This window comes from Anopheles arabiensis (assembly GCF_016920715.1).
Source record: "Anopheles arabiensis isolate DONGOLA chromosome Y unlocalized genomic scaffold, AaraD3 chrY_contig0001, whole genome shotgun sequence".
Lineage (NCBI taxonomy): Eukaryota > Metazoa > Arthropoda > Insecta > Diptera > Culicidae > Anopheles > Anopheles arabiensis.
The window spans coordinates 26,507-98,595 of record NW_024412075.1 but is presented as its reverse complement, the minus strand read 5'-3'; the positions used below and the strand labels follow the sequence as shown (position 1 = coordinate 98,595).

Genomic DNA, 72,089 nt, shown 5'->3' with positions numbered 1-72,089 from the left:
CTACATCCGCCTCTTATTGGGATGCGTTTTCCTTGTTCCGACTCAGCCAATACAGTCGTTGTCGCTAAATTTTGACTCTAACTCACTTATTTTTTGTCTCGAAGGCACCAATTTTTGGCAGCGTTTCACGATTTTTGTCTCAAAGGCATCTATTTTTGACAGTGCGCATCAATTTTTGCCTCGAAGGCATCAATTTTGACTGTGAGTCAATCGCTTTATTTACAAAATTTTATGTAATTTCTGAAACTGTGTGTTCTGAAATGATTGAAGTTAAGTTAAATAGTGAAAAATTTTATTGCTAGAATTTAAAATAAAACAATTGTTTTTCCAATTTTTTCAGTTTCAATGGAGTGAAAAAAATGCCACGTATTTTCAGCTGTAAACAAAAGCTTTACAAATTTTAAAATTTCATGATTTTTTCTCAAAAAACAATCTATATACAAAGTTTTTGTATTTTTGTGAGTTGTGGAATGACAATTGTTAAAAATCTGCTTAAATACCTTGTAAAATTGTCATTATTCCTACAAGAGTCAAAAATTGATGCGCACTGTCAAAAATTTATGCCTTAGAGGCAAAAATTCATGCGCACTGTCAAAAATTAATGCCTTAGAGCCAAAATTTGGTGGCAACGACTGTATTGCGGAGTAGTAGATTTGAGGGAGTAGTATATTTGAGGCGGTCCCGTGGTACGTGGTCGTCAACTCGAACGACTCATTAACATGCCCGTCATGGGTTCAAGCCCAGAATGGACCGTCCGCCCGTAGCAAGGATTGAATATCCGGCTACGTGGTAATGAATCTCGAAAGCCTGTATAGGCCAGCAGGTCCGCGTAGGACTTTACGACAAATAGAAAAGATTTGAGGGAGTGTACATGTTCGACATCCCGGGTATAGCAACCCGTTTTACAGGATTTTATGTACCACACTTATCTGCCGATGACGACGGTGTATGTAGTATTCGAGGTGCTTAAACACCAATAATGAGTATGGTTAGCTTTATTAATGATTGAATGAATTAGAATATAAACCATTTCACAATTAAGCTATTTTGCATTGTTTTGAAACATGTTTTTTAAATATTGCCTTGAATATCTTGATTTATAATAGGAAGGGGTGTGAAATGGAACACGTTATCAACATGTGGGTAATTTGCAACTTTAACTATTAAAAAAAAATCATTATATCCATTACCATGTGTTTTAAAATCGGTTTGTGTTAACAAAAATCTAAGTAACCATTGCCCTCATTACCCGAGGGGTGGCAGTGTGGCATGGAGCAAGTCCTTTCGCAGCAACGCGCGTTGCTAAGAGAGCTCTGCTCTCACCGCTTTCTCTCTCTCGCTGAATGTTTACTCTCACGTCATGGTGGCGATTTTCGATTTTATATATAGTGAGAAGGAAGTAATGGGTTTGGTGCAATTTTCTACAAATTTAGGACATTGGTTTGTTTTATTAACAATTCATAGCTATCGTTTAGCTTCTGCTCGATGTTGACAACAGCTCTAGTTGCTGTCACTATAGGCCATGGAAAACTGTCGCTTATGGGTTGTTCGAGCAGCTACGCGAATCGTGCAGATTTGAACTGCGAATCGGATCACATCCGCGCCCGTTGATGTACACATCTCTATCGATCTTAAATTAGTAAATAGAGGGCGAAAAGGCTTTTTCCCTCTCTTCATCACCAGCAATTTCTTACAACGGCTTCGGTAATTATTAGCAGCAAAAACCAAAGAAAGAAAAGGAAACTTTATCCGAAAACTATTCGCGACGAAACATGGGTGTTTTGGAACATAATGTATAAGCTGATCCTGCTTTGGATTAATCCTGCTTTGGATGTGTAATTTATTCGAATTGTTAAGTGTTTATCTATCTTTGCCTACGCTGCGCTTTTGGTGATGAATTCTCGGTTCACCTACTTTTTATAAATATGGCTCAATTGTTTTTGTATGAACGATGTGGCCTAAATTCTTCCGAGGTGTGTTGCTATGGTGTGCATGTGTTTGTGTCTGATAGCGTTTATTGTAATTAGTGTTAAATGTGTTTAATGAAAATAGTAAAGAATTTTGTAAATCGAAAAAGTGTTGTAATTGTGCAATACTATATAAATATAATAAATTACCATTAATTATTAATTATATGCAGTTAAATTAAATGTGATAATTATAAATTTAACTTTGATTTGATGTTCAATTGCATGCCGAGGTGCCAGCGATTGAAATTTGGGCTTTGATGAAATTGGGTTATCCTATGAAAAAGTATGTGTAGATTAAAAAAGTGCGTTAGCCATGCTGAAAAATTGTTTAAAGCTTTTATTAATGGTAAATGTTTTGCAGTACTGGAATTAAGCGGGATAAAATTGACGGAAAGCGCACTACGCTAATGGGGAGTATTATACAGAAAATCTAATCACATCTCCAGTCTTTTAACCACAACAACACTGCCTCAATTATACACGGATAGTGGAGCAAGAAAAAAGTAAACATACCTGTTTCTACATATAAGAAGTATTCATTCGATGTTGTTTTCCTGCGATGAATGTTAGCGTTCCAAACTGTGGCAGCATTTGAGTCATCGACAAACTGAGACAACCCTTACCTTACCATGCGGGGTAAAAGGACCTTATTTGTGAAGCTGAAATGAAAAAAACTTCCTTTCCAGTTGGTATATACAAAAGGTATTAAAAAATACCAATTGAATACTCCAGCCAGCACCACGAGGAAGTCGAAAGGAAATGGCCAGCCATGCTAGAAGAAAAAATATTATTATGTCTATATGAGGTTACGCAAATATCGAAAATCAATGTGTGACTTTCCCAGCTTCCAACAAAGGCTGAAAACAATAATCAGGGTGCATTTTGCGGAAGTGATATTCCACCAAATACTGATTCAGGTGCGTAATGCGGTTTGTGCCTTTTTCTTGAGGAAATCTTTAAAAACAACGCCATAGATTTTCGATTTTTGCGTATCAATGAACTTATTGTCGGGATGAACGAAATTTTTGAATGGTTAACCATGCCATGGCTGTACCCAACCTCGGCTAACGAAACATATCCTCCCCAAGAGTCGGTTAGGATTGTTGTGCCATCATCTACGTTGTCGCATATTAACCGAGTCAACGTATCAGCGTTCCGATGCTCTACTCGATGCAGAAAAATTTCATTCGTCTCCCGACAAATTCCACCCACCAACCACTCTCTGTCACTCTCTGTGCGAATGAGCCGTCCACGGTTGTACTTTCGTGAGGTAATTTTTGTCTCATCGATTTCGACTGTCTTGCTAGGGCCGCCAATTTTTGATGGCGCTAGCATTGCGACAACATTGAAAAGGAGGAGACGTATATTACAGAAATGGTCAATTACCGTTATCTTGCTGAGCTGCAGCTGCTTCACCACTTCTGCCACGCTGACATTCATACTCCACAGGTACAGCAACAGGACCTCCTGCATCAGTGTAAGTCTGGATCCTTCAAAGAAAAATCCAGCACGGACACTGACTTCCGCGTTTTTGCACAAACGTCCTGTGCACACCCACTTGCAGCGATCCTTCGTCCCTTTACGTTTTTACGCAGCCGCATCGGCTGCTCGCACTTCCGGCACAGCTGAACAGCCTGCAATAGCTTATTGTCTATAAGCCATTCGACTGCTGCAACAGGCTCATGCAGCTTAAGCACCAGCGATGCAAACGTTTCTGTCGCCCCAAAATTGGTAGAATGAAGTTGAAATATTATTACAGCTTGTTCGTACATTACTCTTAATGTTCACCCTTTTGTCTTCTGATGTGGCGCAACAACCACAGTAAGATAGGGCATCAAACATTATCAAACAATTACCAACACGATAATGCAACCAATTCAATTCAAAAACAAAGTTTATCCGATATTTTAAACTGGAAAATAATATTAAGTGGAAACACACTGTAACCATAAAACCATAAATAATGTGGAAAGTCTTAATTCAAACATTGGGAATGGAGAATAATAATATTCTATTATTATTCGCCGCCAAATTTAACTGAAGGGTTAACATTTTCAGGCGGTATTATATGAACTGGATATTAGATATAAGAATCGAGATCGTAACAGGGTCGGAAATGAACAGCGATATAGCCTCGGGCCGTAGTTGGAAGACCTATGCTCTATACTATCTTAAATTTGCATTTTTATAATTAAGCAAAAGTGTAAAGCCAAATGCATTGGAGCCCCTCAAAATGAGTTCCCATGATGACAAATGTTTCACTTAACCATCAATTATCAATACTCAACAAATACCTCTCTTATTATTTTGCGTAACAACCATCGTCGATCAAGGCCTGCCTTTTATACCACTAATTGATTGGACTATCGGTGGGTTATCGGCTACCCGTTACTATAGTTACTAAGGGGAGCACGGTCCATATGGGACTTGAACCCATATTGAGCATGTTGTAAAAAACTCGTTTTAAATTTTGCATAAAAAGCAATATCATTTGTGTTTTTGGTACATTGTAGCATATCTGCTATACAAAACTTATCATAATTCACACTATTAGCTATAGACACATTGTAACACACTTTGGAAAGCCAAACCACACCATTGTAACACATTCATTATAACTCATTCAGCAAATCAGATCATACCATAGCAACGCAACCGGAGGAACCGGAAGGCCGTCCATTCAAACAAATAACAGATGTGACACACATATCAAAAACAACCGAAACGCACAACATAAGCAGGAACAGCATGTAACCCAAAGCAGGAACAGTATATGTATTAAACCCAAAACAGGAACTTAGTGACAAGAACCATCGTTCTTGTCAAGAAAAGACAAACGTAACTAGCTGAGTGAAAACAATAACTTTCCAACATACAACCCGGAACCAAATGTGAGAAACCCTTAACTTCTTTTGAGTATAAATAAAACCAACTCCAACCGTGGCAAGTCAGATTCGTTCGGACTGTCAAGATAGGACATTACGCTGCCTAAAACCTTCACCTTCCAACTTATTTCAATAGTTTAGTTATGTCCCCCTACCCAAGGTAAGGCTTCTAAATTCCAACGTTTCCAGTAAGGGAAACCCCTTTCGGGTTTCTATGATCGCCTGGACGATCAAGTGTCGAAAAGTCCGCTACCAACGAAGTTTTATGCCACCTCGATACATGTCAGCGAAACACTGACCTACCGCGATGGTACGCGTTGATCAGTTGTACCGTATGTACACTCATCAGAATACTTGGCAACCATATCTAAAACCAAACCCATTACACTACCTACTCTAAGGAAGGATCATTACACTACCACCACGAAATCTTCTAGTTGAATTTGTACAGAATAAAATTAAGTAAGTCTTATCTCGCAACCTATCCAATTCACATCTCTTTCACGTTAATCTTTATCAAATCGAACGAACGCGGGAAAAAAATATTTGGTTGAATCTAGCAAGGTAGAATATAGAGGAGGTGTCTTCTTATCGTTTGGCTTGTTGCCGTTTTGAGATTCAGTTTGACAACAGCCGTCGATATTTGTTTACAGGCAGCAGCTGCATTATAACGTGTAAAATGCCGATTTATAGAGTGTGGATGCAAAACACATTTTTTATTGCTAAACAAATGTTTATTAAACGAAAACAATTCATTTATCCTATCCAAATACCAGCAACACTCCTCGCATTTGACAACTGCCGTCGATCCTGGTTTTGTGCTTTTTCTAAAGCCTCGATGCTCAATTGTTCTACATGACGACACCTCCTTTCTACTCACTTTGGACTCTAGTGCATTTTGACAATTCGTCACTTGACGTAAGGTCCTCAGGATTCAAACTTTGTTCACATTTATTAAATTTGTTCATATAATTTATCGACCCCATTTTTCGATTAAACATTCTTTAAAAATATATTTTGGACTTTGCGAGTTCTTATTTAACATTAAAACATGGATTAAAGTGTGTTATTTTGTGTTATTCCGTGAATTTATTCTATGATTAATTGTGTTTTCGACATTTTTGATGACAAAAACTAATAAAGCATTATTTTTTCAATTTTCACATTAATTACTCATTATCTACGAGTCGCATGGACAATTTACATGAGATTAGAACTCTCACTCACATGATTTTAAATTTCGTGCATAAACAAATCGTCAAATCTTTTGTTATTAAATTTAATGTTTTTGTTAAATATTAAAATAAATATTAAAGGTCAATTCGTTGGCACAGTGGTGTTTTCCGTCAATCCCGATAGAGGACACTATCGAAGTAGAGTCGTGCTGATAACGATCGGGCCGAGCAGTCCCGATAACAAAAACATTTCTGAACGTGGCAAAGGTTACGATCTTTAGCCATTCTTTCACCGATTCCTGAACCAAGCGACTGAATTTTTAGCTACAATAAACTTACTACGTTATTTAAAAACGCATGTGTATCTCATATTTATTGTACATTCGGGTGAACGAAAGAATTCTGTTGATAACGTCTCAACAGTTTTCGATAAAATCAATAGAGACACAAAATGCACGTAAAAACAAAAAAATCTTTTCTATTTGCTAAGCTTTGTGTGCGGAAACCTATGGTTAACGGTTTTAAAATGCCATAAAGTCCCTCAACTATAGCTACCCCAAAAGGCCGTTATCCATCACCTGATATTTTCAATCCACCTTGATCACACTACGTGTCTGGTGCGAACGCAACGATAATAATTCTAATTCATATATTAAAAACATTATATAAAACCATGTTCATCCAAACGCTTCATTAGTTCACATTTTAAACTCAACAGTCAGTCAAGACGAACGTTAGAAACAAGGGAATAAAGATTCGGGTAAAAATCAACAAAAAGCAAGGCGTAGTTTCAAAATAAATACAAGATCGCACGGTTATAAATTGTTTTATAACATGCAGCCGCATAAACACTGTTTCATGAAAACATCAATAATGAGGACGACTCAACATAGCAGGATGTAACCATAACTAAGGACCACTAGCTCCGCTACCCTAAACAAACGATTTTAGAAATGTTAAAAAATACAAAACATCTATGCTGCTATGTGCCATCAAAACATATGCTAAAATAGGTAAAAAGGTCTCGCACGCATAAATCAGTGCAATAAAACTGCACCGCTGTACTCTTAGGAAAACCCGGGCAAGTTATTAGCCCGGAAACCAGTAACGGGTAATATATATTCTCAGATCAGGCATCACATTATGCGTCTTGGAAAACAGGTACCGGTGAAGAGAAAACGGGTCGCCAAAAACCGCGTCTATGTATTTGGTACAATTAAACGGCCGAACCGGACGACGGTTTCGAAAACCTAAAAGAAAATTCTTAGATCAACTAGAATTTACCCCTCCTATGCCTAGCACTAATACACACTCACAGCTCATAGACTAAACATAAATATTGATAGAAATTGTTAACATATAAACCATAAATTTTTTTAAAAATAAACCACTTACAATCTTGAAATGAACGAGAGCAGTCACGTCCGCGTTTCATTTTCCTTTCACAAGATAAAACACGTCTTCGTGTAGAATTCACACTTGTGATTTGTTGTGTCGTTTTTCCTTTCTTGTCAAATTGATATTGTAATGTTTGTTTTGTATGCGTCGTACGTTTGTGTATTATTTGTAATTGAGCGGATTCATCATATTTAAAATTACTTATTTTCTAATGAGTTGTACGATTTTCCAACATTTCTATACAATTTCCTACTTACACTAATATCTCATAGAATTTTTCTTGTGTTTGCAATGTTTTTCAATTAGACTCAATGAAATCGGCCAATCTAGAACTGGAAGTTGCCGATGTAAAGCATTCCATAATCGCTATGGTGCTTTCAAAGAAAACGTTAAAATACGATATAAGGCGAATTCAGTTCCGTCATTTTGCGCAGCATAAACAAGTACAGCTCAACAACGTTTTGTTAGAGGAGAAATCATCCAGCCATGTTTTCGCAATCAGCCTGTGTACAAGTAAGAGGGGAAAGGAACTAAGGCAACTAATGTTTGGAATCCCATATGTCTATACAAGGGTGGTGCTTATATTTGAAAAAAAACAATTTCGGGAATGCTAGGAACAATTTAATTCCTTACTTGATGATTCAAAATATAATAGAATGATCTGTACTTTTACAGGTTCACATAAAAACAAATGAGCTGCACACCGCTGTTGTCGAGAAAGTAATTCTTGCCATGATATCGTCCTGCAGAACGGACAACAATCAGGCCCTCCATAAGCTGCTACACGTTGCGGTCTGCGAAGAGAATTATAATGTTTGACACACCACCGTTACGAACATAGGGTTCTGTATCACTCGCCGGTATAGTGTAAATTAGATATAGGCAAGTAGAGGAATTAGTGAGCTGCCGCATTATTGATCGCTTTATTCCTAAAAAATATGATTCGCCCGCTCGAATAAAAACAATTAAAATATCGTATGATTTTGTTTTGCTCCTGGGGAAAAACAATTGGAAATCAATAACACTGTCGGGCCTATACAAAATCCAAAAATCTGCGTTTAAAATCAGAGGTTTTTTAAATTGCGGATAAGTTCAACTTCAACCTTCAAATCACATTCGGAAGCGTTCGAACGTATTTCCGCGTTGCTGCGTTGAAATCGTTCGTGTTTGAGTTTTGTTGAGCTGTTCCTATCGGAAGTTCTGCTGTGTTGAAATGTTTTGTTCCTGCATCCTACGAGAATTTGTTCCTGCTTGGTTTCCTGATTTTATATGTACGTGATTTCTGTTTCATCAGCGACTGCTGTACAGTGTTATTGACCCTGCCCAATACGCTCAGAGATTAATTCGCACCAGCACGACAACCATTATTTTTTCCGTTCATTATAAGGGCTCACCAAGTGAGCAGAGCCGATAGCATACGATTCTATCTTTACCATTAACATGAGAGGAACAGAGCTTATACCCCGAACATACCCGAACGGTATGCGTGCTTCACTCATCAGTTTCTAAAGGCAAGGACAAGGCAAATGAGACACAGAAAAATTTCCTCACGGCTACACATATCCTTTTGATGCGTTGTCTATGCGTCTCGTTCGGTATCACAGCAACATACGGCAGGTAAGCAGTACATATGCTGCTACCTGATACGCACACATATTTATCGAACACAACTATTCAGTTCGGCTAGGTAAACTTCACGAGGACGCCGAAACAAAAGGGCACAGACTTTTTCATGGTTTTGTATGATTTCGGCTGTTTTGGACCGTGCGTGTAGGCGACCCATCCGGACCCATCTGGACTCATCCAGACTGATCCAGACTCATTCGGACTCATTCAGACTCATTCGGACTGATCCGGACTCATTCGGACTGATTCAGACTGCTCCGGACTGATCCGGACTCATTTTAACTGATCCGGAGTAATCCAGATTGATCCGGAGTAACCCAGATTGATCCGGAATGATCTGGAGTGATCCGGACTGATCCGGAGTTGAATCCGGTAGTGATCCGAAGTCGGAGTCATATTTTGCGCACCGGAGTCGGAGTTGATCCATGACTCCGCTCCGGATTACCCATCACTACTGACTATCCTGTTATGTGTAATCAGTAAAACAGCGGTAATTGTTGTGGTAATCAAAACGGTTGTTGTGCCAAAAGAAGAAAAAGAATTCTGCCTTTCATCCGAATTTATCAAACATGCCTTGTGTCATGAAAGCACACAGTCGTGTTCTTTGCATTTACAGAACATTGGCCAGGAACCAGGTTGAAACATGTAGAATGTATGAGTCGTTATCCTGTGCTTGTAATGATAGTGAACGATGATGTAACAGCGAATATAGGTGAAGCGCAAAATAAAGATGAAACCATGAAAGCTGTACGAGACATACTTGTAAGCAAACCTTATGAATCTTATAAACTAAAAAGCGGATTTGTTTTTAAAACAGTTGACGGTATTGATTTGTTGGTTATACAGTCAGAATTCAATAGTTGAACGCTCGATAGTTGGCTGACAGTTAAATTAAAAAGCATGCGTTTGTATGGGAAAACCAGTTTTTGAAAATTTAACAAAAATCTCATGTTCTGCCGAGATTTTTTTTTTTTTTGTATGGAATAACGTGCCAACTAAAAAGCACATATTCAATAGTTGGCAGGGAATCGAAGTTTAACCAATGATTTCAGACTGTACCAAAATTGATGGTGTTGTGATTGTATTGTTGCTCACCCCTGGAGACAGCTGCCGATACCAGTCAGGCGGCCGACGCAACGAGAGAGGCGAAAACTAGATAGGCAAGGCGAAAATCAGGAGAATTAGAATTAAGGAATTGCTCGCTCTCTTCCGATCTGGCTTTGGTGGCGAACGGTTGTGTGTCAGCGTGGCACGGATATACCATTTTTGTTCTAATATAAGTTGTAAATTGTAGTTTGTGTTCGCGTCATTACTATCAACGTTTCATCGGCCATCCGAACACAAAAGATGGAATGGTAAATAATTTGGTATTAAGCATAATAACAACTAACACTATTGTTACACATTTATAACATATTCAGCAAATCAGACCAAAGCAACAAACCCGAAGAGTTCAGGCCACACAGTCCATGCAAAAACAACCGAAACATGCAACATAAGCAAAAGCAATCGTCACCGTCACCGAGAACACATAGCAACGTACAAGCGCGGTGACGATTGCACCCATTTGCCCATGACCTTCTTGCCCAATACATCAAAACTGCAGCATAAGCAAGCAGCGACGAAAACACCTCACACCCTCTCAGACACATTGTAAATTAAAACCACATAGAAACTCCCCACCTAGTAAAATACAAAACAAAAATAAGAAATTGCACCGAACCAATATATTTTATCGATAAATAAGACCAAGAAAGGAAGTAACATCTCCTAAAAGCTTCGCCTACCCTAACTTATTTCGAGTTTCCAGTAAGGGGAACCTCTTCTGGGTTCCTATGATCGCCTGTACGATCAACTGCCGGGGGTAATCTGTCTACTTTATGAGTCCATTCCACCTCGTGCTACGTGCCAAAACCGTACGTACGTGCTAAAATCGTACCCCCCCCCCCCACTTACCCCCGCCCCCCCCCCCCCCCCGCTCAAAAGGGACGGTGCCCGACGGCCCCGCGTTCGATCAAATTACAGGCTTATCCCGAATAATTCGACTGCCGTGCTGTAGAAAAATGAAAACAAAATGACAGGTGTGGATTCGATCATATGTTGATGTATGCGTATAACCCCGAATGGCTGGTGTGGTTGATGTGCCGTAGAGTGAGTAAAAACTACGTACAGTCTGTTCCCGAGTTACGCGGTTTCTGGGTTCCCGAAGAATCCGCGTAACTCGAATATCCGCGTAAGTCAAATTTCGCGATTTTTTTTACCAAAACACAATTGGTTACTCGGTGGTTTTTATTCAATTTAGTACTTTTTTATACTTTTTCATTTATTTGATACGATTTTTACAGAATATCCGATATTTTTCGCTTGTAAGTGGATTAGCAAAACTGCAATTCATACTGCATTGCACATTTCTTCCAGCAAATTGTACTGATTTGACATTTGATCTGTCAAATTTAGAAAACCGCGTATCTCAGAATCCGCGTAAGTCGAGAACCGCGTAACTCGGGAACAGACTGTACAGTGGAGCGCCATTTATCCGTGCTATTGCGTTATGAGGAGGATATTTGAAAAAGCGGTTATAAGAGCACATTGTCATAACAAAAACACTATAATTCATGGCAAATTTGAAATATTCTTATGGAAAAACATGAAGTAAATAAAAACTTGGTTATTTTTATTAAAAAATAAGAAAATTTTCCCAAACCTAATCAGAAATTGGTGATAAAATATTTAATTTGACTCATTATCCGTGTTATTTGCTTATCCGGGCGAGGTCAAGTCTCGAGAAGCTCGGATAAACGGCGCTCCACTGTATCACAATCGAATCCACTCCTGCCATATACGGACATCACACGAAGCGTAAACTTTGGCGTGTACTGGACCATTTTAATTTTGACACTTAAAAGTTTTCATTGAGACGAAATTGATATATTTTTTGAATTTCTGTGCAGATAACCGTTACAAACATATTCCCTAAGATTCCACAACTCCCCGATCTTGACATTTTTTTTGGTCCCAAATACAGTCGTATCTCGGGGGACACCTGTACGCGGTTTTCCAAATTTGACAAATAAAATGTCAAATCAGTACAATTTGCTTCAAGTTTGATAGAAATTTCATTTTTCTAACAAATTGAAACCGCTTAAAAGCCAGAAATATTAGAATGTTCTGGTATACGGGTATAATAAATGAATTGTTTTCGATTCATAAACATTTGTAGAGCACTAAAAACTAGTATTTTGCATCCACATTTTATAAATCGGTATTTTTCAAGCTATATTGCGACTGCTGCCTGTAATCAAATATCGACGGCTGTTGTCAAACTGAATCTCAAAATGGCAACATGCCTAACGCTAAGGCAGCGGTAATCGCTACTGCGGGCGTGCGTGCGGACAAATCAAAATTGTTTGATTCTGTCCCAAGGTCTGTTGAAATACCAGGTCACGTATTAACCCCGTTTTCACAGCTAAGCTGAAGAAGAATCAGCTAAGGGATGTGATTGTATGTGTGCGACGCTAGTTTGCAATGTTTACGATCTGAACGATACGAAACAACAAGAAGGAAATTAAGTAAACATTTAAGTTGAAATCATTGTTCAGTGATTTATGATTCACATGAATTATTCATCGCCCAATGTCAGCACTATTACAATCTAATATTCATGGCTCATTTTATCATCTGGAAAGTAGTAAAGATACTACAGTTCCTTGTGATATGGTAGTCTATAATAATATAAACATCATCTGATTCTATATTTTAGGTGCCTCCTAGACTAGACCGTTTATATCAAATTCAATTCGATTAAATAGAATAAACGTGCCAACGGTGAGTTTGGTCACCCGTCCTAACTATATGTAGCCATTTGGTTGTGGTTTCCGTGCCGGATGGTGGCATATGATTCTCGTACACATGACGAGGAGCCTGTGTTTACCATGACGAGACAGTATCGGTCCTTACCGTTTTTATATATTGTGTTGTTTATTTATATTGTACTAATATTTTGATGCATTACTTTAAAAAATATACATTTAAAACCAAAGAACACAAAACTATTTTTTGGCGCTTTTAAATTCCATCCATCCAGATCCAGAGAAACATTACAGAACCAACGTGATTTAGTTTTGAGCTAGCCTAATATACAATTATGGAAGTGATGTTTTCGACGTAAGGTATGATATTTGGTTTTACGAATGTATTCATTTTACTAAATTTATTTTGTCTTGTATGTCCGATATGGGTTTTAAATAAGCGAATCGCACTACTCTTACAAGCTGAACCAAACATATTTTATAAAAAAATTTGTATGACTTAATGCAAAAATAGAATCGAAATAGCATAAAATAGGAATTGATAATCGTCACGTGACCAGACCACTCAATAGCGTTGAAAGAAGGTATAACGAGCCCGTTGCTTCCAAAACTCAGCTGGGATGGGTTATATACGGTTTCTGTCCAATCGCCAAGAACGTCCCAGGTGCGACATACTTGAATTTGCATGTGCGCTCGTGTGATGGAGTAAGTGAAGAGCTACAAAATAAATCGTTGAAGAAGCATTTTGCACTAGAAACCATCAGAGCCGAGAGACCGTCTAAAGAGAGGCAGTCTAGAGAAGATGAAATGTTGACCCAACAGGAGCTAGCGGATGCAGAAAACACTTTGGTTAAGCATATCGAACCGGGAGCATACTCACGTGATAGCTGTAGTTCAATGCGTCAAACTGAGATCGTTCATTCCAGGCGTAGCGATTCGGAGAAGGACAGTTCGCTTCACACCGTCCTTGACGGCCGAGGGCTACTAGTAGTGGACGGGCGTTTGATCAACGCCAGTGCACGCAACCCGCCAACGAGTGGTTGAATCATATTGCTTTCAGAACATCGTGGTACATTTATATTAATCCATGAGTTTTGTGATCGTTTCAGGCACCGCAAATATATTTCGATTATTTTTATTTATTTTACTTTATTTTATTTTATTTTATTAATTGCTCGGCCACGTTGGGTTACAGCAATAGTACTTACTGACTATAGTATACAATTATTCACGAAGGAGTTGGAAGGAGTTTATGGTACGGAAAAGGAGCGAAGATGGGATCGGTAGACAGGATAGGATATGTTGAAATCGAACAGATCAGAAGTACTATTAAAAGACGACATAGCTCTTACAAAAGGCTCATTGCGAGCAAAACGTGTACGACATATAGGTAACTGGAGACGAAAACGATAACGTAAGGTGCGACAAGGTGCATACAAATGTAAGCGCGACAGAAGTGAAGGAGTATCAATCGTATTGAGCAATATGCCAGCGACGAAAGAAGCCTGAGCGACCGAGAGGCGGTGCTCCAACTTGGCAAGGCCTAATAGAGTGCATCTATCGTCATACGAAGGAAGCGGAATAGAGTGATGACCCAGCGAACTACGAAATACGATCCTTGTAAAACGTCTCTGGATCCTCTCAATCCTTTGGAGCAGAGATAGTTGAACAGGAGACCAGATGACACAGGCATATTCCAGTACGGAACGGACCCAACAACAATAAAGGGACTTAAGACAAAAGGATCACGAATTTCAGTGGACATGCGACAAATATAACCAAGACTTTTGTTGGCCTTGTTGATGACATAGTCCGTGTGCTCCTTGAAAGAAAGACTCGGGTCAAAGAAGACGCCAAGATCCTTAGACAAGGACGCACGGGGAATAGGGGCATCACAGACACTATAAGCATGAGTTATACTTGTAGAAGATCGGAAGAAAGACAAGACAGAACATTTTTCAGGACACAGGACTAAACCGTTAGAAGCACACCATGTAGAGAATTTACAGAGCCAGGATTGAAGGACTAGACAATCAGCTGTAGAAGATACAGGAAGAAAAATTTTAACGTCATCCGCATATAGCAAGAAGCCGTTAGGAGGAAGGATCGAAGTACAGTCATTGAGGAAGAGAATGAACAGTAAGGGACTAAGGACACTACCTTGAGGGATACCCGAAGAACTAAGAAAACATTCAGAGAAAGAGCCACAGATTTTAACTGCATATGAACGATTCTCAAGATAAGAGTTGAACCACGGCAATATAGAGCCACCGAAACCTAGTTTTCGAAGCTTAGCAACAAGTAATGATAGAGGTATACTGTCAAATGCCGCTTTGAAATCGGTATAGATAGTGTCTACTTGCTTACCACTAGACAGATAGTGATATAGAGAAGACAAAAACACATTAGGTTGGTGGACACTGAGCGATTGGGCATAAAGCCGTGTTGTTCCGTAGAAATATAATTTTTTACACAAGGCATTACAGATAAATGGACAATTGACTCGAGGATTTTAGAACACGCACAAATAATAGAGATGCCTCTGTAGTTTGATGCTAGTGTGCGGTCACCTTTCTTATAAATGGGAACAAGCCAAGCTAGTTTCCATTGACTAGGAAAAAATCCCTACACTAAGCGAGCGGAAAAAAAGACGAGTGAGAATAGGAGTGAGGGTAATGCCACATTTTTTCAAAACACAGGCAGGGATGCCATCGGAGCCTGGTGAAAACGAAGTTTTAAGTTTGGATAAAGCGGATTTTACTAGGCTTTCACTTAAAACGACTGAATTACATGATATCACATCAGAGGGCGTGTAAGACAAGCCTACGTCCAAAGGAACCTTAAAAGTACTAGGATCGACAAATACACTAGAGAAATGTTTGGCAAACAGGTTACATATATCAGGATTGGACGTAGCAGAGGACAGATCAAGAAACAGGGTGGATGGAAGGCTAGCAGAGCCTCGCCGAGAGTTCGCAAAACGAAAGAATGACCCAGGATCAATAGTGAAGCGCATTTGAAGACGCCTAACGTAGCGACGATACAGATGGCGATTAAGAAAACGATAAGCCTTAGCCGCATATTTATATACACAAAGATTGTGTAAAGTATTATTTAAACGGTAGGCGCGTTGAGCGCGGTTTTTGTCCGATTTTAATAGGCGTAAAGCTCTGTTTGACCACTTAGGATTAGGAGCGGGTTTAAGGAGAGGACAGCAGGAAGGGAAGGCGGAAGTGATTACATTAGTAAATGCTGCTACAGCTTGATTTATGTCACAGTCAGCATCAATAAAGGACCAATCGGTATCGGCTAATATACGATGAAGCTTTTGGTAGTCCATTTTCCTAAAATTGAACATACGAGCCGTAGGTATTCGTTGGGAGGATGCAGGGCGAGAGTGCGTAAGGAGCACGCTTGTCTCAAGAGCAGGATGATGATTGTCTAGCGCGACGAGTGGAACAGGTGAAGCTATGACGGGGGAGCAGCACTCCAAGAAGGCAGCATTGGCAAATAGAAGATCTAATAGTCTTCCGCGTATATTTTTATGCCGGATAATTGCAGCAAACCGTTTACCGACATTCCATCAAGCAGAGAAACATTTTCACGAGATACACCAGTAGAAATGAACTGATTAACGCACGATGCCGACGGTTGCCAGGAGAGTGATGGTGAATTAAAATCACCAAGTAACACCATAAGATCATTTGGTTTAAGTTTGCCAGCAACGAAACTAACACTCTCATGTAAAACGTCAAGGACTACTTCGGAAGAACGCAAATCGGGTGGGATGTAAACGGCGCCGATATAGATTGCAAGGTTTTGAAGCTTAACAATTGTCCAAACAGACTCCAGCGAGTCGAACGGCAGTGATAAAGTTGACGTGTTCAGCACGGAAGAGCAGGCAATGAGTACACCACCACCACGGCAACGGTTACTGTTGAGAGGATTTCGGTCGCAGCGATAGATGACATACGCATCCTCCGAGATAAGAGAGGACGGAATTGAGCCATCGAGCCATGTTTCAGTTAACACCAACACATCCATATCAAGCTCAGATAGAGAGAGGCGTAACTCGTCTAGTTTTGTGCGCAATCCTCTTACGTTTTGATAGTAGATGTTTAGTCGATCGATCGAAGGAATGAGAGAGCGAGATGCGCCGGGAGTGCTCTCGCTGCAAGTTATTAACGGCGGAAGAGAGTCAGACGGATTGTGTGTATTAGATGCAGGGTTAGCTTCCATCAATTCGGGTAAAGTCGGTAGTTCATGAAAATCTTCAGCCGGATCAGCCGGTTTACGCTTGCTGAAAGTACTGCGTATAAAGCAAGCTCATAGGACCATGATCGGGCGAAATAGTGAAATCAGCGTTTCGCAGTTGTGTCGTGTGGTTGATAGAAGGTGGCGATGAATGATGATCCGATTCACGGGTAACAGGCGCAGAAGGTGCATGGGATGCTGCAGTAGTGGGTCGCCAAACATTGACGGAGCGGGGATTAAGGTCGATGAACTCCTTAAAAGAGATCCCGCGAGGCCAGGTTGAAGCAGCCAAAGCAATAGCCCGGTGCGAATCCGGTACACCAATTTTAAAAGATACGTAGGAGAGCGTAGAAAGATCCCGGTCGCGTCGTACAAGGCTGTATACCAAGATGTCGTCTGTCCCTATGTTGGAACAGGCCATTTCACGGATCGCTTCAATCGGAGTATCAGGAGCAATACGGGAGATAAAGACCCAAGTACGGCGTGGGCGTTCAGGAACGGTCGTAATATTGTTGTAGGACAACCCTGTACCCGATGACAGCATAGCGCGTGTAACGGTATTGGTAGGCGACGAGTCGGGAGAGCGATCCATCAATCGACGTTTGGAAGGATTCTCACCAACAGCTTGATGGGTGAGCTTAGAGGCCGCAACTGGATTCGTGGTCGTTGAGTGCGTAGCAGGAATCGCGGAATGGTGAGCACTCGATGTAGTTGTATGCGTGGCAAGATGAGAGTTGAGCTTGTTCATTATTGAGTTGAAGGAAGTGAGAAACTCACGGTGCATGAGATCAAGCCCCTTGATGCCATGCTTAACTTCATCAAGCGTTGTGAGTAGTGGAGCCTGTGAGTAGTTGCGTTCCATTGAGTGAGAAGCAGTAAGTGAGTCGATGAAATCTTTCACGGAACGAATTGACGATGCTGATTCCTGTTTCATCAAAGCTATTTCGTTTCTAAAACAATCCAGTGAAGAGGAAAGTTCAAGTCGCAAGCCAGCTGATGTCGCCTGCACAGAACGTGAGGTATCGCGGAAATCGGATTGCAACGATTCCAACAGGTAGGCAGCATCACGAGAAAGGCCGTGCGAGAAGTGTAAAGTGTCAACGGCCCGCAAACGCTGAGTACAATCTGCGCAAGCCCAGAATAAATTTTGTGACTTCTTAAAATCACGCAGGAGCGGGGTTGAAAGTCCAATACACTTATCGTGGTAATAGTGTTCACACAGACCGAAGCACGGAATTGGATCGTTGCTAATAGCACCTTCACATTTCTTACAGATCACGGACGCCATCGCAAAATAGCGCAAAGTTCAACTGCACAGTGAGTGGTCACAACAACCGCAGGCGGATCGGAATGTTTATATGTTAAACCGTACAATTCACAGGTACAATTCACAGGTAAATTTGTGATACGTGAACGCGCGAGTGCAAATTAACCGAACTAAAACAGTTCAAGCACTTAAACACCAAGAAAATCGCGGTAAAAATCAACTTGGAAATAGCAGAGTGAGAAAGCACAACCAGCCGCTATGAGTGACGAGTGACGAAATTGCAGCGCTGCTCGTTCGCTCGCGGGGTATAATCAAAGGTGAATTGCTAAGCTAGTTGTGAGTATTCACATTTCCTTCTTTTCGTTTCCTAGTTTCACACGCTCTCGAATAAGGTCCACACACCCTTGCACCTCACGATCCTAATCCTGTATGTGTGTGTGTGCCCCCTGCCTGCATGCAGTCTGTGTGTGTGCTCCACGTTTATTCGCGGCTCGATGCGCGGCCTGCTTTGTGATAACAACACCGCGAGCAAACAGACGACGAAATACACTGTTTCTGCTGATACCCTCGCACGTAGTAGTAGCAGGCACCGAATGCACTCACAAGGTGAACCATACTTGCTTCACGCATTTTATTGCACCGTTCATAACAACAAATCACTGTGCGGCGCCCGTTGAGGTATTTTGAAAACACTGCTGTGATTTCTTGCTGCACCAGCAATGGCCAGTGGCCACGGCAATAGTGGTAGTAGTAGTAGCTGTGATGGTAGTGAAAATATCAGTCAAAACAGATATGATGGCGGCCGTACGTTTTGGTATGTTAACGACGGGGATGTTCGGATTTGCCTTCCTTCGTGCCGGGGCCTATTTGACACTCGCGACTGCGGCCACGGGGATGTGATTCAGGCGTGATTCGTTTTTGGCCGGTGATATTTCTTGCCCGCCCGCGATGGGGAAAGGAAACGGAATGGACCGTGGCCGACAAAGTGGCCTGACGCAAGCAGGGAAGGGAAGGGGGAGAATTGGCGGGCCGACCAGTCACAAGGAAAGGGCACAATTGAAGACGAACCGACACGAAACGAACGAAATAAAATATCACACACCGATCGAGCGCGATGAAAAAAAAAGATTATCAACGAAGTCCGTCCGCGCTTCAGAATACCGCGGTCGCCGAAAACGTTGCTATGCGTTGCGCCGAAAACCCCATTCATGAACGATTCATTCCATGGGGTGCTTGTTGTTGAATGCTGTACTCGTTTGAATAAACTTTGTAAAATACCATATTCTTATAGTGTATATTGCAATTGTATTTCAGTTGTATAGATGGAGAACATTTAAATGCTGTTTATTTTTTTTAATCGATGTATCAGTCCTTTTGGTTGAACTGGTCTTGGTGCTTGTGATACATTTTTTTGTTATTGCAAAAGTTCCGATTTCGGTTTCAATTTAACATCGATCATTTGGGTGTCCGATCAATACGGCTTGAATAGTGATGTTGTGGTGGATTGCTCGTAGAAAAATTAGTTTCAATTTAGTAGCCAATGAGACAAATGGTTGCGCGAAGGTTCGTATGGCCCTCAGTTCATCGAGATGTCGTCCGCTTTGTCAGATCGATTGTCAACGATCAAAGATCCGTCGTCACACACCTGCGGCACTAAACGAATTCAGGCTTCCCAAAAGCCGTTTCCGCCACGTTCATATCGATTTGGTTGGACAACTTCCGACGTTAAATGAAACCGGTACTAAGTAACGATGATCGACCGGTTTAGTTGTTGACGGAAAGCAGTTCCCCTACCAGAAATGCTAGCAGAAACTGTCGCCAAAGCATTTTCGGAATGTAGGATATCTCGGTTGAGCGTTCCTGCAACAGTCACGACAGATCACGGACATGCGTACTACAGCGTACCATCCCGAAGCTAACGGCCTTATGAAACACCTGTATCGATTCGCAACGTTGGTGTGATCAACTGCCGTTGGTCCTGCTCGGCTTGCGAACAGAAATCAGGGAGGATATCGATTGTTCTGTAGTTTAAATGACTAAATGTTTAAATGTCGTTCATAGTTTGCCGAACTGCTTGGCCGTACCATGCAAAAGCGTTTTTGTGCACATCACCTCCGTTTAACGGCCTCTTCGACACCCATACCAGAGGTACGGTTTCCCCATGCATTTTAAAATTATCGAAAGGCATGAAAAGGACGTATCGAACCAGCATATGTCTGCGAACAGGATTCGAATGAGGATGATGAAAGAACAAAACTTACACCATCCGCTCACCGTGTACGGTTGTATGGACGGTTGGGGACTTAGGGGAACTCGGTGGTGGTTTATTTGTAGTAGTATGTTAGTTGTACTCTAGTAGCCATTATATATAAATAATGAACAATGCACATAAAATGAATGAAGTCAGTCTTTGTTAACTCGTTCAGAACGGTTGACATCGTTTACCTGAAAGACAGTTGTGTGTTTTGAAATGTAGGCTGAAATAGGTGGGTGAAGTAAAATAATTTTAAAATTTTAGTTTATCTATTTAGCTTTAATTGAAATAGTTAATTTTATTTTCCTTTTCATAATGTACAGGGCAAACGTAAGACTGGTGTTAGCTGTTGCTTTCCATGGTAGTTTTCTGAATCCATTGTTCTTTCAACCATTTTTTCTTCAAACCATTTTTCTTTCAACCGTTTTTCTTTTAATCAATTTTTTTCTTTCAACTATTGTAAATTAAATCATACCCAATCGTATGAGAAGAGTAAAATGTGAAATATTATCCAATATTTGGTGCCTTGTGAGATAATTGATTGTGTTGCAGATGACTAAGGATGACAAGCATTACTTTTTTCAATTCTTCGTAATTTATTTAACTAAAACCTACAACCCAACCAAGGTACTCTAACGTTGTGCAAGTTGCATTAGATGAACATATCTTATATTATATTCTATAAACAATATAAAAAACTACTCCACATAATTGCACCTTTCCTAAAGACATCCTTAATCATTACTCCTCTTGGCCAGATCCGAACCCCCACCCCATCCTCCTCCTCCCCTTCCTCTTTCTCTTTCTGTCACGCACACACAACTAGTTGACGAGGTAATTAGGAAGAGTATCGTTCTATCTGTTCTGACAGTCCGAACGAATCTGATCTGCCATGATTGGAAATTGTTTTATTTATACCCGACTAGTTAAGGCTTGGTAAAATCTACCGGATGTTCTCAAATTTCGACTTATTTTCAAACTCTACACGTTCAGTGGCATCAACCATGATTCAAACACCTATTTGTTCTTATTTGTTCTTACAACTGTGTTAAACTTGTAACTTCCTGGTTGTTACAGTTCTTACTGTACATTGCAGAACCGTTAAATATCGATGGGACTACTTTTGAGCCATACTGATGTACATCTTAAATAACCATAAAAAACCAAGTCACGCAATTTTTTATTTTTTTTTAACTGGTGTTCAAAAATAAGGTTATTTGTTACGCACGTAAATTACCAATGAATCTTATTTACTTACACTTATAAGTAATAACAATGATAATCATGATTGGCGAATTTTGTGGCCATTTTGATAAAACAGAAAGTTTAGTAACTGCATTCTTACTTATTTTCAATCGAACTGATACGTTCCATGCCTCTGTTGACACAAATGTATAATTTTTTATTATTATTTTTGATTATCGGCGTGATTTTTTGAAAAGCATAGCTAAGTAGTAACCTCAACAACGTGTTCATTGAATAATGTATTAATGTGCAGTGGATTAATAAATTAGGATGCCGCTAATACATATACAACATGTTAAGATCCAATCCCAATTGCGTACTTAAAAACATAAATTTTTGAAATTCTCACTTCTGTTTCAATCCATCTTCTGTTTTTGTGCCGATAAATGTAAGATTGAACTACAAAAGATGATATCGCACGTGGTTTGAATTCCTTTTCTTCTCTTTTTTCGACTTATGTTTCATACGTTAGGTAATAAGTAATAGATGCTTAGAACAATTTCAATGTAAATTTGCTCGGTCTTTAATTTCATGAGGGTCATTTCCAAAAACGCCATCGAAATTTTATTTTATTATCCTGAAACTAATTTTGAAGTATTCAATGGAATTGGTATTTGTGTATGAGACAATTGTTATTGTTGTGCCACATATTAAATTTCAACAGTGAACATATCCCCTCATATAACCTTTCCAAATGGGTAGTTCCAATATTCCGATCTATACTGTTATACATCCTGAAATAAGTAGTTCTTCCCACCCGCGAGCAAATCGTTACAAATTCAGTTTTAAATTTCAAGCCATCAACATCCGCCGCATTCTCGCTCGAAATTTCGCATATGCTAAAAAATATGGCCGCTTAGGGTCTCTCGACTACATCCGCCTCTTATTGGGATGCGTTTTCCTTGTTCCGACTCAGCCAATACAGTCGTTGTCGCTAAATTTTGACTCTAACTCACTTATTTTTGTCTCGAAGGCACCAATTTTTGGCAGCGTTTCACGATTTTTGTCTCGAAGGCATCTATTTTTGACAGTGCGCATCAATTTTTGCCTCGAAGGCATCAATTTTTGACTGTGAGTCAATCACTTTATTTACAAAATTTTATGTAATTTCTGAAACTGTGTGTTCTGAAATGATTGAAGTTAAGTTAAATAGTGAAAAATTTTATTGCTAGAATTTAAAATAAAACAATTGTTTTGCCAATTTTTTCAGTTTCAATGGAGTGAAAAAAAATGCCACGTATTTTCAGCTGTAAACAAAAGCTTTAGAAATTTTAAAATTTCATGATTTTTTCTCAAAAACAATCTATATACAAAGTTTTTGTATTTTTTGTGAGTTGTGGAATGACAATTGTTAAAAATCTGCTTGAATACCTTGTAAAATTGTCATTATTCCTACAAGAGTCAAAAATTGATGCGCACTGTCAAAAATTTATGCCTTAGAGGCAAAAATTCATGCGCACTGTCAAAAATTAATGCCTTAGAGCCAAAATTTGGTGGCAACGACTGTATTGCGGAGTAGTAGATTTGAAGGAGTAGTATATTTGAGGCGGTCCCGTGGTACGTGGTCGTCAACTCGAACGACTCATTAACATGCCCGTCATGGTTTCAAGCCCAGAATGGACCGTCCGCCCGTAGCAAGGATTGAATATCCGGCTACGTGGTAATGAATCTCGAAAGCCTGTATAGGCCAGCAGGTCCGCGTAGGACTTTACGACAAATAGAAAAATATTTGAGGGAGTGTACATGTTCGACATCCCGGGTATAGCAACCCGTTTTACAGGATTTTATGTACCACACTTATCTGCCGATGACGACGGTGTATGTAGTATTCGAGGTGCTTAAACACCAATAATGTGTATGGTTAGCTTTATTAATGATTGAATGAATTGGAATATAAACCATTTCACAATTAAGCTATTTTGCATTGTTTTGAAACATGTTTTTTAAATATTGCCTTGAATATCTTGATTTATAATAGGAAGGGGTGTGAAATGGAACACGTTATCAACATGTGGGTAATTTGCAACTTTAACTATTAAAAAATCATTATATCCATTACCATGTGTTTTAAAATCGGTTTGTGTTAACAAAAATCTAAGTAACCATTGCCCTCATTACCCGAGGGGTGGCAGTGTGGCATGGAGCAAGTCCTTTCGCAGCAACGCGCGTTGCTAAGAGAGCTTTGCTCTCACCGCTTTCTCTCTCTCGCTGAATGTTTACTCTCACGTCATGATGGCGATTTTCGATTTTATATATAGTGAGAAGGAAGTAATGGGTTTGGTGCAATTTTCTACAAATTTAGGACATTGGTTTGTTTTATTAACAATTCATTGCTATCGTTTAGCTTCTGCTCGATGTTGACAAAAGCTCTAGTTGCTGTCACTATAGGCCATGGAAAACTGTCGCTTATGGGTTGTTCGAGCAGCTACGCGAATCGTGCAGATTTGAACTGCGAATCGGATCACATCCGCGCCCGTTGATGTACACATCTCTATCGATCTTAAATTAGTAAATAGAGGGCGAAAAGGCTTTTTCCCTCTCTTCATCACTAGCAATTTCTTACAACGGCTTCGGTAATTATTAGCAGCAAAAACCAAAGAAAGAAAAGGAAACTTTATCCGAAAACTATTCGCGACGAAACATGGGTGTTTTGGAACATAATGTATAAGCTGATCCTGCTTTGGATTAATCCTGCTTTGGATGTGTAATTTATTCGAATTGTTAAGTGTTTATCTATCTTTGCCTACGCTGCGCTTTTGGTGATGAATTCTCGGTTCACCTACTTTTTATAAATATGGCTCAATTGTTTTGTATGAACGATGTGGCCTAAATTCTTCCGAGGTGTGTTGCTATGGTGTGCATGTGTTTATGTCTGATAGTGTTTATTGTAATAAGTGTTAAATGTGTTTAATGAAAATAGTAAAGAATTTTGTAAATCGAAAAAGTGTTGTAATTGTGCAATACTATATAAATATAATAAATTACCATTAATTATTAATTATATGTAGTTAAATTAAATGTGATAATTATAAATTTACCTTTGATTTGATATCCAATTGGATGCCGAGGTTCCAGCGATTGAAATTTGGGCTTTGATGAAATTGGGTTATACTATGAAAAAGTAGATGTAGATTAAAAAAAGTGCCATGTTAGCCATGCTGAAAAATTGTTTAAAGCTTTCATTATTGTTAAATGTTTTGCAGTACTGGAATTCAGCGGGATAGAATTGACGGAAAGCACACTACGCTAATGGGGAGTATTATACAGAAAGTCTAATCATATCTCCAGTCTTTTAACCACAACAACACTGCCTCAATTATACACGGATAGTGGAGCAAGAAAAAGTAAACATACCTGTTTCTACATATAAGAAGTATTCATTCGATGTTGTTTTCCTGCGATGAATGTTAGCGTTCCAAACTGTGGCAGCATTTGAGTCATCGACAAACTGAGACAACCCTTACCTTACCATGCGGGGTAAAAGGACCTTATTTGTGAAGCTGAAATGAAAAAAAACTTCCTTTCCAGTTGGTATATACAAAAGGTATTAAAAAATACCAATTGAATACTCCAGCCAGCACCACGAGGAAGTCGAAAGGAAATGGCCAGCCATGCTAGAAGAAAAAATATTATTATGTCTATATGAGGTTACGCAAATATCGAAAATCAATGTGTGACTTTCCCAGCTTCCAACAAAGGCTGAAAACAATAATCAGGGTGCATTTTGCGGAAGTGATATTCCACCAAATACTGATTCAGGTGCGTAATGCGGTTTGTGCCTTTTTCTTGAGGAAATCTTTAAAAACAACGCCATAGATTTTCGATTTTTTGCGTATCAATGAACTTATTGTCGGGATGAACGAAATTTTTGAATGGTTAACCATGCCATGGCTATACCCAACCTCGGCTAACGAAACATATCCTCCCCAAGAGTCGGTTAGGATTGTTGTGCCATCATCTACGTTGTCGCATATTAACCGAGTCAACGTATCAGCGTTCCGATGCTCTACTCGATGCAGAAAAATTTCATTCGTCTCCCGACAAATTCCACGCACCAACCACTCTCTGTCACTCTCTGTGCGAATGAGCCGTCCACGGTTGTACTTTCGTGAGGTAATTTTTGTCTCATCGATTTCGACTGTCTTGCTAGGGCCGCCAATTTTTGATGGCGCTAGCATTGCGACAACATTGAAAAGGAGGAGACGTATATTACAGAAATGGTCAATTACCGTTATCTTGCTGAGCTGCAGCTGCTTCACCACTTCTGCCACGCTGACATTCATACTCCACAGGTACAGCAACAGGACCTCCTGCATCAGTGTAAGTCTGGATCCTTCAAAGAAAAATCCAGCACGGACACTGACTTCCGCGTTTTGCACAAACGTCCTGTGCACACCCACTTGCAGCGATCCTTCGTCCCCTTTACGTTTTTACGCAGCCGCATCGGCTGCTCGCACTTCCGGCACAGCTGAACAGCCTGCAATAGCTTATGGTCTATAAGCCATTCGACTGCTGCAACAGGCTCATGCAGCTTAAGCACCAGCGATGCAAACGTTTCTGTCGCCCCAAAATTGGTAGAATGAAGTTGAAATATTATTACAGCTTGTTCGTACATTACTCTTAATGTTCACCCTTTTGTCTTCTGATGTGGCGCAACAACCACAGTAAGATAGGGCATCAAACATTATCAAACAATTACCAACACGATAATGCAACCAATTCAATTCAAAAACAAAGTTTATCCGATATTTTAAACTGGAAAATAATATTAAGTGGAAACACACTGTAACCATAAAACCATAAATAATGTGGAAAGTCTTAATTCAAACATTGGGAATGGAGAATAATAATATTCTATTATTATTCGCCGCCAAATTCTAACTGAAGGGTTAACATTTTCAGGCGGTATTATATGAACTGGATATTAGATATAAGAATCGAGATCGTAACAGGGTCGGAAATGAACAGCGATATAGCCTCGGGCCGTAGTTGGAAGACCTATGCTCTATACTATCTTAAATTTGCATTTTTATAATTAAGCAAAAGTGTAAAGCCAAATGCATTGGAGCCCCTCAAAATGAGTTCCCATGATGACAAATGTTTCACTTAACCATCAATTATCAATACTCAACAAATACCTCTCTTATTATTTTGCGTAACAACCATCGTCGATCAAGGCCTGCCTTTTATACCACTAATTGATTGGACTATCGGTGGGTTATCGGCTACCCGTTACTATAGTTACTAAGGGGAGCACGGTCCATATGGGACTTGAACCCATATTGAGCATGTTGTAAAAAACTCGTTTTAAATTTTGCATAAAAAGCAATATCATTTGTGTTTTTGGTACATTGTAGCATATCTGCTATACAAAACTTATCATAATTCACACTATTAGCTATAGACACATTGTAACACACTTTGGAAAGCCAAACCACACCATTGTAACACATTCATTATAACTCATTCAGCAAATCAGATCATACCATAGCAACGCAACCGGAGGAACCGGAAGGCCGTCCATTCAAACAAATAACAGATGTGACACACATATCAAAAACAACCGAAACGCACAACATAAGCAGGAACAGCATGTAACCCAAAGCAGGAACAGTATATGTATTAAACCCAAAACAGGAACTTAGTGACAAGAACCATCGTTCTTGTCAAGAAAAGACAAACGTAACTAGCTGAGTGAAAACAATAACTTTCCAACATACAACCCGGAACCAAATGTGAGAAACCCTTAACTTCTTTTGAGTATAAATAAAACCAACTCCAACCGTGGCAAGTCAGATTCGTTCGGACTGTCAAGATAGGACATTACGCTGCCTAAAACCTTCACCTTCCAACTTATTTCAATAGTTTAGTTATGTCCCCCTACCCAAGGTAAGGCTTCTAAATTCCAACGTTTCCAGTAAGGGAAACCCCTTTCGGGTTTCTATGATCGCCTGGACGATCAAGTGTCGAAAAGTCCGCTACCAACGAAGTTTTATGCCACCTCGATACATGTCAGCGAAACACTGACCTACCGCGATGGTACGCGTTGATCAGTTGTACCGTATGTACACTCATCAGAATACTTGGCAACCATATCTAAAACCAAACCCATTACACTACCTACTCTAAGGAAGGATCATTACACTACCACCACGAAATCTTCTAGTTGAATTTGTACAGAATAAAATTAAGTAAGTCTTATCTCGCAACCTATCCAATTCACATCTCTTTCACGTTAATCTTTATCAAATCGAAAGAACGCGCGAAAAAATATTTGGTTGAATCTAGCAAGGTAGAATATAGAGGAGGTGTCTTCTTATCGTTTGGCTTGTTGCCGTTTTGAGATTCAGTTTGACAACAGCCGTCGATATTTGTTTACAGGCAGCAGCTGCATTATAACGTGTAAAATGCCGATTTATAGAGTGTGGATGCAAAACACATTTTTTATTGCTAAACAAATGTTTATTAAACGAAAACAATTCATTTATCCTATCCAAATACCAGCAACACTCCTCGCATTTGACAACTGCCGTCGATCCTGGTTTTGTGCTTTTTCTAAAGCCTCGATGCTCAATTGTTCTACATGACGACACCTCCTTTCTACTCACTTTGGACTCTAGTGCATTTTGACAATTCGTCACTTGACGTAAGGTCCTCAGGATTCAAACTTTGTTCACATTTAATAAATTTGTTCATATAATTTATCGACCCCATTTTTTCGATTAAACATTCTTTAAAAATATATTTTGGACTTTGCGAGTTCTTATTTAACATTAAAACATGGATTAAAGTGTGTTATTTTGTGTTATTCCGTGAATTTATTCTATGACTAATTGTGTTTTCGACATTTTTGATGACAAAAACTAAGAAAGCATTATTTTTTCAATTTTCACATTAATTACTCATTATCTACGAGTCGCATGGACAATTTACATGAGATTAGAACTCTCACTCACATGATTTTAAATTTCGTGCATAAACAAATCGTCAAATCTTTTGTTATTAAATTTAATGTTTTTGTTAAATATTAAAATAAATATTAAAGGTCAATTCGTTGGCACAGTGGTGTTTTCCGTCAATCCCGATAGAGGACACTATCGAAGTAGAGTCGTGCTGATAACGATCGGGCCGAGCAGTCCCGATAACAAAAACATTTCTGAACGTGGCAAAGGTTACGATCTTTAGCCATTCTTTCACCGATTCCTGAACCAAGCGACTGAATTTTTAGCTACAATAAACTTACTACGTTATTTAAAAAACGCATGTGTATCTCATATTTATTGTACATTCGGGTGAACGAAAGAATTCTGTTGATAACGTCTCAACAGTTTTCGATAAAATCAATAGAGACACAAAAATGCACGTAAAAACAAAAAAATCTTTTCTATTTGCTAAGCTTTGTGTGCGGAAACCTATGGTTAACGGTTTTAAAATGCCATAAAGTCCCTCAACTATAGCTACCCCAAAAGGCCGTTATCCATCACCTGATATTTTCAATCCACCTTGATCACACTACGTGTCTGGTGCGAACGCAACGATAATAATTCTAATTCATATATTAAAAACATTATATAAAACCATGTTCATCCAAACGCTTCATTAGTTCACATTTTAAACTCAACAGTCAGTCAAGACGAACGTTAGAAACAAGGGAATAAAGATTCGGGTAAAAATCAACAAAAAAGCAAGGCGTAGTTTCAAAATAAATACAAGATCGCACGGTTATAAATTGTTTTATAACATGCAGCCGCATAAACACTGTTTCATGAAAACATCAATAATGAGGACGACTCAACATAGCAGGATGTAACCATAACTAAGGACCACTAGCTCCGCTACCCTAAACAAACGATTTTAGAAATGTTAAAAAATACAAAACATCTATGCTGCTATGTGCCATCAAAACATATGCTAAAATAGGTAAAAAAGGTCTCGCACGCATAAATCAGTGCAATAAAACTGCACCGCTGTACTCTTAGGAAAACCCGGGCAAGTTATTAGCCCGGAAACCAGTAACGGGTAATAAATATTCTCAGATCAGGCATCACATTATGCGTCTTGGAAAACAGGTACCGGTGAAGAGAAAACGGGTCGCCAAAAAACCGCGTCTATGTATTTGGTACAATTAAACGGCCGAACCGGACGACGGTTTCGAAAACCTAAAAGAAAATTCTTAGATCAACTAGAATTTACCCCTCCTATGCCTAGCACTAATACACACTCACAGCTCATAGACTAAACATAAATATTGATAGAAATTGTTAACATATAAACCATAAATTTTTTTAAAAATAAACCACTTACAATCTTGAAATGAACGAGAGCAGTCACGTCCGCGTTTCATTTTCTTTTCACAAGATAAAACACGTCTTCGTGTAGAATTCACACTTGTGATTTGTTTTGTCGTTTTTTCCTTTCTTGTCAAATTGATATTGTAATGTTTGTTTTGTATGCGTCGTACGTTTGTGTATTATTTGTAATTGAGCGGATTCATCATATTTAAAATTACTTATTTTCTAATGAGTTGTACGATTTTCCAACATTTCTATACAATTTCCTACTTACACTAATATCTCATAGAATTTTTCTTGTGTTTGCAATGTTTTTCAATTAGACTCAATGAAATCGGCCAATCCAGAACTGGAAGTTGCCGATGTAAAGCATTCCATAATCGCTATGGTGCTTTCAAAGAAAACGTTAAAATACGATATAAGGCGAATTCAGTTCCGTCATTTTGCGCAGCATAAACAAGTACAGCTCAACAACGTTTTGTTAGAGGAGAAATCATCCAGCCATGTTTTCGCAATCAGCCTGTGTACAAGTAAGAGGGGAAAGGAACAAAGGCAACTAATGTTTGGAATCCCATATGTCTATACAAGGGCGGTGCTTATATTTGAAAAAAAAACAATTTCGGGAATGCTAGGAACAATTTAATTCCTTACTCGATGATTCAAAATATAATAGAATGATCTGTACTTTTACAGGTTCACATAAAAACAAATGAGCTGCACACCGCTGTTGTCGAGAAAGTAATTCTTGCCATGATATCGTCCTGCAGAACGGACAACAATCAGGCCCTCCATAAGCTGCTACACGTTGCGGTCTGCGAAGAGAATTATAATGTTTGACACACCACCGTCACGAACATAGGGTTCTGTATCACTCGCCGGTATAGTGTAAATTAGATATAGGCAAGTAGAGGAATTAGTGAGCTGCCGCATTATTGATCGCTTTATTCCTAAAAAATATGATTCGCCCGCTCGAATAAAAACAATTAAAATATCGTATGATTTTGTTTTGCTCCTGGGGAAAAAACAATTGGAAATCAATAACACTGTCGGGCCTATACAAAATCCAAAAATCTGCGTTTAAAATCAGAGGTTTTTTTAAATTGCGGATAAGTTCAACTTCAACCTTCAAATCACATTCGGAAGCGTTCGAACGTATTTCCGCGTTGCTGCGTTGAAATCGTTCGTGTTTGAGTTTTGTTGAGCTGTTCCTATCGGAAGTTCTGCTGTGTTGAAATGTTTTGTTCCTGCATCCTACGAGAATTTGTTCCTGCTTGGTTTCCTGATTTTATATGTACGTGATTTCTGTTTCATCAGCGACTGCTGTACAGTGTTATTGACCCTGCCCAATACGCTCAGAGATTAATTCGCACCAGCACGACAACCATTATTTTTTCCGTTCATTATAAGGGCTCACCAAGTGAGCAGAGCCGATAGCATACGATTCTATCTTTACCATTAACATGAGAGGAACAGAGCTTATACCCCGAACATACCCGAACGGTATGCGTGCTTCACTCATCAGTTTCTAAAGGCAAGGACAAGGCAAATGAGACACAGAAAAATTTCCTCACGGCTACACATATCCTTTTGATGCGTTGTCTATGCGTCTCGTTCGGTATCACAGCAACATACGGCAGGTAAGCAGTACATATGCTGCTACCTGATACGCACACATATTTATCGAACACAACTGATGATGATGAGTCCCACCTCTTACCCCGATATAGTATTGAGAGGAACGATTGTATCTTATCGATAATTGTGTTGTTGTAAATTAGTAATTATGCAAATAATCAAATCATAAGGCAAGTAAGTATTTCAAGAACGTGGTGGCTACAAAACTTCTTTCTTCTCCTCTTTATGAAGCAGTCATGGTCGGTCTCAATACATGGTACCTGCTTTCGTTTCTCTTGTATAGCCGGTTCAACCTACAACCAACTAATGGCGATAGAGAACCACTTTCAAAACTATCTCACAGCGTACTTTTTCCTTATTCCGTTACTGTACAATTTATGACGATTCACGTTTCGGGTTGCATTGGACCAGACCACTACCCCCAGGAAAGTTATCAAATTATATATACTATTTTTCGCGCGCGTGTCTCAATGCTATATCGACTCATTCTTTTCCTTTATTTTTGTTTTTGTGTTAACTTGTTTATTTATTTTAACTTTTTTAAATTTAATTTTAAAAAGATATATAGAAAAAGATAAAAGCAAAAAGCAAAAAAAAAAGCTAAAATCATCATCATCATCAAAGCTGGTGATGACAAGTGAGGTTTACACAACAAGTGACTAAAACATTTATTTATCAATTTATATTTCATTCACGCATTCGCGGATTTCGTCTTTTCTAAATTAATCTACTTCCTTACTATTGTCACAACAGTCATACTTCATACAATAGTGGCCTTGATGTGAGTTGCACACAGTCTCTTAAATTGGGGTATAGTCTCTGCATTACAAACTACTCTGGGCATCATATTAAAAGTTTGTATGCCTTTGAAAAACAAAGAGTTCATTGCTGATACTGTCTCAACCTTAGGAACTCTCGGATCTGCTGCTCTTCTTGTGTTGTAGTCGTGCACATTTAATCCTCGAACAACCCGATCACAAAGATATTGAGGCAAGTGACTGTTCAGGAGTTTATAAACAAAAATCATTGTTTGGTACATTACCCGCTGTTTCACCGACATCCATTTTAGGGTATCCAGCATAATCAATGACGACGTATACCATCCGCAGCCTAGAATAGCTCGCATTGCTCTATTTTGCAGTTTTTGCATTCTTGTCATTTGTCCTGCATTAGCCTTAAAAAGAATTGACGGACAAAAATCCAGATGTGGAGCCATAAGAGACTTGTAAAGCTGTATCTTTGCAAAAACACTTAAGTCTTTTTTAGTCGACAAATAATCCCGCATTTTTTCGCCATTTTCTTAATGATATTATCAATATGGCTTTTAAATTTCAGTTCTTCATCTATTGTGACTCCAAGATATTTTATTTCTTTAACTCTCTCTATGGCCTCGTCATCAATATTGATCTGTAAGTTAGAGAGAGTCTTGGTACGGGACAGCACTAACATTTTAGTTTTTTTTGCATTTAATTTCAATTTTTTGTACTTCAACCATTGATCTAGCGAGGCCAGATCCTCATTCAGCTTCGTTGTTGCTTCTTTTACAGAGCTACAAGAGAGAAAGACCACCGTGTCGTCAGCAAAGAGATTAATATCACAAAATTTTAATACATTTTTCATGTCATTTATATACATAATAAACAAAATAGGACCAAGTACACTTCCTTGGGGGACTCCCAATGAGTTTTCAAGAGATTCCGATGTTGTGGTTTTAAAACGAGTTCTCTGAGTTCTCCCTTCTAAATAATTTTTAAACCAATCAAGTTCTTGTCCCACAATACCGAAGTTTTTAAGGCATTGATTAACAAAGGTCTCGATATTGTTTCAAAGGCTCTTTTCAAATCTAAAAAGACAGCTAATGTTATATGTTTTTGTTTAAATTGGTTTTCCACTTCTCAAGTACAAGGTTCAGAGCTGTTTCACAGGAATGAGATTCTCTATATCCTGATTGTTCTGGAACTAATAATTTATTTTCCTTTAAGTATTGAACCAATTGCTCCTTCACCACGAGTTCTAAAATTTTTTCTAGGGTGTTTAGCATATTTATCGGTCTGAACTCTTCTGCAATGATTGTACCATTAATCTTAGGGATGGGAATCACTATTGATTCTTTCCAAGTATTTGGGAATTGTCCCGTAATCAAAGAATCGTTAATAATGTTAAGTAACGTGTCCCCTGTGACACTGAGACAATCTCGTATCACTTTACCATTTATATCATCAAGTCCAGAAGCTCCTTTCAATTTGAAACAGATTCTTTGGAGTGTTTGAATATCAATCGGCTGAAAGTGAAATCGTTTTCTTGTTTGCTCCATATTTTTAATTTGCTCTGGTTCATTGCATTGAGGAATGCTTTTATGTATGTCCATAACACTATTGACAAAGTGTTCATTAAACAACCGGGCAATTTCTGATTCATCTTCGATTATCTTGTCATTAAATTGCACCCTACCTGTTTCATTGGAACCTGTTTGCAACCAACTTTTTAACAACTTCCACAATTGTTTGCTATCATTTTTGATTCATTTATTTTTCGCTCAAAATAATTTCTTTTCGTCATTCTGAGCTCACGTAGGTAGCAATTTCTACTGGTTTTATAAGATAACCAGTCTAACTCTGAATTGGTTTTTAAAAATGTGAAGTAGCGTTTGTCCAAGCGCTGCTTTTTACATTGTAAATCCCCGGTGTACCACTTTTGATAATTGTTATTATTTACTACAGCAACATCAATGAGTTGAGCTATACTATTTTTTATTACTTGTTCTAGCCGGTGTGCTTTATCATGCAAACATAAATTTGTGATTGGTAGATTAACATTCACAGATGAACATATTTTGTCTTTACTGTATCTTTTCCAACTTTTAAATGTTTTTTTATTGTTTAATGAAACGTTGCATTTTTGTAAAGTTAGAACAATTGTTTCATGATCTGCTATTTTCAATGTAGGATCAGTCTTCGCTATGAATGAGTTATGATTGCAGTATACATGATCTATTAGAGATTTACTTCGCTGAGTTATTCGAGTTTCCTCAGTAATAATCTGATTCATGTTCAAAGATTCCATTAGCTGTCTCAGTGGTTTAGATTCTGCGGAGTTCAACCAATTGATGTTAAAATCTCCTATTAGAATGTTGTCTTCTCCAAGATCAAGAAATTTATCAAACCACCATTCGAGTAAATTAACAAAATGGGCATTGCTAGAACTTGGTGAATGGTACACTAGACTAAATATGAATGATTTCTTACTTATTGTCGCTGAAATTGATAAAAACCAGTTTCCATCGCGAGCTTCATTAATTAAAATTTTGTAAGTTATCGACTCTTTTATAAATATAGTCACACCTCCAGTATGTCGAGAATTGGATAAGCATGAAATTGCCGTGAATCCAGGAATTCCAAACTGTTCGAAAGCTTCAGCTTCCACAATGTGTGTTTCGGTTATAAACACTAACCAAGGTTGAATTGTTTGTACAATATGATTCAACATTATGTGACTAGACGACAATCCAGCCACATTCATGTATAACATCTGTATGTTCTTACTTTGTTTATTCTGCAATTGCTACTTACTCAATTGCTGTTTTCTTGATTTTAACCATTTAAACGTGGGACATTCTTTACTGAAGGCTGAATGAGCAGTGTTCAGTTTTAATCCTCTTTGCATATTTTGGGTGGAACAGTTAATGCAGCTTTCAGATGACGACTTACAATCTGATGTTTTATGTTTACCACTACATTTGGAACAAGTTTCTTCATTATCACATGTTGTGCTCTTATGACCAAATTGTCCGCACTTAAAACATCTCATGATATGAAAAGATTCGTGTATGTAGACTCTATCAAATCCAATATTAATCTTTTTTTCTCTGTCTAAGTAAATTGCTGTGTCGTGATCCACCTCAATTATGACATTATACTTTTTGTATTTATAGTCAGCTTTTTCAAATTTTCCCAAAATTTTGATGTACGCTGTTGAAAAGCCATTATTTTGCGTTTTGATGAGATCTACCATTTCGTCTTCTTTGTAATTTTCCGACAAACCGATAATACGGAACTTTCTAGTTGGCAAGGAAGTTAGATACTTCTCACCCAAAGATGTCTGTATTTCTTTTCTTATATGGTCAATCCCTTCTTGTGAAGCCCATTCAACAATAATTTGACCAGGCTTACCATTACGGAAATTTGTTATTTTATGTATTCTTGGATCCAAATTCGCTCTCATGTCGCTTCTAGTTTTGTCACAAGTTTGATCTATCTTTGGTATAATTATTAAAGTCCCAGTATTGTTTTTTACTTGATTATCTATTTTTGAGACATTGGGAAGTTTGGTATTTCTAGGAGTTTCCATCCTTCCACTATTTGTCCTTTTTCTTTTACGAGTTAGAGTTGTCCATTCTGTTGTACCTATTGAATCAGTGTGTTCAGTATCCTGCAAAATAAGGGAAGTTGCATCAGATTTTTCTACCAAGTTTTTTGTGGCATATTGCATGCAACTTTTGCATTTAATTTTTTCTCAATGCTAGAGATGCCGGTGTTAACCGCATCACTAACACTACTGGCCAATTTCGTTTCAATAGCATCTATCGAAGATTTCTGCATATTGGTAATGCCAATGCTAACAACTTCACACACACTCGTTTTAATTTTCTCCTCGATAGCAACAATTGACAATTTAATATTTTCTAAAATCGCTTTGATTTCTAGCATTTCGTCGGATTTTGATGCACCTGAGCCTTCTTGTTCCAAGCAATCATCGCACCAATACTTCACGTTCACTATGTCGTTAATCATCTTAGCCGCTGGCTTAGTAAGCCTTGTGCAAGCTCGATGAAATTGACCATGGCATATACCCATACAAGTAACCGGGTCGTCACTAATCAACACCGGTCTTATACATTTCTTGCAACTCATGACGAGTGTTTACGAAACACTCATCAGCACACCGAGTGTATTAGTAATGATCGATGCCCGTTTTGCTTACTACTAATACTAATACACGTTATACGCTATTTCAGGAGATCCTCCTTCGTTCGTACAGTTCACTAACACATTGAAACTGTTTACAGCTACTGAAACAACACAAACGCACCCTAGCTCTTGTTTTTCAAAAGTTATGGCCATTTAAAGTGAGGTGGTTTTTTGCTTCAAAATAGCTATTTTACCCGTCCCTATGGCCATGCTTTAAATTTTCACGAAAATGCAAGGTCAGACCTAGGCCGGGCCATATCTTGAATACTAAACGTCGCAGACATTGGTCGTAGAACAATTTTAAGTTCGTCTAATGATTCTACATCCGATTCTGGATAGCGGTTTTTGACCACTTTTCAATATTTTGTGACACCCCGAACCTAGGGGCAGCTCCCTAGCTTTTTTTCAAAAATGTGCACCGAACGGGCCAGAGAGCTCGTGTGGCTCAAACACATTCAGTTCGGCTAGGTAAACTTCACGAGGACGCCGAAACAAAAGGGCACAGACTTTTTTCATGGTTTTGTATGATTTCGGCTGTTTTGGACCGTGCGTGTAGGCGACCCATCCGGACCCATCTGGACTCATCCAGACTGATCCAGACTCATTCGGACTCATTCAGACTCATTCGGACTGATCCGGACTCATTCGGACTGATTCAGACTGCTCCGGACTGATCCGGACTCATTTTAACTGATCCGGAGTAATCCAGATTGATCCGGAGTAACCCAGATTGATCCGGAATGATCTGGAGTGATCCGGACTGATCCGGAGTTGAATCCGGTAGTGATCCGAAGTCGGAGTCATATTTTGCGCACCGGAGTCGGAGTTGATCCATGACTCCGCTCCGGATTACCCATCACTACTGACTATCCTGTTATGTGTAATCAGTAAAACAGCGGTAATTGTTGTGGTAATCAAAACGGTTGTTGTGCCAAAAGAAGAAAAAAGAATTCTGCCTTTCATCCGGAATTTATCAAACATGCCTTGTGTCATGAAAGCACACAGTCGTGTTCTTTGCATTTACAGAACATTGGCCAGGTACCAGGTTGAAACATGTAGAATGTATGAGTCGTTATCCTGTGCTTGTAATGATAGTGAACGATGATGTAACAGCGAATATAGGTGAAGCGCAAAATAAAGATGAAACCATGAAAGCTGTACGAGACATACTTGTTAGCAAACCTTATGAATCTTATAAACTAAAAAGCGGATTTGTTTTTAAAACAGTTGACGGTATTGATTTGTTGGTTATACAGTCAGAATTCAATAGTTGAACGCTCGATAGTTGGCTGACAGTTAAATTAAAAAGCATGCGTTTGTATGGGAAAACCAGTTTTGAAAATTTAACAAAAATCTCATGTCCTGCCGAGAATTTTTTTTGTATGGAATAACGTGCCAACTAAAAGCACATATTCAATAGTTGGCAGGGAATCGAAGTTTAACCAATGATTTCAGACTGTACCAAAATTGATGGTGTTGTGATTGTATTGTTGCTCACCCCTGGAGACAGCTGCCGATACCAGTCAGGCGGCCGACGCAACGAGAGAGGCGAAAACTAGATAGGCAAGGCGAAAATCAGGAGAATTAGAATTAAGGAATTGCTCGCTCTCTTCCGATCTGGCTTTGGTGGCGAACGGTTGTGTGTCAGCGTGGCACGGATATACCATTTTTGTTCTAATATAAGTTGTAAATTGTAGTTTGTGTTCGCGTCATTACTATCAACGTTTCATCGGCCATCCGAACACAAAAGATGGAATGGTAAATAATTTGGTATTAAGCATAATAACAACTAACACTATTGTTACACATTTATAACATATTCAGCAAATCAGACCAAAGCAACAAACCCGAAGAGTTCAGGCCACACAGTCCATGCAAAAACAACCGAAACATGCAACATAAGCAAAAGCAATCGTCACCGTCACCGAGAACACATAGCAACGTACAAGCGCGGTGACGATTGCACCCATTTGCCCATGACCTTCTTGCCCAATACATCAAAACTGCAGCATAGGCAAGCAGCGACGAAAACACCTCACACCCTCCCAGACACATTGTAAATTAAAACCACATAGAAACTCCCCACCTAGTAAAATACAAAACAAAAATAAGAAATTGCACCGAACCAATATATTTTATCGATAAATAAGACCAAGAAAGGAAGTAACATCTCCTAAAAGCTTCGCCTACCCTAACTTATTTCGAGTTTCCAGTAAGGGGAACCTCTTCTGGGTTCCTATGATCGCCTGTACGATCAACTGCCGGGGGTAATCTGTCTACTTTATGAGTCCATTCCACCTCGTGCTACGTGCCAAAACCGTACGTACGTGCTAAAATCGTACCCCCCCCCCCACTTACCCCCGCCCCCCCCCCCCCCCTCCCGCTCAAAAGGGACGGTGCCCGACGGCCCCGCGTTCGATCAAATTACAGGCTTATCCCGAATAATTCGACTGCCGTGCTGTAGAAAAATGAAAACAAAATGACAGGTGTGGATTCGATCATATGTTGATGTATGCGTATAACCCCGAATGGCTGGTGTGGTTGATGTGCCGTAGAGTGGGTAAAAACTACGTACAGTCTGTTCCCGAGTTACGCGGTTTCTGGGTTCCCGAAGAATCCGCGTAACTCGAATATCCGCGTAAGTCAAATTTCGCGATTTTTTACCAAAACACAATTGGTTACTCGGTGGTTTTTATTCAATTTAGTACTTTTTATACTTTTTCATTTATTTGATACGATTTTTACAGAATATCCGATATTTTTCGCTTGTAAGTGGATTAGCAAAACTGCAATTCATACTGCATTGCACATTTCTTCCAGCAAATTGTACTGATTTGACATTTGATCTGTCAAATTTAGAAAACCGCGTATCTCAGAATCCGCGTAAGTCGAGAACCGCGTAACTCGGGAACAGACTGTACAGTGGAGCGCCATTTATCCGTGCTATTGCGTTATGAGGAGGATATTTGAAAAAGCGGTTATAAGAGCACATTGTCATAACAAAAACACTATAATTCATGGCAAATTGGAAATATTCTTATGGAAAAACATGAAGTAAATAAAAACTTGGTTATTTTTATTAAAAAATAAGAAAATTTTTTCAAACCTAATCAGAAATTGGTGATAAAATATTTAATTTGACTCATTATCCGTGTTATTTGCTTATCCGGGCGAGGTCAAGTCTCGAGAAGCTCGGATAAACGGCGCTCCACTGTATCACAATCGAATCCACTCCTGCCATATACGGACATCACACGAAGCGTAAACTTTGGCGTGTACTGGACCATTTTAATTTTGACACTTAAAAGTTTTCATTGAGACGAAATTGATATATTTTTTGAATTTCTGTGCAGATAACCGTTACAAACATATTCCCTAAGATTCCACAACTCCCCGATCTTGACATTTTTTGGTCCCAAATACAGTCGTATCTCGGGGACACCTGTACGCGGTTTTCCAAATTTGACAAATAAAATGTCAAATCAGTACAATTTGCTTCAAGTTTGATAGAAATTTCATTTTTCTAACAAATTGAAACCGCTTAAAAGCCAGAAATATTAGAATGTTCTGGTATACGGGTATGATAAATGAATTGTTTTCGATTCATAAACATTTGTAGAGCACTAAAAACTAGTATTTTGCATCCACATTTTATAAATCGGTATTTTTCAAGCTATATTGCGACTGCTGCCTGTAATCAAATATCGACGGCTGTTGTCAAACTGAATCTCAAAAGGCAGCGGTAATCGCTACTGCGGGCGTGCGTGCGGACAAATCAAAATTGTTTGATTCTGTCCCAAGGTCTGTTGAAATACCAGGTCACGTATTAACCCCGTTTTCACAGCTAAGCTGAAGAAGAATCAGCTAAGGGATGTGATTGTATGTGTGCGACGCTAGTTTGCAATGTTTACGATCTGAACGATACGAAACAACAAGAAGGAAATTAAGTAAACATTTAAGTTGAAATCATTGTTCAGTGATTTATGATTCACATGAATTATTCATCGCCCAATGTCAGCACTATTACAATCTAATATTCATGGCTCATTTTATCATCTGGAAAGTAGTAAAGATACTACAGTTCCTTGTGATATGGTAGTCTATAATAATATAAACATCATCTGATTCTATATTTTAGGTGCCTCCTAGACTAGACCGTTTATATCAAATTCAATTCGATTAAATAGAATAAACGTGCCAACGGTGAGTTTGGTCAGCCGTCCTAACTATATGTAGCCATTTGGTTGTGGTTTCCGTGCCGGATGGTGGCATATGATTCTCGTACACATGACGAGGAGCCTGTGTTTACCATGACGAGACAGTATCGGTCCTTACCGTTTTTATATATTGTGTTGTTTATTTATATTGTACTAATATTTTGATGCATTACTTTAAAAATATACATTTAAAACCAAAGAACACAAAACTATTTTTGGCGCTTTTAAATTCCATCCATCCAGATCCAGAGAAACATTACAGAACCAACGTGATTTAGTTTTTGAGCTAGCCTAATATACAATTATGGAAGTGATGTTTTCGACGTAAGGTATGATATTTGGTTTTAAGAATGTATTCATTTTACTAAATTTATTTTGTCTTGTATGTCCGATATGGGTTTTAAATAAGCGAATCGCACTACTCTTACAAGCTGAACCAAACATATTTTATAAAAAAATTGTATGACTTAATGCAAAAATAGAATCGAAATAGCATAAAATAGGAATTGATAATCGTCACGTGACCAGACCACTCAATAGCGTTGAAAGAAGGTATAACGAGCCCGTTGCTTCCAAAACTCAGCTGGGATGGGTTATATACGGTTTCTGTCCAATCGCCAAGAACGTCCCAGGTGCGACATACTTGAATTTGCATGTGCGCTCGTGTGATGGAGTAAGTGAAGAGCTACAAAATAAATCGTTGAAGAAGCATTTTGCACTAGAAACCATCAGAGCCGAGAGACCGTCTAAAGAGAGGCAGTCTAGAGAAGATGAAATGTTGACCCAACAGGAGCTAGCGGATGCAGAAAACACTTTGGTTAAGCATATCGAACCGGGAGCATACTCACGTGATAGCTGTAGTTCAATGCGTCAAACTGAGATCGTTCATTCCAGGCGTAGCGATTCGGAGAAGGACAGTTCGCTTCACACCGTCCTTGACGGCCGAGGGCTACTAGTAGTGGACGGGCGTTTGATCAACGCCAGTGCACGCAACCCGCCAACGAGTGGTTGAATCATATTGCTTTCAGAACATCGTGGTACATTTATATTAATCCATGAGTTTTGTGATCGTTTCAGGCACCGCAAATATATTTCGATTATTTTTATTTATTTTACTTTATTTTATTTTATTTTATTAATTGCTCGGCCACGTTGGGTTACAGCAATAGTACTTACTGACTATAGTATACAATTATTCACGAAGGAGTTGGAAGGAGTTTATGGTACGGAAAAGGAGCGAAGATGGGATCGGTAGACAGGATAGGATATGTTGAAATCGAACAGATCAGAAGTACTATTAAAAGACGACATAGCTCTTACAAAAGGCTCATTGCGAGCAAAACGTGTACGACATATAGGTAACTGGAGACGAAAACGATAACGTAAGGTGCGACAAGGTGCATACAAATGTAAGCGCGACAGAAGTGAAGGAGTATCAATCGTATTGAGCAATATGCCAGCGACGAAAGAAGCCTGAGCGACCGAGAGGCGGTGCTCCAACTTGGCAAGGCCTAATAGAGTGCATCTATCGTCATACGAAGGAAGCGGAATAGAGTGATGACCCAGCGAACTACGAAATACGATCCTTGTAAAACGTCTCTGGATCCTCTCAATCCTTTGGAGCAGAGATAGTTGAACAGGAGACCAGATGACACAGGCATATTCCAGTACGGAACGGACCCAACAACAATAAAGGGACTTAAGACAAAAAGGATCACGAATTTCAGTGGACATGCGACAAATATAACCAAGACTTTTGTTGGCCTTGTTGATGACATAGTCCGTGTGCTCCTTGAAAGAAAGACTCGGGTCAAAGAAGACGCCAAGATCCTTAGACAAGGACGCACGGGGAATAGGGGCATCACAGACACTATAAGCATGAGTTATACTTGTAGAAGATCGGAAGAAAGACAAGACAGAACATTTTTCAGGACACAGGACTAAACCGTTAGAAGCACACCATGTAGAGAATTTACAGAGCCAGGATTGAAGGACTAGACAATCAGCTGTAGAAGATACAGGAAGAAAAATTTTAACGTCATCCGCATATAGCAAGAAGCCGTTAGGAGGAAGGATCGAAGTACAGTCATTGAGGAAGAGAATGAACAGTAAGGGACTAAGGACACTACCTTGAGGGATACCCGAAGAACTAAGAAAACATTCAGAGAAAGAGCCACAGATTTTAACTGCATATGAACGATTCTCAAGATAAGAGTTGAACCACGGCAATATAGAGCCACCGAAACCTAGTTTTCGAAGCTTAGCAACAAGTAATGATAGAGGTATACTGTCAAATGCCGCTTTGAAATCGGTATAGATAGTGTCTACTTGCTTACCACTAGACAGATAGTGATATAGAGAAGACAAAAAACACATTAGGTTGGTGGACACTGAGCGATTGGGCATAAAGCCGTGTTGTTCCGTAGAAATATAATTTTTACACAAGGCATTACAGATAAATGGACAATTGACTCGAGGATTTTAGAACACGCACAAATAATAGAGATGCCTCTGTAGTTTGATGCTAGTGTGCGGTCACCTTTCTTATAAATGGGAACAAGCCAAGCTAGTTTCCATTGACTAGGAAAAATCCCTACACTAAGCGAGCGGAAAAAAGACGAGTGAGAATAGGAGTGAGGGTAATGCCACATTTTTCAAAACACAGGCAGGGATGCCATCGGAGCCTGGTGAAAACGAAGTTTTAAGTTTGGATAAAGCGGATTTTACTAGGCTTTCACTTACAACGACTGAATTACATGATATCACATCAGAGGGCGTGTAAGACAAGCCTACGTCCAAAGGAACCTTAAAAGTACTAGGATCGACAAATACACTAGAGAAATGTTTGGCAAACAGGTTACATATATCAGGATTGGACGTAGCAGAGGACAGATCAAGAAACAGGGTGGATGGAAGGCTAGCAGAGCCTCGCCGAGAGTTCGCAAAACGAAAGAATGACCCAGGATCAATAGTGAAGCGCATTTGAAGACGCCTAACGTAGCGACGATACAGATGGCGATTAAGAAAACGATAAGCCTTAGCCGCATATTTATATACACAAAGATTGTGTAAAGTATTATTTAAACGGTAGGCGCGTTGAGCGCGGTTTTTGTCCGATTTTAATAGGCGTAAAGCTCTGTTTGACCACTTAGGATTAGGAGCGGGTTTAAGGAGAGGACAGCAGGAAGGGAAGGCGGAAGTGATTACATTAGTAAATGCTGCTACAGCTTGATTTATGTCACAGTCAGCATCAATAAAGGACCAATCGGTATCGGCTAATATACGATGAAGCTTTTGGTAGTCCATTTTCCTAAAATTGAACATACGAGCCGTAGGTATTCGTTGGGAGGATGCAGGGCGAGAGTGCGTAAGGAGCACGCTTGTCTCAAGAGCAGGATGATGATTGTCTAGCGCGACGAGTGGAACAGGTGAAGCTATGACGGGGAGCAGCACTCCAAGAAGGCAGCATTGGCAAATAGAAGATCTAATTGTCTTCCGCGTATATTTTTATGCCGGATAATTGCAGCAAACCGTTTACCGACATTCCATCAAGCAGAGAAACATTTTCACGAGATACACCAGTAGAAATGAACTGATTAACGCACGATGCCGACGGTTGCCAGGAGAGTGATGGTGAATTAAAATCACCAAGTAACACCATAAGATCATTTGGTTTAAGTTTGCCAGCAACGAAACTAACACTCTCATGTAAAACGTCAAGGACTACTTCGGAAGAACGCAAATCGGGTGGGATGTAAACGGCGCCGATATAGATTGCAAGGTTTTGAAGCTTAACAATTGTCCAAACAGACTCCAGCGAGTCGAACGGCAGTGATAAAGTTGACGTGTTCAGCACGGAAGAGCAGGCAATGAGTACACCACCACCACGGCAACGGTTACTGTTGAGAGGATTTCGGTCGCAGCGATAGATGACATACGCATCCTCCGAGATAAGAGAGGACGGAATTGAGCCATCGAGCCATGTTTCAGTTAACACCAACACATCCATATCAAGCTCAGATAGAGAGAGGCGTAACTCGTCTAGTTTTGTGCGCAATCCTCTTACGTTTTGATAGTAGATGTTTAGTCGATCGATCGAAGGAATGAGAGAGCGAGATGCGCCGGGAGTGCTCTCGCTGCAAGTTATTAACGGCGGAAGAGAGTCAGACGGATTGTGTGTATTAGATGCAGGGTTAGCTTCCATCAATTCGGGTAAAGTCAGTAGTTCATGAAAATCTTCAGCCGGATCAGCCGGTTTACGCTTGCTGAAAGTACTGCGTATAAAGCAAGCTCATAGGACCATGATCGGGCGAAATAGTGAAATCAGCGTTTCGCAGTTGTGTCGTGTGGTTGATAGAAGGTGGCGATGAATGATGATCCGATTCACGGGTAACAGGCGCAGAAGGTGCATGGGATGCTGCTGTAGTGGGTCGCCAAACATTGACGGAGCGGGGATTAAGGTCGATGAACTCCTTAAAAGAGATCCCGCGAGGCCAGGTTGAAGCAGCCAAAGCAATAGCCCGGTGCGAATCCGGTACACCAATTTTAAAAGATACGTAGGAGAGCGTAGAAAGATCCCGGTCGCGTCGTACAAGGCTGTATACCAAGATGTCGTCTGTCCCTATGTTGGAACAGGCCATTTCACGGATCGCTTCAATCGGAGTATCAGGAGCAATACGGGAGATAAAGACCCAAGTACGGCGTGGGCGTTCAGGAACGGTCGTAATATTGTTGTAGGACAACCCTGTACCCGATGACAGCATAGCGCGTGTAACGGTATTGGTAGGCGACGAGTCGGGAGAGCGATCCATCAATCGACGTTTGGAAGGATTCTCACCAACAGCTTGATGGGTGAGCTTAGAGGCCGCAACTGGATTCGTGGTCGTTGAGTGCGTAGCAGGAATCGCGGAATGGTGAGCACTCGATGTAGTTGTATGCGTGGCAAGATGAGAGTTGAGCTTGTTCATTAGTGAGTTGAAGGAAGTGAGAAACTCACGGTGCATGAGATCAAGCCCCTTGATGCCATGCTTAACTTCATCAAGCGTTGTGAGTAGTGGAGCCTGTGAGTAGTTGCGTTCCATTGAGTGAGAAGCAGTAAGTGAGTCGATGAAATCTTTCACGGAACGAATTGACGATGCTGATTCCTGTTTCATCAAAGCTATTTCGTTTCTAAAACAATCCAGTGAAGAGGAAAGTTCAAGTCGCAAGCCAGCTGATGTCGCCTGCACAGAACGTGAGGTATCGCGGAAATCGGACTGCAACGATTCCAACAGGTAGGCAGCATCACGAGAAAGGCCGTGCAAACGCTGAGTACAATCTGCGCAAGCCCAGAATAAATTTTGGGACTTCTTAAAATCACGCAGGAGCGGGGTTGAAAGTCCAATACACTTATCGTGGTAATAGTGTTCACACAGACCGAAGCACGGAATTGGATCGTTGCTAATAGCAACTTCACATTTCTTACAGATCACGGACGCCATCGCAAAATAGCGCAAAGTTCAACTGCACAGTGAGTGGTCACAACAACCGCAGGCGGATCGGAATGTTTATATGTTGAACCGTACAATTCACAGGTACAATTCACAGGTAAATTTGTGATACGTGAACGCGCGAGTGCAAATTAACCGAACGAAAACAGTTCAAGCACTTAAACACCAAGAAAATCGCGGTAAAAATCAACTTGGAAATAGCAGAGTGAGAAAGCACAACCAGCCGCTATGAGTGACGAGTGACGAAATTGCAGCGCTGCTCGTTCGCTCGCGGGGTATAATCAAAGGTGAGTTGCTAAGCTAGTTGTGAGTATTCACATTTCCTTCTTTTCGTTTCCTAGTTTCACACGCTCTCGAATAAGGTCCACACACCCTTGCACCTCACGATCCTAATCCTGTATGTGTGTGTGTGTGCCCCTGCCTGCATGCAGTCGGTGTGTGTGCTCCACGTTTATTCGCGGCTCGATGCGCGGCCTGCTTTGTGATAACAACACCGCGAGCAAACAGACGACGAAATACACTGTTTCTGCTGATACCCTCGCACGTAGTAGTAGCAGGCACCGAATGCACTCACAAGGTGAACCATACTTGCTTCACGCATTTTATTGCACCGTTCATAACAACAAATCACTGTGCGGCGCCCGTTGAGGTATTTTGAAAACACTGCTGTGATTTCTTGCTGCACCAGCAATGGCCAGTGGCCACGGCAATAGTGGTAGTAGTAGTAGCAGTGATGGTAGTGAAAATATCAGTCAAAACAGTTATGATGGCGGCCGTACGTTTTGGTATGTTAACGACGGGGATGTTCGGATTTGCCTTCCTTCGTGCCGGGGCCTATTTGACACTCGCGACTGCGGCCACGGGGATGTGATTCAGGCGTGATTCGTTTTTGGCCGGTGATATTTCTTGCCCGCCCGCGATGGGGAAAGGAAACGGAATGGACCGTGGCCGACAAAGTGGCCTGACGCAAGCAGGGAAGGGAAGGGGGGAGAATTGGCGGGCCGACCAGTCACAAGGAAAGGGCACAATTGAAGACGAACCGACACGAAACGAACGAAATAAAATATCACACACCGATCGAGCGCGATGAAAAAAAAAGATTATCAACGAAGTCCGTCCGCGCTTCAGAATACCGCGGTCGCCGAAAACGTGTGCGGATGCCACCCAAGCCTGTCGGATCTACGGCATTCGGGAGGCCAAGCTCGATCTCCCGATGATGGAAAGTCAACTGGATCCCGGAACTTTGATGAGACAGCGAGCATTCATGAACATTGCGATAGACCGCGTCAGGCCCATAAGCGCTTCGAATAGGAAACTTTTTGTTTTTGTTGCACTTATTTGAGTCGATATGACGATTGATTACGCGCACTTGTTTAAACTGTTACGGTCACCATGTGGTGAAGAAAAATGTTGTTGGTTCGATACGGGTTCGCGTCATAGGCCTGGTCGCAGAGTTGAGTTAGCACTGAGTTCGCCTTGCGTAACAATTGCTATCGGTGTGATGCGTCAGGTGAAAAGCGGACTTCCAGTTATGCCGAACCGTGGGAACTTTCGACGTTATGGCACCTAGCATACGTTAACTTTTCGGATTGGAGTTTTGCTGACCTGATGGAACTGATACACGGTGCGTTTTTGGAGACAGTAAATCCGTACCTTGGGTAGGGGACAATACTGCTCATAAATGAGTTGAAGGGACAAGATTTACGATCCTGTGTCCGATCAGAACTGACCTTCTGTCCGTTCTGGTAGTTTTATTTGTACTACCATTTTAAGAAAGTTAGCGCACATTTGTCCACCAGATGTTTACGCTCGTGACTTTCCCTTTCGCAACTTGACGCGCTTTCACGAACGAATGTTTGTCAAGAGGGCCACCTTCTTGGTGGGCTTTTACAATTTACAATGTTTTGCTTAAGGTCTAATGCGTTTCTTATGCAAATTGTTCTTCCTTATTTATCACCTACTTTGAAGGTCTTCCTTGTTTATTTCCAATTTGGGAGGTGCGACCACCATGGTAAGACACGGAACCGGATGTGCAGTAAAGCACGGGACGCAAGTGCAGTGTTTTACCCGGCTGGTAGCATTCATGCGTGAAGCGGGTATGCGATAGCATGGGTGCTACAATATCGTTCAACCGCTCCACCTTTTGCAGCACAAGCGTGCGCAGGACGGACAAGCAGGGCAGCATGGCAAACAGATTTTCAATGATGGAGCGTGCGGAGAACATCACGCAGCGCAGGAAGCGTAGCTGGCTCCGGTTTCGTTTGATAGCGGCACAAATACTGTTCACCGCCACCCACCTTGGTGTTCTGCACGGCATCTCGATCTTGAGGTATTTGAGAGCATGCAGGTCTGCGAAGGCCGGCCAATTGACGGCCACCGAACCTACCGTCAAGTTTTCCAGCCGCGGCAGCTTAATGTCCGCGAACGAATGGGGCGTAGTGCTGTGCAAAATTTTCAACTGGCGCAAGCCGGGCGGGTTCGCTTGCAAGCGCACTGGGTTGCCGCTGCACTCTGCCACGTTAAATATGTACAAGTCCTCCAGCAGGACACACGATTGCCCGATGGCCTGCAGTACGTCCAACACGATATAAAATTGCAGGCGCAGCTTCTTTAGCTGACTCAACTGCCGGAAAAAACAGTACCTTGTGCAGTACCTTGCTCAACTGTAGGTGTTTTAGTGAACGTTGGCTTCAACTCGACCTCTATTTCGTGGCTTATGATCAGCTGCTCGAGCTGCTTCAGCTGCCAGTACGGTTCCTCGCCGCCGTACTGTGCGTACTGCTTCCCGATGATGGTGTCCATCTCCAGCAACGACACAACTTTCAGCGAACGCAGTTTGGCGCAATGAATCTTGCCGAGCTAAACGTATAGCAGCACCAGCAGGTGCAGGAGCGGTTCACCACCTTCAGCTCGTCCATCGGGTACGTGCGCTCGTGGTTAGTTTCCAGTACGGTACGGTACAGTGAAGGAGCTTCAGCACGTCCATCTTTGCGATCGCAACCGATATCAGTTTGGCGTAGGTCGGCTAGTTCATCCCCAGGCCCAAGTTCAATTCGACCAACTGCTTCAGCCAGCGCGGCCCGAGTGATGCGCACGTCACCGCTTGCAAACATGATGATTCGTGATGATTATGCAGCTGCAGTTGCATCCTGCGGTAGGGTATTGGAGTATTGACGCTGCCTCTATGATCCTTTCTCGGTGATTAACGAATTCATTCATGGCAATTTCGTTTTCACCAATGCGCACCATAAACCGTTACGCTGGTCTAGACCAAAAAGCGTCTACCAAAAATAGAACAGCTACAGTTAGTGAGTGAAACGATATCGTTATCAACAGTTTAATAATCTATTAAAACATTTAAAAGGATATTCTACATCACAGTTCTTACCTAAAGATACGCTTAAGCACATGAACGCATTACTAAAGAACGTATATAGATTAATTAGATAATATTTAACATGTAGGCAAATTGATCGCACAGTTTTGATATGTTGAGAAATAAAAGGTTAATTCTTATAAGTAGCTTCATCGTGGCTCTCGTCTTTTTTTGTTATCGCGGAGTGAAACCTTCAAAAGGCAACCACGACTTCCATACCAACCGTCCATGTCGTGGGTAGTGAGGGATTCATTGTTCGTAACCCATCTGTATTACAGATTAGCTTAGGATCAATGCGACCTCACTAAAACACTTCGCGTACCTTTTATCTTCCTTTAGGCGTTTGTGTGATGGCCCATCTTGATCCATTGTATGTCCTTCACGCTGATATCTAGAAAAGAAATAGTAAGAAACGAAAAGAAAAAAAAAAGAAGACAAAAGAAGCTGGCTGCAAGTAACCCATATGTAAATAAAAACAATAACGATGAAAAACAGCTACAAGCAAGTTCTATACAGTTCAGAATGAAAAATAAAAACATTTAGTGCAGTGTAAGTGCGAAATGAATGTTGAATGAACTCCAAGCACCGGTATAAATAAGCAGCAACAAAATGCACGTCGCATATTCCATTAAGGTATTGTAACTTTAAAATAAAGTCAAATGGGTTTTAAAAGCTAGGAAATATGAAATAGGAAGTAAGTGAAAATAATATGAAAATGGAATGATTACTATAAGCGATAAAATCGAAATTTTGAAACATATATTTAAAAAAATACAGGATCCTAATCACAGAACTTGTACAAGAACACAATTAAGAATTAAAGCCGAAGAAACATTTAAAGATATTCAAAATGACATCGAAAAACATAAACATAAATATACTTTTAACAAACTATTAGAATTCAGCAAAACTTTGAATGCATTAATACAAATTATAATTGCTATGAGTACATCAAAAACCAATGACGACTCGCGTAACAATTCATCTGATTTGTCTGTAAAATGGCTCAGAGGATAAAAATATCAAATTAACACTGTTAACAACCAGTAGATTATCATTTAAACTCTTATCTCAGATCATATTTGTCTTACTTAAGCTGCATAAAAAATTAAAATGGCTTATTTTGATATTAACATAGCCACATGTCTTGTACCCACATATGACGGGTCACCCGATACCTTTGATGCATTTGAGGACGCTTCCACGATACTGTTCGAGTTAAATCCGAATCATGAAGAAATGCTCGTAAAATTCATAAGAACCAGACTGACTGGTAAGGCTAGAATAGGGTTACCTAGCAATATAACGACTTTTAAAGAATTAATCAGTGATATAAAGAGAAGATGCGAAGAAAAACAACACCTGATAAAGTAATAGCAAAGCTAAAATCCATAAAAACAAGGGATCAATCCACAATCAATTTGCAATGAGGTCGAATTGAATTCAGAAAAATTAAAGTTACTTTCTTTTTAAACAAGGAATTCCAGAATAAATAGCTCATGATATGGCAATTAAAACAGGTATCGCTTAACACTTAAAGAAAAGGTAGCAAACTCTGAAACTAAAATACTGTTGAAGGCAGGTGCTTTTGCAACAATAACCGATGCAACACAGAAAGTAATGGAGAATGAAAGTGATGAAACAAACAGAACTACTAATGTCCTTAACATAAATACACAACACTACAGTAGAAGCTATCATAGAAACCAAGGAAACCTAGAATAGGAACAAACAAAACAACTATGGTCTAAATACAAACCAACCTTACAGAAACTACTATAATAACAGAAATATTACCAAGTTCAACAATCGAAATAACAACAATAACAGCTACAATAACAACCTGCGAAACAATATTCGATATAACAACAGATTTATTCAGGGATACAATAACGAAAGATACAGCTCCAACTACAATAATCAGAACAGATCAAACAAAAATCTAAGGGCAATAACAAATGAAGAAACAGAGCAACAACAACGAAACATATACCATACTACAGCTCAGATACAGGAAGTAGAAGACAATATTTTTTAGACCAACAGGAGTCACCTCAAACCCTAGATCAATTTACTCATTAGAGCTACATGGAGTTGATTATATAAAGATTAGATTGAGCATAGCAAATAATGAAACATCAATATTACTAGTTAATACAGGAGCATCAATTTCTTTATTCAAAGCAAAATTGAAGTTAATCAAAGTTAAAGAAAAATCATGGCCCAACACGTTCAGACTCAATATCATTAACAGGGATATCTAACACACCAATTTATTCAAAAGGAAGTACAACATGCACTATATATTACAAAAATCTCGAATTGTATCAACATCGGAGCAGATGGTATATTAGGCATAGATTTTTACAAACTATACAGATGTTCAATTAATTATCATTTAGAAATGCTTACATTCACGTGTCAGGGAGAAGAAATTCAGCACAACATTGAAGAAGATGATGGAAAAGGATTTATTTTGCCAATCAGAAGTGAAGTGGTACGTAAAGTATATCTTCCAAACATTACAGAGCATACCAAAGTCTTCGCACAAGAAATTCAACCAGGAGTATTCTGTGGTAGCAATATTATTTCAAAGGATAATCAGTAAATTAAATTCATCAATATAAGACAGATAAATATTTACATAACAAACGCAGAATTTAAACCCATTACAGAACCATTAGCAAATTATGAAGTGAAACAAGTGAATAACAAAGAAGGAGAAATTAATAATGATGGATTGCAAAATCTATTACAAAAATTAAAGAAGATAAAATTCCCACTACGGAAATTTATAAATTGAAGAAAATCGTAACTGAATATAACGATATTTTTTGCGTAGAGGATGATCCAATTACTACAAATAACTTTTACCCTCATAAAATTCAATTAAAGGATAATATTCCTACGTATATACCAAATTATAAACAAATATACTCACAGGCTAATGAAATACAAAACCAGGTAGACAAAATGCTTAAGAATGACATAATTGAACACTCAGTCTCCCCATATCACTCACCTATATTATTGGTTCCAAAGAAATCAACGGATTATAACAAAAATGGAGACTTTTAGTAGATTTCAGGCAGCGGAACAAAAAGGTTATACCAGATAAATTTCCATTACCAAGAATAGATACAATATTAGATCAGCTAGGGAGAGCAAAATATTTTAGCACCCTTGATCTCATGTCAGGATTCCATGAAATACCTTTAGAAAATGACTTAAGAAAATTTACAGCTTTTTCAACCGGATCAAGGCATTACCAATTTAAACGTATGCCGTTCGGTTTAAACATTAGCCCCAACAGCTTTCAACGCATGATCCTACAGGCAAAGAGCGGGATATTTTATCATGTTGTGTGTAAAACCTACCCAAATAGCATTGGAACGTTACGTTTCGCGATTTTTGTATGGAGGTATTACTGCTCGTTACCTGCTCATAACACTGCTCGATAGCAGTCCTCAGTGAGCAATAAACGTGTAACATTCTATGTAGGCTCAATGAAAGCTCAAAGCCCAAGCGTTACTTAGCGAGTGCTCGAACCACAGTATAACGCTATGGGTTCTCTGTTCGGATGTAAACAAAAATACAACACTTTCTTTTTATAATTTCGATGCACATTGTCCAATACAACGATAAAATATCTTTATTTATCTAAAATCAATGCTTACATGCTCCAATATATTGTTTTGCACGTTTAAATACGATTTCAACCATCACTTTGGATGGTATCAACGGATGCCGACGGCGTTGTTGTCTCTCCGTCAGGCACTTTTATTGTTGCTGCTTCTACCGCTCGGGTAAATCTTTAGAAAGCTGTATCACAACGATTAAACGCTCTAAATGAACCACTTGTAAAGCGATACAAATAAAATAAAACACATAATACACCGTACAACACATTTCTTCGCAACACTTGCACATACATACCACTTGTCGATGCGGTGATACAATGTCCTGTTTGCAGTGGAAAAATAACAGGGAAAGATTAGAATGCTTTCATTTATGACGTTATTTTATAATAATTTCCTTTCCCCGCTATTTTGTGGTTTTGGCAACGTTGTGGTGTGCGCTTGAAGATACACAACGAACGGTGTTTTGGTCCAGCTGAGCATGTACCGATTGTTTTCACAGCCGGCTTTGGTGATTATTGTAGAAACTGTAACAAAGATCAATATCATGAAATCTGTTTTTTACAATTCATTGTGATTAAAAATTAAAACATTTCATCTTACCGGCGTCGTATTCCGTCGGCACACACACACACACACACACACACACACACACACACACACACACACACACACACACACACACACACACACACACACACACACACACACACACACACACACACACACACACACACACACACACACACACACACACACACACACACATTCACACACACACACACACACACCCACACACACACACACACACACACAGACAGCTGCTCAACCATACTCGGACGAATGTTGCCAAATTTCGGGGTGCAATGATGTTTTTCCTGTGGAATAATGCGTTCAAGCCAAGGACCGTAAAGATATCAGGTCAAGTTATAAGCCCGTTTTGACAGCTAGGTGGAAGAAGAATCGACGAAGAAAACTGACAGTTAGTTTTCCGCTTTTGGCGAACGCTTCAAGTTCTCGAAGGAAAATTTCCATTTTAAATCACGGACTGTGTTCTAATAAACTAAAATATTCACCCAAATTGATCTCCACCAAATATTGACCATGCAAAACGTAAACAATCCATCAATACATATACAAGCGGAAAACCATCTGTCAAAATCGGAGCCCAGGTGGGGATCACCAAAAGCGCTATAACTACACCTCATTATACATTCCACCTTGGTTCAAGCATTGAAAGATTATATATATATGTATATATATATATATATATATATATATATATATATATATATATGTATATATATCTATATATATATATATATATATATATATATATATATATATATATATATATATATATATATATATATATATATATATATATATATATATATATATATATATATATATATATATAATATGGAATATAACCATATATTCCAGGTAATATCAAGTCCCATGGCATCTTGGCCTTCTCATCGTCTCACTATAAAGTGAAAAAGTAACGCTCTATAGTGAGAGATTGAAAATGAGAACCATTTTGTAAAATTTGTTATAGGATGTTAAAATATATTTCAAAAGGTTCCAAGCTCTTATTTAAAGCCAGAATCATATCAAATAATGAATTAAATGGCTAAAACCTCTCACTACTTGCAAAATTATACGGAAATTAGTATTATTTTGGCTGGAAATCACAAGATTCAACTTACGCGGAAATTCGAGATACGCGTTTTTTGCGGCCGTTTTCGGTCCCCATTAACCGTGTATCTCAGGGACAGCCTGTATATGATACAGTTAGAACTCGCTAATTGCATTTATATCATATGTCTACAAAAAAGGTAGATTTTGTTTATTAGAAAGACATTTTGTATGCAATAAGACTAATGTCTGCGTCTTTTGTCATGTTTATTATGTGATAAAATGTGGATTAACTGACTTTTTCTCATATTTATGTGAACAACTCAAATTTTTTGTATTCAATTGAAAAAGCAGACTTGCAATTGGCGAGTTTTGAATGTATTTGGCTACGTCACATGACAGCTCGCATATTTGTCAAGTCAAAAACGTAAACATACACGGACTACCGGCCGAAAAGATTGTGTGCAGAATAATCGTGAAATTGTATGTGAAAACTCGAGAAAAGGTAAGTGTTCCGTGCATATTTCAGTAAATAAACTATCTTTCAATGCTTGAACCAAGGTGGAATGTATAATGAGGTGTAGTTATAGCGCTTTTGGTGATCCCCCTGGGCTCCGATTTTGACAGATGGTTTTCCGCTTGTATATGTATTGATGGATTGTTTACGTTTTGCATGGTCAATATTTGGTGGAGATCAATTTGGGTGAATATTTTAGTTTATTAGAACACAGTCTGTTAGAAACTGGCGCTCTAACCAAAAAGAGAGAACAAAGTGAATTTGTTAGGTAAGCACTGAGGGTGCACCAAAAATTAGTTTTTTATTTATTCTCCGTTATCTTCGCTCTTGGGTGTTTTTATCGCAATTATCCCATTTTGCGCGGTTTTCTCCCTTTTATGCCTATGTCCATACACAAAACATCGCCTTAGCTGACAGTTTGTTGGAACCTTATAACAGTTTCCAACATTCTCCCTCCAGTGCGACAAAGTTAGCTCTCTTTCTAACCACCGAACTAGACCACGTTAACTGTTGTCACACTCCTATTCTGACTGTCAGCTAATGTTTGTTTACCTTCCGCTAAATAAACGTGCTTACTCGTGTAGTTGAACAAAAAGACGGATTACAATTCATCTCGATATTGTTGTGTGCCTAAACCGATCAAAACTGTTTCTACACATAAGTGGATCGCATACTACACACATGAATTTGTTCGCTGCGGACAATCTTTTGTAACGGCGCCTCTCACTTTACCTAGCGAATTAGCTATCAGCGCAGTACGGAGAACCGTGCGCACCCCGCTTCTGTACCTCACACCTCTCCTCTGTACGCAATGGTTCAATCGCTCACAGCTTCTGCAACCGGACCGCACACACATACTCGCAGAGCTGTCTATAAACGTTTCCCAGCACCGGATGGTACCACGATACGCACGGATGATTTGGCATGAGTATCCTGACTTCCTTTTATCTGCTGCTGAAATTAAATTAAGCTTTTGTTTCAGCCGTACATACCGCCACAAGCCGTTCATTTTTCCATGAGGTAGTCCAATGTTGCACTGCAGCAGGCAACATTTAGTGGCAAGATCCCTCACGATCGACCAGACCGGATCCCTTCTCGACGACACAGAAGACTCCATCCTCCCAATCTCTCTGGATTCCGGGATAGAAATTCCGTTCCTTGACGAACGTGGGACATGGTTCGAGCCGTCGCGCGAGTATGTCTCCCCTCCAGTGCTTCGTTCTCCTAGCTGCCGCACCTCAGACCATGGTTTCAAGCTCAGTCGTGGCATGACTCGATTGCAACGCAGGGTTCGAAGTAAGCACCTGACTCCGATGGTTCTAAAACTTCGCTTTCCTCGATCAATTCCTGTCTTTCAAAGGTGGCCTCACCGCCACTTGTAGCATCTTTCAACCCCGCAGGACGCAGCCAGAAACGGTGATGAGCCTCGATGTACGTGTCTTCTAAGACAGTGTTTGTGTGCAATGTCGCGTTGGTAGTATTAGTGAACGATTTTAGATTGTGTGTGTTGTGGATTACTGCGCGGTTATGACGTTTATCAGGGCATGTGTGTGTAGTTGTGTCGCCACTGACGTCCGTCCGATTCGCATCACCATTGCGGTCGACGTCAATACACGGCGGGGAAGGGTTTGACCCCGGAACATGTCCCCGTGCGGCTCGTGATGCCCGTAGCCCAATTGATCAGGATACGGTGCGCCCGAACGATCTGTTGCCCGGCACCGTTCCTCATCCTTTTCAAGCTCACGGATATCATTTAACTCACGCTCTAGTTGCTTTATTCGTTGCTGTCTTTTGTGTGATTCGCGGATCTTACGCTGGGTCTCAGCGTTTTGCAGACGCAACGCTTCCGCTTGCGTAAATTGAAGCACCAATTCCCGATAGACACGATACGCTACGTCTCGATAGTTGGAAAAGGTCTCACCTACGTTGCCGGTAGTCATTACTGCAGCCCTGGAGTCATGGATCGAATCTGTCGCGATGTGGTCCCGCACCTGCATTCTTGGTGTCGCGTCACGGCCCGTGACGCACCTGCTCGTGCCCGCCTCACGCGAAGATTCTGCTACAGCTTCACACATTACGAGCGAGCCAAAGGACGTTGTGGAAGGAACTATTGCGTCCTGCCGTCCGACTCGCTACGGGAATGTTTGCTTACTCCCGTTCCACTCCGTGTAAATACTGCATGAAATCCATGGTGTTTGCACTACTCAACCTAGTGAACGTTTTCCTTTTATCACGCGCGCAATTCAACACTAACGGTACTTCGGTGGCTACCGATATTTTTCGTTTCGCGATTTAGTTTTAAGCGTCGATGTGTTCCAAACTAATTTTTGGAATGTTAGAAACTGGCGCTCTAACCAAAAAGAGAACAAAGTGAATTTGTTAGGTAAGCACTGAGGGTGCACCAAAAATTAGTTTTTTATTTATTCTCCGTTATCTTCGCTCTTGGGTGTTTTTATCGCAATTATCCCATTTTGCGCGGTTTTTCTCCCTTTTATGCCTATGTCCATACACAAAACATCGCCTTAGCTGACAGTTTGTTGGAACCTTATAACAGTTTCCACAGTTCCTTATAACAGTCCGTGATTTAAAATGGAAATTTTCCTTCGAGAACTTGAAGCGTTCGCCAAAAGCGGAAAACTAACTGTCAGTTTTCTTCGTCGATTCTTCTTCCACCTAGCTGTCAAAACGGGCTTATAACTTGACCTGATATCTTTACGGTCCTTGGCTTGAACGCATTATTCCACAGGAAAAACATCATTGCACCCCGAAATTTGGCAACATTCGTCCGAGTATGGTTGGTTGTGTCTGTGTGTGTGTGTGTGTGTGTGTGTGTGTGTGTGTGTGTGTGTGTGTGTGTGTGTGTGTGTGTGTGTGTGTGTGTGTGTGTGTGTGTGTGCCGACGGAATACGACGCCGGTAAGATGAAATGTTTTAATTTTTAATCACAATGAATTGTAAAAAACAGATTTCATGATATTGATCTTTGTTAAAGTTTCTACAATAATCACCAAAGCCGGCTGTGAAAACAATCGGTACATGCTCAGCTGGACCAAAACACCGTTCGTTGTGTATCTTCAAGCGCACACCACAACGTTGCCAAAAACCACAAAATAGCGGGGAAAGGAAATTATTATAAAATAACGTCATAAATGAAAGCATTCTAATCTTTCCCTGTTATTTTTCCACTGCAAACAGGACATTGTATCACCGCATCGACAAGTGGTATGTATGTGCAAGTGTTGCGAAGAAGTGTGTTGTACGGTGTATTATGTGTTTTATTTTATTTGTATCGCTTTACAAGTGGTTCATTTAGAGCGTTTAATCGTTGTGATACAGCTTTCTAAAGATTTACCCGAGCGGTAGAAGCAGCAACAATAAAAGTGCCTGACGGAGAGACAACAACGCCGTCGGCATCCGTTGATACCATCCAAAGTGATGGTTGAAATCGTATTTAAACGTGCAAAACAATATATTGGAGCATGTAAGCATTGATTTTAGATAAATAAAGATATTTTATCGTTGTATTGGACAATGTGCATCGAAATTATAAAAAGAAAGTGTTGTATTTTTGTTTACATCCGAACAGAGAACCCATAGCGTTATACTGTGGTTCGAGCACTCGCTAAGTAACGCTTGGGCTTTGAGCTTTCATTGAGCCTACATAGAATGTTACACGTTTATTGCTCACTAAGGACTGCTATCGAGCAGTGTTATGAGCAGGTAACGAGCAGTAATACCTCCATACAAAAATCGCGAAACGTAACGTTCCAATGCTATTTGGGTAGGTTTTACACACAACATGATAAAATATCCCGCTCTTTGCCTGTAGGGTCATGCGTTGAAAGCTGTTGGGGCTAATGTTTAAACCGAACGGCATACGTTTAAATTGGTAATGCCTTGATCCGGTTGAAAAAGCTGTAAATTTTCTGAAGTCATTTTCTAAAGGTATTTCATGGAATCCTGACATGAGATCAAGGGTGCTAAAATATTTTGCTCTCCCTAGCTGATCTAATATTGTATCTATTCTTGGTAATGGAAATTTATCTGGTATAACCTTTTTGTTCCGCTGCCTGAAATCTACTAAAAGTCTCCATTTTTGTTATCATCCGTTGATTTCTTTGGAACCAATAATATAGGTGAGTGATATGGGGAGACTGAGTGTTCAATTATGTCATTCTTAAGCATTTTGTCTACCTGGTTTTGTATTTCATTAGCCTGTGAGTATATTTGTTTATAATTTGGTATATACGTAGGAATATTATCCTTTAATTGAATTTTATGAGGGTAAAAGTTATTTGTAGTAATTGGATCATCCTCTACGCAAAAATATCGTTATATTCAGTTACGATTTTCTTCAATTTATAAATTTCCGTAGTGGGAATTTTATCTTCTTTAATTTTTTGTGATAGATTTTGCAATCCATCATTATTAATTTCTCCTTCTTTGTTATTCACTTGTTTCACTTCATAATTTGCTAATGGTTCTGTAATGGGTTTAAATTCTGCGTTTGTTATGTAAATATTTATCTGTCTTATATTGATGAATTTAATTTACTGATTATCCTTTGAAATAATATTGCTACCACAGAATACTCCTGGTTGAATTTCTTATGCGAAGTCTTTGGTATGCTCTGTAATGTTTGGAAGATATACTTTACGTACCACTTCACTTCTGATTGGCAAAATAAATCCTTTTCCATCATCTTCTTCAATGTTGTGCTGAATTTCTTCTCCCTGACACGTGAATGTAAGCATTTCTAAATGATAATTAATTGAACATCTGTATAGTTTGTAAAAATCTATGCCTAATATACCATCTGCTCCGATGTTGTTACAATTCGAGATTTTTGTAATATATAGTGCATGTTGTACTTCCTTTTGAATAAATTGGTGTGTTAGATATCCCTGTTAATGATATTGAGTCTGAACGTGTTGGGCCATGATTTTTCTTTAACTTTGATTAACTTCAATTTTGCTTTGAATAAAGAAATTGATGCTCCTGTATTAACTAGTAATATTGATGTTTCATTATTTGCTATGCTCAATCTAATCTTTATATAATCAACTCCATGTAGCTCTAATGAGTAAATTGATCTAGGGTTTGAGGTGACTCCTGTTGGTCTAAAAAATATTGTCTTCTACTTCCTGTAGCTGAGCTGTAGTATGGTATATGTTTCGTTGTTGTTGCCCTGTTTCTTCATTTGTTACTGCCCTTAGATTTTTGTTTGATCTGTTCTGATTATTGTAGTTGGAGCTGTATCTTTCGTTATTGTATCCCTGAATAAATCTGTTGTTATATCGAATATTGTTTCGCAGGTTGTTATTGTAGCTGTTATTGTTGTTATTTCGATTGTTGAACTTGGTAATATTTCTGTTATTATAGTAGTTTCTGTAAGGTTGGATTGTATTTAGACCATAGTTGTTTTGTTTGTTCCTATTCTAGGTTTCCTTGGTTTCTATGATAGCTTCTACTGTAGTGTTGTGTATTTATGTTAAGGACATTAGTAGTTCTGTTTGTTTCATCACTTTCATTCTCCATTACTTTCTGTGTTGCATCGGTTATTGTTGCAAAAGCACCTGCCTTCAACAGTATTTTAGTTTCAGAGTTTGCTACCTTTTCTTTAAGTGTTAAGCGATACCTGTTTTAATTGCCATATCATGAGCTATTTATTCTGGAATTCCTTGTTTAAAAGAAAGTAACTTTAATTTTTCTGAATTCAATTCGACCTCATTGCAAATTGATTGTGGATTGATCCCTTGTTTTTATGGATTTTAGCTTTGCTATTACTTTTATCAGGTGTTGTTTTTCTTCGCATCTTCTCTTTATATCACTGATTAATTCTTTAAAAGTCGTTATATTGCTAGGTAACCCTATTCTAGCCTTACCAGTCAGTCTGGTTCTTATGAATTTTACGAGCATTTCTTCATGATTCGGATTTAACTCGAACAGTATCGTGGAAGCGTCCTCAAATGCATCAAAGGTATCGGGTGACCCGTCATATGTGGGTACAAGACATGTGGCTATGTTAATATCAAAATAAGCCATTTTAATTTTTTTATGCAGCTTAAGTAAGACAAATATGATCTGAGATAAGAGTTTAAATGATAATCTACTGGTTGTTAACAGTGTTAATTTGATATTTTTATCCTCTGAGCCATTTTATAGACAAATCAGATGAATTGTTACGCGAGTCGTCATTGGTTTTGATGTACTCATAGCAATTATAATTTGTATTAATGCATTCAAAGTTTTGCTGAATTCTAATAGTTTGTTAAAAGTATATTTATGTTTATGTTTTTCGATGTCATTTTGAATATCTTTAAATGTTTCTTCGGCTTTAATTCTTAATTGTGTTCTTGTACAAGTTCTGTGATTAGGATCCTGTATTTTTTAAATATATGTTTCAAAATTTCGATTTTATCGCTTATAGTAATCATTCCATTTTCATATTATTTTCACTTACTTCCTATTTCATATTTCCTAGCTTTAAAAACCCATTTGACTTTATTTTAAAGTTACAATACCTTAATGGAATATGCGACGTGCATTTTGTTGCTGCTTATTTATACCGGTGCTTGGAGTTCATTCAACATTCATTTCGCACTTACACTGCACTAAATGTTTTATTTTTCATTCTGAACTGTATAGAACTTGCTTGTAGCTGTTTTTCATCGTTATTGTTTTTATTTACATATGGGTTACTTGCAGCCAGCTTCTTTTGTCTTCTTTTTTCTTTTCGTTTCTTTTCTTACTATTTCTTTTCTAGATATCAGCGTGAAGGACATACAATGGATCAAGATGGGCCATCACACAAACGCCTAAAGGAAGATAAAAGGTACGCGAAGTGTTTTAGTGAGGTCGCATTGATCCTAAGCTAATCTGTAATACAGATGGGTTACGAACAATGAATCCCTCACTATCCACGACATGGACGGTTGGTATGGAAGTCGTGGTTGCCTTTTGAAGGTTTCACTCCGCGATAACAAAAAAGACGAGAGCCACGATGAAGCTACTTATAAGAATTAACCTTTTATTTCTCAACATATCAAAACTGTGCGATCAATTTGCCTACATGTTAAATATTATCTAATTAATCTATATACGTTCTTTAGTAATGCGTTCATGTGCTTAAGCGTATCTTTAGGTAAGAACTGTGATGTAGAATATCCTTTTAAATGTTTTAAGAGATTATTAAACTGTTGATAACGATATCGTTTCACTCACTAACTGTAGCTGTTCTATTTTTGGTAGACGCTTTTTGGTCTAGACCAGCGTAACGGTTTATGGTGCGCATTGGTGAAAACGAAATTGCCATGAATGAATTCGTTAATCACCGAGAAAGGATCATAGAGGCAGCGTCAATACTCCAATACCCTACCGCAGGATGCAACTGCAGCTGCATAATCATCACGAATCATCATGTTTGCAAGCGGTGACGTGCGCATCACTCGGCCGCGCTGGCTGAAGCAGTTGGTCGAATTGAACTTGGGCCTGGGGATGAACTAGCCGACCTACGCCAAACTGATATCGGTTGCGATCGCAAAGATGGACGTGCTGAAGCTCCTTCACTGTACCGTACCGTACTGGAAACTAACCACGAGCGCACGTACCCGATGGACGAGCTGAAGGTGGTGAACCGCTCCCTGCACCTGCTGGTGCTGCTATACGTTTAGCTCGGCAAGATTCATTGCGCCAAACTGCGTTCGCTGAAAGTTGTGTCGTTGCTGGAGATGGACACCATCATCGGGAAGCAGTACGCACAGTACGGCGGCGAGGAACCGTACTGGCAGCTGAAGCAGCTCGAGCAGCTGATCATAAGCCACGAAATAGAGGTCGAGTTGAAGCCAACGTTCACTAAAACACCTACAGTTGAGCAAGGTACTGCACAAGGTACTGTTTTTTCCGGCAGTTGAGTCAGCTAAAGAAGCTGCGCCTGCAATTTTATATCGTGTTGGACGTACTGCAGGCCATCGGGCAATCGTGTGTCCTGCTGAAGGACTTGTACATATTTAACGTGGCAGAGTGCAGCGGCAACCCAGTGCGCTTGCAAGCGAACCCGCCCGGCTTGCGCCAGTTGAAAATTTTGCACAGCACTACGCCCCATTCGTTCGCGGACATTAAGCTGCCGCGGCTGGAAAACTTGACGGTAGGTTCGGTGGCCGTCAATTGGCCGGCCTTCGCAGACCTGCATGCTCTCAAATACCTCAAGATCGAGATGCCGTGCAGAACACCAAGGTGGGTGGCGGTGAACAGTATTTGTGCCGCTATCAAACGAAACCGGAGCCAGCTACGCTTCCTGCGCTGCGTGATGTTCTCCGCACGCTCCATCATTGAAAATCTGTTTGCCATGCTGCCCTGCTTGTCCGTCCTGCGCACGCTTGTGCTGCAAAAGGTGGAGCGGTTGAACGATATTGTAGCACCCATGCTATCGCATACCCGCTTCACGCATGAATGCTACCAGCCGGGTAAAACACTGCACTTGCGTCCCGTGCTTTACTGCACATCCGGTTCCGTGTCTTACCATGGTGGTCGCACCTCCCAAATTGGAAATAAACAAGGAAGACCTTCAAAGTAGGTGATAAATAAGGAAGAACAATTTGCATAAGAAACGCATTAGACCTTAAGCAAAACATTGTAAATTGTAAAGCCCACCAAGAAGGTGGCCCTCTTGACAAACATTCGTTCGTGAAAGCGCGTCAAGTTGCGAAAGGGAAAGTCACGAGCGTAAACATCTGGTGGACAAATGTGCGCTAACTTTCTTAAAATGGTAGTACAAATAAAACTACCAGAACGGACAGAAGGTCAGTTCTGATCGGACACAGGATCGTAAATCTTGTCCCTTCAACTCATTTATGAGCAGTATTGTCCCCTACCCAAGGTACGGATTTACTGTCTCCAAAAACGCACCGTGTATCAGTTCCATCAGGTCAGCAAAACTCCAATCCGAAAAGTTAACGTATGCTAGGTGCCATAACGTCGAAAGTTCCCACGGTTCGGCATAACTGGAAGTCCGCTTTTCACCTGACGCATCACACCGATAGCAATTGTTACGCAAGGCGAACTCAGTGCTAACTCAACTCTGCGACCAGGCCTATGACGCGAACCCGTATCGAACCAACAACATTTTTCTTCACCACATGGTGACCGTAACAGTTTAAACAAGTGCGCGTAATCAATCGTCATATCGACTCAAATAAGTGCAACAAAAACAAAAAGTTTCCTATTCGAAGCGCTTATGGGCCTGACGCGGTCTATCGCAATGTTCATGAATGCTCGCTGTCTCATCAAAGTTCCGGGATCCAGTTGACTTTCCATCATCGGGAGATCGAGCTTGGCCTCCCGAATGCCGTAGATCCGACAGGCTTGGGTGGCATCCGCACACGTTTTCGGCGACCGCGGTATTCTGAAGCGCGGACGGACTTCGTTGATAATCTTTTTTTTTCATCGCGCTCGATCGGTGTGTGATATTTTATTTCGTTCGTTTCGTGTCGGTTCGTCTTCAATTGTGCCCTTTCCTTGTGACTGGTCGGCCCGCCAATTCTCCCCCTTCCCTTCCCTGCTTGCGTCAGGCCACTTTGTCGGCCACGGTCCATTCCGTTTCCTTTCCCCATCGCGGGCGGGCAAGAAATATCACCGGCCAAAACGAATCACGCCTGAATCACATCCCCGTGGCCGCAGTCGCGAGTGTCAAATAGGCCCCGGCACGAAGGAAGGCAAATCCGAACATCCCCGTCGTTAACATACCAAAACGTACGGCCGCCATCATATCTGTTTTGACTGATATTTTCACTACCATCACTGCTACTACTACTACCACTATTGCCGTGGCCACTGGCCATTGCTGGTGCAGCAAGAAATCACAGCAGTGTTTTCAAAATACCTCAACGGGCGCCGCACAGTGATTTGTTGTTATGAACGGTGCAATAAAATGCGTGAAGCAAGTATGGTTCACCTTGGGAGTGCATTCGGTGCCTGCTACTACTACGTGCGAGGGTATCAGCAGAAACAGTGTATTTCGTCGTCTGTTTGCTCGCGGTGTTGTTATCACAAAGCAGGCCGCGCATCGAGCCGCGAATAAACGTGGAGCACACACACCGACTGCATGCAGGCAGGGGCACACACACACATACAGGATTAGGATCGTGAGGTGCAAGGGTGTGTGGACCTTATTCGAGAGCGTGTGAAACTAGGAAACGAAAAGAAGGAAATGTGAATACTCACAACTAGCTTAGCAACTCACCTTTGATTATACCCCGCGAGCGAACGAGCAGCGCTGCAATTTCGTCACTCGTCACTCATAGCGGCTGGTTGTGCTTTCTCACTCTGCTATTTCCAAGTTGATTTTACCGCGATTTTCTTGGTGTTTAAGTGCTTGAACTGTTTTAGTTCGGTTAATTTGCACTCGCGCGTTCACGTATCACAAATTTACCTGTGAATTGTACCTGTGAATTATACGGTTCAACATATAAACATTCCGATCCGCCTGCGGTTGTTGTGACCACTCACTGTGCAGTTGAACTTTGCGCTATTTTGCGATGGCGTCCGTGATCTGTAAGAAATGTGAAGGTGCTATTAGCAACGATCCAATTCCGTGCTTCGGTCTGTGTGAACACTATTACCACGATAAGTGTATTGGACTTTCAACCCCGCTCCTGCGTGATTTTAAGAAGTCCCAAAATTTATTCTGGGCTTGCGCAGATTGTACTCAGCGTTTGCGGCCGTTGACACTTTACACTTCTCGCACGGCCTTTCTCGTGATGCTGCCTACCTGTTGGAATCGTTGCAATCCGATTTCCGCGATACCTCACGTTCTGTGCAGGCGACATCAGCTGGCTTGCGACTTGAACTTTCCTCTTCACTGGATTGTTTTAGAAACGAAATAGCTTTGATGAAACAGGAATCAGCATCGTCAATTCGTTCCGTGAAAGATTTCATCGACTCACTTACTGCTTCTCACTCAATGGAACGCAACTACTCACAGGCTCCACTACTCACAACGCTTGATGAAGTTAAGCATGGCATCAAGGGGCTTGATCTCATGCACCGTGAGTTTCTCACTTCCTTCAACTCAATAATGAACAAGCTCAACTCTCATCTTGCCACGCATACAACTACATCGAGTGCTCACCATTCCGCGATTCCTGCTACGCACTCAACGACCACGAATCCAGTTGCGGCCTCTAAGCTCACCCATCAAGCAGTTGGTGAGAATCCTTCCAAACGTCGATTGATGGATCGCTCTCCCGACTCGTCGCCTACCAATACCGTTACACGCGCTATGCTGTCATCGGGTACAGGGTTGTCCTACAACAATATTACGACCGTTCCTGAACGCCCACGCCGTACTTGGGTCTTTATCTCCCGTATTGCTCCTGATACTCCGATTGAAGCGATCCGTGAAATGGCCTGTTCCAACATAGGGACAGACGACATCTTGGTATACAGCCTTGTACGACGTGACCGGGATCTTTCTACGCTCTCCTACGTATCTTTTAAAATTGGTGTACCGGATTCGCACCGGGCTATTGCTTTGGCTGCTTCAACCTGGCCTCGCGGGATCTCTTTTAAGGAGTTCATCGACCTTAATCCCCGCTCCGTCAATGTTTGGCGACCCACTACTGCAGCATCCCATGCACCTTCTGCGCCTGTTACCCGTGAATCGGATCATCATTCATCGCCACCTTCTATCAACCACACGACACAACTGCGAAACGCTGATTTCACTATTTCGCCCGATCATGGTCCTATGAGCTTGCTTTATACGCAGTACTTTCAGCAAGCGTAAACCGGCTGATCCGGCTGAAGATTTTCATGAACTACCGACTTTACCCGAATTGATGGAAGCTAACCCTGCATCTAATACACACAATCCGTCTGACTCTCTTCCGCCGTTAATAACTTGCAGCGAGAGCACTCCCGGCGCATCTCGCTCTCTCATTCCTTCGATCGATCGACTAAACATCTACTATCAAAACGTAAGAGGATTGCGCACAAAACTAGACGAGTTACGCCTCTCTCTATCTGAGCTTGATATGGATGTGTTGGTGTTAACTGAAACATGGCTCGATGGCTCAATTCCGTCCTCTCTTATCTCGGAGGATGCGTATGTCATCTATCGCTGCGACCGAAATCCTCTCAACAGTAACCGTTGCCGTGGTGGTGGTGTACTCATTGCCTGCTCTTCCGTGCTGAACACGTCAACTTTATCACTGCCGTTCGACTCGCTGGAGTCTGTTTGGACAATTGTTAAGCTTCAAAACCTTGCAATCTATATCGGCGCCGTTTACATCCCACCCGATTTGCGTTCTTCCGAAGTAGTCCTTGACGTTTTACATGAGAGTGTTAGTTTCGTTGCTGGCAAACTTAAACCAAATGATCTTATGGTGTTACTTGGTGATTTTAATTCACCATCACTCTCCTGGCAACCGTCGGCATCGTGCGTTAATCAGTTCATTTCTACTGGTGTATCTCGTGAAAATGTTTCTCTGCTTGATGGAATGTCGGTAAACGGTTTGCTGCAATTATCCGGCATAAAAATATACGCGGAAGACAATTAGATCTTCTATTTGCCAATGCTGCCTTCTTGGAGTGCTGCTCCCCGTCATAGCTTCACCTGTTCCACTCGTCGCGCTAGACAATCATCATCCTGCTCTTGAGATAAGCGTGCTCCTTACGCACTCTCGCCCTGCATCCTCCCAACGAATACCTACGGCTCGTATGTTCAATTTTAGGAAAATGGACTACCAAAAGCTTCATCGTATATTAGCCGATACCGATTGGTCCTTTATTGATGCTGACTGTGACATAAATCAAGCTGTAGCAGCATTTACTAATGTAATCACTTCCGCCTTCCCTTCCTGCTGTCCTCTCCTTAAACCCGCTCCTAATCCTAAGTGGTCAAAACAGAGCTTTACGCCTATTAAAATCGGACAAAACCGCGCTCAACGCGCCTACCGTTTAAATAATACTTTACACAATCTTTGTGTATATAAATATGCGGCTAAGGCTTATCGTTTTCTTAATCGCCATCTGTATCGTCGCTACGTTAGGCGTCTTCAAATGCGCTTCACTATTGATCCTGGGTCATTCTTTCGTTTTGCGAACTCTCGGCGAGGCTCTGCTAGCCTTCCATCCACCCTGTTTCTTGATCTGTCCTCTGCTACGTCCAATCCTGATATATGTAACCTGTTTGCCAAACATTTCTCTAGTGTATTTGTCGATCCTAGTACTTTTAAGGTTCCTTTGGACGTAGGCTTGTCTTACACGCCCTCTGATGTGATATCATGTAATTCAGTCGTTGTAAGTGAAAGCCTAGTAAAATCCGCTTTATCCAAACTTAAAACTTCGTTTTCACCAGGCTCCGATGGCATCCCTGCCTGTGTTTTGAAAAATGTGGCATTACCCTCACTCCTATTCTCACTCGTCTTTTTTTCCGCTCGCTTAGTGTAGGGATTTTTTCCTAGTCAATGGAAACTAGCTTGGCTTGTTCCCATTTATAAGAAAGGTGACCGCACACTAGCATCAAACTACAGAGGCATCTCTATTATTTGTGCGTGTTCTAAAATCCTCGAGTCAATTGTCCATTTATCTGTAATGCCTTGTGTAAAAATTATATTTCTACGGAACAACACGGCTTTATGCCCAATCGCTCAGTGTCCACCAACCTAATGTGTTTTTGTCTTCTCTATATCACTATCTGTCTAGTGGTAAGCAAGTAGACACTATCTATACCGATTTCAAAGCGGCATTTGACAGTATACCTCTATCATTACTTGTTGCTAAGCTTCGAAAACTAGGTTTCGGTGGCTCTATATTGCCGTGGTTCAACTCTTATCTTGAGAATCGTTCATATGCAGTTAAAATCTGTGGCTCTTTCTCTGAATGTTTTCTTAGTTCTTCGGGTGTCCCTCAAGGTAGTGTCCTTAGTCCCTTACTGTTCATTCTCTTCCTCAATGACTGTACTTCGATCCTTCCTCCTAACGGCTTCTTGCTATATGCGGATGACGTTAAAATTTTTCTTCCTGTATCTTCTACAGCTGATTGTCTAGTCCTTCAATCCTGGCTCTGTAAATTCTCTACATGGTGTGCTTCTAACGGTTTAGTCCTGTGTCCTGAAAAATGTTCTGTCTTGTCTTTCTTCCGATCTTCTACAAGTATAACTCATGCTTATAGTGTCTGTGATGCCCCTATTCCCCGTGCGTCCTTGTCTAAGGATCTTGGCGTCTTCTTTGACCCGAGTCTTTCTTTCAAGGAGCACACGGACTATGTCATCAACAAGGCCAACAAAAGTCTTGGTTATATTTGTCGCATGTCCACTGAAATTCGTGATCCTTTTTGTCTTAAGTCCCTTTATTGTTGTTGGGTCCGTTCCGTACTGGAATATGCCTGTGTCATCTGGTCTCCTGTTCAACTATCTCTGCTCCAAAGGATTGAGAGGATCCAGAGACGTTTTACAAGGATCGTATTTCGTAGTTCGCTGGGTCATCACTCTATTCCGCTTCCTTCGTATGACGATAGATGCACTCTATTAGGCCTTGCCAAGTTGGAGCACCGCCTCTCGGTCGCTCAGGCTTCTTTCGTCGCTGGCATATTGCTCAATACGATTGATACTCCTTCACTTCTGTCGCGCTTACATTTGTATGCACCTTGTCGCACCTTACGTTATCGTTTTCGTCTCCAGTTACCTATATGTCGTACACGTTTTGCTCGCAATGAGCCTTTTGTAAGAGCTATGTCGTCTTTTAATAGTACTTCTGATCTGTTCGATTTCAACATATCCTATCCTGTCTACCGATCCCATCTTCGCTCCTTTTCCGTACCATAAACTCCTTCCAACTCCTTCGTGAATAATTGTATACTATAGTCAGTAAGTACTATTGCTGTAACCCAACGTGGCCGAGCAATTAATAAAATAAAATAAAATAAAGTAAAATAAATAAAAATAATCGAAATATATTTGCGGTGCCTGAAACGATCACAAAACTCATGGATTAATATAAATGTACCACGATGTTCTGAAAGCAATATGATTCAACCACTCGTTGGCGGGTTGCGTGCACTGGCGTTGATCAAACGCCCGTCCACTACTAGTAGCCCTCGGCCGTCAAGGACGGTGTGAAGCGAACTGTCCTTCTCCGAATCGCTACGCCTGGAATGAACGATCTCAGTTTGACGCATTGAACTACAGCTATCACGTGAGTATGCTCCCGGTTCGATATGCTTAACCAAAGTGTTTTCTGCATCCGCTAGCTCCTGTTGGGTCAACATTTCATCTTCTCTAGACTGCCTCTCTTTAGACGGTCTCTCGGCTCTGATGGTTTCTAGTGCAAAATGCTTCTTCAACGATTTATTTTGTAGCTCTTCACTTACTCCATCACACGAGCGCACATGCAAATTCAAGTATGTCGCACCTGGGACGTTCTTGGCGATTGGACAGAAACCGTATATAACCCATCCCAGCTGAGTTTTGGAAGCAACGGGCTCGTTATACCTTCTTTCAACGCTATTGAGTGGTCTGGTCACGTGACGATTATCAATTCCTATTTTATGCTATTTCGATTCTATTTTTGCATTAAGTCATACAATTTTTTTTATAAAATATGTTTGGTTCAGCTTGTAAGAGTAGTGCGATTCGCTTATTTAAAACCCATATCGGACATACAAGACAAAATAAATTTAGTAAAATGAATACATTCTTAAAACCAAATATCATACCTTACGTCGAAAACATCACTTCCATAATTGTATATTAGGCTAGCTCAAAAACTAAATCACGTTGGTTCTGTAATGTTTCTCTGGATCTGGATGGATGGAATTTAAAAGCGCCAAAAATAGTTTTGTGTTCTTTGGTTTTAAATGTATATTTTTAAAGTAATGCATCAAAATATTAGTACAATATAAATAAACAACACAATATATAAAAACGGTAAGGACCGATACTGTCTCGTCATGGTAAACACAGGCTCCTCGTCATGTGTACGAGAATCATATGCCACCATCCGGCACGGAAACCACAACCAAATGGCTACATATAGTTAGGACGGCTGACCAAACTCACCGTTGGCACGTTTATTCTATTTAATCGAATTGAATTTGATATAAACGGTCTAGTCTAGGAGGCACCTAAAATATAGAATCAGATGATGTTTATATTATTATAGACTACCATATCACAAGGAACTGTAGTATCTTTACTACTTTCCAGATGATAAAATGAGCCATGAATATTAGATTGTAATAGTGCTGACATTGGGCGATGAATAATTCATGTGAATCATAAATCACTGAACAATGATTTCAACTTAAATGTTTACTTAATTTCCTTCTTGTTGTTTCGTATCGTTCAGATCGTAAACATTGCAAACTAGCGTCGCACACATACAATCACATCCCTTAGCTGATTCTTCTTCAGCTTAGCTGTGAAAACGGGGTTAATA

General features: G+C 40.2%; 1 protein-coding gene and 3 long non-coding RNA genes across 4 annotated transcripts; 3 read left to right on the top strand and 1 right to left on the bottom strand.

The window, feature by feature from the left end:
- The first annotated feature begins 7,806 nt into the window (after positions 1–7,806).
- Positions 7,807–8,406, top strand: LOC120906948. The gene is made up of 2 exons (XR_005740230.1): positions 7,807–7,941; positions 8,104–8,406. It is a non-coding gene; the product is annotated as an uncharacterized LOC120906948 (long non-coding RNA).
- Positions 8,407–10,040: 1,634 nt separating this feature from the next.
- LOC120906949 lies at positions 10,041–10,586 on the top strand. The gene is made up of 2 exons (XR_005740231.1): positions 10,041–10,409; positions 10,476–10,586. It is a non-coding gene; the product is annotated as an uncharacterized LOC120906949 (long non-coding RNA).
- Positions 10,587–34,346: 23,760 nt separating this feature from the next.
- Positions 34,347–36,868, bottom strand: LOC120906947. Its single transcript, XM_040319003.1, has one exon. It carries the CDS (start codon positions 36,295–36,297, stop codon positions 35,371–35,373), a length of 927 nt encoding a protein of 308 aa, XP_040174937.1. The 5' UTR covers positions 36,298–36,868; the 3' UTR covers positions 34,347–35,370.
- A 1,382-nt stretch (positions 36,869–38,250) lies between these two features.
- LOC120906950 lies at positions 38,251–38,711 on the top strand. The gene is made up of 2 exons (XR_005740232.1): positions 38,251–38,534; positions 38,601–38,711. It is a non-coding gene; the product is annotated as an uncharacterized LOC120906950 (long non-coding RNA).
- Positions 38,712–72,089: the final 33,378 nt, after the last annotated feature.

Excerpts from the sequence above, each read along its gene's own strand:
- LOC120906947 (XM_040319003.1), bottom strand. The coding sequence starts at position 36,297 with ATGCAATATGCCACAAAAAACTTGGTAGAAAAATCTGATGCAACTTCC.